Below are 71808 nucleotides of genomic sequence, written 5' to 3' on the forward strand. Positions count from 1 at the left end.
AAACTAGAGCAAAGGAAATAATCAACACAATGTAGGATTTTATTTTAAAAGGTTTATTCCAACTTTAGTTGACTCCCTGATGCAGGGGGAGGTTCAGCCCTGCAACACAACTTACCAATTTTTGGAAGCCCCTACTGGGGTGGAGCGAAGGTCAGTGATGAGAAGACACCTTGTAAGGAAGTGTCAGGGCAGTGAATTGGAGCAAATATCCTTCTCTCAAACCAAATGCAAACAGTGAGGCTATTCAATTACAAGGCCATCAAGCAAAAGCTGTAAAGTGCACTCGTTGCTTGCTGCTCTTGTGCAAAGGCAAGTGTTAGATTAGTGCCTGACAGTTATGGTCTGTCCTTGAGCTACTGATCGCTGCTGTCTCCTAGGAAACAGTGGGGTTGGTGAGGGAGCCTGACGGTGCCAGCACTCAGAGTGGCCTACAGGAGGCTGAGGCTCATGTGTTCGTTGACTGCCTGCTATGAGCCAGCCCTGTTCCAAGGCTTTGCCCCTCCCACAACCCTGTGAGTAGGTCCTGTTATTCCTTGCCTTTTACAGACCTTCTGGAGAGATGAAATGACTCACCCAAGATCACGTGGTTATTAGGTGTTAGAGAGGCATACAAAGCCAGGCCACTGCTGAGGGTACCAGGTAACAACTATGTGGCTGCTCAGAGGAACTGAATTTAATTGAATAGAAAATCGGAAAAGTGGTGGGCTGTAAAGGAGGCAGGAAATGATTTGGCTTAATTACAATCCTCTCCAAAATAAAAACCAATTTGCCCAGCTCTCCCCCTGCATCTCAGCAGTGCTCAGCAACATTTCCATGAGCGCCTCAGAGAGACAAGCATCCTCTCCCTGCCCCTCTTCCTGAATCACCACCCTGAACGTGCACAGGGTAGCCAGGCCTGGGACTGACACTTGCTTCAGGGATTGCTACAGAGAGCAAGGGCCAGGAACAGAGGTCAGCCTGAGACCCCGGAACTGTGAACTCCAGCAGCTCTGCCCCCACCACCCAGCCCCGATGGTCTTGGCTCCCCACTGAGAACCCCAGCAAGCATGAAAGGAAGCAGACCCTCAGCACTGCAGCGTGAACCATCCATTCTAATCTTTCAAGAGTACTTTGACGTGTTCTACCCATCCTGATAGTGGCTGGTGTGAATCTTAGTCCACAACTTCAGTATATAAAAAATATAATTTTTTTTTTGGCCAGGTGCGGTGGCTCACAACTGTAATCCTAGCACTCTGGGAGGCTGAGGCAGGAGGATTGCTTGAGGTCAGGAATTCGAGACCAGCCTGAGTAAGAGCAAGACCCCGTCTCTACTAAAAATAGAAAAAAAAATGATCTGAACAGCTAAAAATATATATAGAAAAAAATTAGCCCAGCATGGTGGCACATGCCTATAGTCCCAGCTACTCGGGAGGCTGAAGCAGAAGGATTGCTTAAACCCAGGAGTTTGACACTGCTGTGAGCTAGGCTGATGCCACGGCATTCTAGCTTGGGCAACAGAGTGAGACTCTGTCTCAAAAAATATATATATATGTATATAATTTTTTATAATTTAATTTCTATTTTGAAGCTTCATTCTTTAAGAGTGGCTGGGACTCAGTCCCAAGGTCTCAGCTTCCCTTAGGTAAGTCTGGAGATTCTTTAGTTCTAAGTCTTGGTATGAGGGAGGCACAAATCTGTGATGTGATGTGTCTATTCAACTTCTGACATGCCACTCAATCCCTCCACCTGGTCCTCAGACATCAGTTCACCCAAACTGCCCCAGACACACCATTGTTCCACCCACGTGGCCCCCTGGCTGTGTGTGGAGAGCAGGGGCAGGACTCCGTCCCTCTAGACTGTCCCCCATGACCAATCACTCCCCCATAGACTTGCCTATCGCTCCGGGTGTGCTCTCTCAAGTCTTCCGCTGGGCCCTACGACCTTTCTGTCCCCCTAAGGGCTGGGGCTGTTGCAAAACAAAACAGTATGTTGGGTAAGGCTTGCATTCAGATGAATATAACAAAGACCCAACAATAAGGGCTTGACCAAATAGACATTTATTATGGAATACAACAAAAACATCTGGTACAGTGCTTGAGGATGCAACCAAGGGGCCAGGCTCTTTCTATCTTCCACCCAGGCCACTGTTTAGCAACGGCAGCTGTGCCCTGAGTGCCACGTGCCTCCACGGCAGGAGCAGGAGGGACTGGGACTGAGAGAAGCAGCCACGGCAGACCACAGCGTGAGGCTCACGGGGCAGCGCTGGAGGCCTCTGAGCACCCCAATTTGCAGGGGAGTCTGGAAGATGAGATTTTAGCTTTCCAGCCTCCACAGCAGGTAAATGCTGGTCAGCAGGGGACTGAAGAAAGGTTTGAGAGGGGCAACCTAAAGAATCTGTCACAACCAGTAAACTCATCTTCCACTGTCACTTCCCTCCCCAAAGCACCGGCAGGCTCTGGCCAATGGCTTGAATGAGGTAAAGGCGGAAAAAAAAAAAAAAAAAAAGAACCTGAGAGGTAAAAAGTTGGATAATGCTTCATACAATATTATTCCGCCTCATGAGTTCAAGACCACCTCAGTCTGGGTTGACGGCCCACAGGAGGCTCACACGCTAGTTTCAACCCACCTCAGGACTCGAACTCTGAGAACGAGACACCGAGGCCTCACACTAGAACCCTGCCACTCACTCAGGGGCTGCACGACCTGCACCAAGGGCCTCTGTTTTTCCATCCTGACCCTGGCTTGGCCTAGGAGACCCAAAAGGCACTTGGTAAATAGACATTGGGCCAATGAAGCTCCCACGTTTGGGAACGGCAGAGGCTCGGCCAGCGTGCAGCAGGCCCTGCCGCCCTAACTCCAGGAGGCCCGGTCCCCGAGGGAGAACCACAGAGGCTCAGGCACCCCATACCAACTGTGTGCCACCCAGTGCCTTCAGGGGCCCAGACGGGCCAGTGCCAGGCTCGGGCCACCTGCGGAGATCCGAAGGCCCCCTCCCTTCACTCTGGCTACCACCTGGTGAGGCAGAAAGTCTCACCTGCTGAGTCTGCACTTGAGGTCAGCTACTCTATGTCCCCGGGAAATCCCTTTGAACTGAGCCCAATTTCCTTATTTGTAAAATGAAGATGGTGATACCCACCTCGCAGCGTTGCTGTGAAGATGAAAGGTGGTGGGTATGCAGTTCTTGCCCACATGGGCTTTTTTAGTCTGTTGTAGTGGCTCTTCTCATATAGGACACTGGGGACTTGGATTAGACCAGGAACAGAATCCAAATCAGTGCTGTCTGCTAGACACATGAAGGGGAACATTTTTACCTGTGTAAATCTACCTCGAGAAGGTGCTCCAAAAGTTGCTTTGTTTTTGTTGTTTTTTTGTTGTTGTTGTTTTGTTTTGTTTTGTTTTGTTTTGGTCGGGGGAGGTTGGCAGTAGCAAGGGTTGGCTGAGAACACTCCCTAACCTGGCGTGGCTGATTGGTACCAATCTATTAGAATCACCTACTGACCTCAAGCCAGCATAAAATTGTGAGTATTTATTTGCCCTGATGTGAGGTGGCATTTTGGTCTCTCACTTACAGTGATACCATTTACAAATAGATTGATTCTTTTGGGCTCTTTGGCTGCCTTTAGGACTATGTGCTTCCATATAGTCATCTGTACCGACGTCTAAAAAGAGAGCTTTGTAATCAACAGCCTAAGTATAGTACAACTAAAAATGATGTGCTTGCCAAAAAATAAAATAAAATTGATCTCCGGCTACATTAGTGAAGCATAAGTCCCGTGTACTTGAACAGACCATACCTGAAGTTCAGGAGTATTCATGTGTAAGAATAAACCTTACTTTATGTGCACCAAGAGAAGAGCCAATCACACAGAGCTACAAGAAGGCAGGTTTGACTCCAGTGAAGGAAGAGAGACTCCAGTGACGGAACTGGACAGTGAACCTGCAGCCCTGAGGGGCAGCAAGCACCAAAGCTAGCAGGATTCGAGACTGGAGGCCGAGTGCTGATTGAGGATGTCACATCGCACTGCCTTGTGGCGCTGTGGTGCAGAGCAAGGAAATCATTGTCTCAGAACCCCTTCCACACTAGCTGCTCAGGGCCACTGGCCGCTTGTTCACCCAGCTGCCTTGCAACAGACATCACAGGGCACAACCCAATGGGCCCCTCCTCAGGGCATTGGCTGGCTTCTCTCCTCCCACTCTAGGGCTTCTCTGCTACCCCTACAGCACGAGACATCCCAGCAAAACTCAGTGTACAGTCTTGCTCAACCCAGAGGTGAGAGGAGGAAATAAGTGAGTATTATTAATGACCCATGAGTAAAACCATTTACCAATCAGAGCCTGTAACTGGCAAATAAATTCTTTTCCCTTCTTCCTTCTCCCTCCACCCAGTCAGTCTGTCCTGAGCCTTAATAGCTATGCCCTGGGGAGATGGTCCCTGTATCTGTTTCCTATAGCTGCTGTAACAATCACCACCAACTTGGTGGCTTAAAACAACAGAAATTTATTATCTTACAATTCTGGAGGCCAGAAGTCTGAAATCAGCATCACTGCACTCACATCAAGGTGCTGGTGGGGGCTGCACTCCCTCCAGAGGCTCCAGGGAAGAACTCCTTCCTTGCCTCTTTTAGCTCCTGGTGGCTGTGATATTCCATGGCTTGTGACCACATCACTCCTATCTCTGACTCCTGGATCGCACTGCCCTCTCCTCTTCTGTGTGTCAAATCTGCCTTTGCCTCCACTAAGGATACTTGTGATGGGATTTGGCATTCACCCAGAAAATCCAGGGTAATCTCACATCTCAAGATCTTAATGACATCCGCAAAGTCTTTGCCCTAGAAGGTAACATTCACAGGTTCTAGGGATCAGGATGTGAACATATCTGGGGCCCAGTATTTAGCCTCCCAGGGTCCCAGATGACTGGGCAATCAGTTATGCTTCATACCAGGCTGTGGCTGTATCAATAACATGCCCTCATATTTGCTCCTTTCATTTCAGCTACATTATCCTTCTCCCAAACTCCTACAACTCTGGGATTGAACTCTCCACTACAGAGGCAGCACATGAAATCTTCCTCAAGCTCTACTTTCTAGGGAACCCAAAGTAGTGTGTGTAAAACCATTAAGAACAGCGTATATGGTAATGTTAGTAACAGTAATAACAGCAATACAGTAACAGTTTCTACAGTTTTCAAAGGTGTTTCACTTTCTCCCAGAGCACTGCTTAATCACTAAAAAATAGGCCTACACACTCGGGGAACGGAGGTCATCTATTGCAGCAGGATGTTCCACTGTGCTGAAAGATTTATTCCTCCTCTACAAAACACTTCCAACGTGGTGACAATTTTTCAGTAGAATACTCACTAAATGAATAGAATTAGAAAAAGAAGTGTATTGCACAGCAAATGGAAGAAAATTCATTCTATTACAAGAAAGTTAAATAAATTAGTTAATGTTTACAAATTCCTTACAGGTGAAAAGTGTTATCTGTAGCAGCACTAAGTCCTGCTATGAATATGCCTTTTGTGTGCTGAAACAAATTACATTTCTTAAAACAGCAGTGTCCCGGGCCCTAGGAATATCTGAGAAGTAACACACCTTCATGGATGAATTGCTGAATTAGATATCATCACCTCCAAATTCAGTCAGCAGGCCTGTGACTGCCTTTTGTGGAGGAAACGGGAGGAATAGAGCAGAACTTTCTACCGTACCTCTCAGAGGTCTTTGCAGGTGACAACTGTACAATGGAAGATTCTGGAAGCTTGGTTTCTTCATCAGGCAACTTCATTGCCAACTTTGTTTCAGAGAATCTTATGACTTTTAGGTTCACAGGTAAGTCTGAAGAGAACAAGTAGCCAGTAACATCAAATATGAGGAAAATATTCGCAAATTTCCCCATTAAAAGGGTGAATATCAAAAACAGAAACTTTCAAGAACTTCATTTCTCTTATCATGATAAGGCAAATTTAATATTTTGGTGAAAACATGCTTCCTCCAGGCATATTTGATCATCATTATCTAAAAAAATTACAAGACATCTCGAATAAATATCTGAATGGAGACTGTATGTAACAGCATGATAAAATAAGTCTACATCTGGTAAACCCATGTTTAATATGATATATGCCATTTAGCCAGACAATTCATATTTGATCATTTTTCTGGTATGGATTCCCTTGGACTTTATGTATAAAATCTTAACTTTCAAATCTCCCAAGCCTAGATTACCTTCATCTTTTAGTTGTTAGTACAATCTGCTATCAACATTTTAGTATCTCTCTTTCTCTTTCCTTTCATGGTATGTACACACACACAGACACGTGCACATACACATCCACATACACACAACATAAAACAAGGTGTCAGGCAACACTGTGTAGAATGACAGCATTGCTCTCACCCTCCCCACTCATCTGTCTTTCTCCACTCCAAATCCACCCCCTGGGAACCACAGGGAAAATATAGAAGAGAATCTATGTACTTCTGGAGGATTCCAGCCATAGGATTCCAAGAACAAAATTATTTGATGAGTAATCCAATTCATCTTTATATATCACTCTCCTTGGGAAAATTCAGCTCTTTTTCCAGCTCATAGTAGGCTCTTAAATAATGTTGAATGGCAGATGAATGAATGCACAAATGAACTAAAGGACTGCACATTTCTGAAACTATGGAAAGACATGTTATGTAAGGAAGCATCATGGTATATGGGAAAGAGCAGAGATGTGGCTTCCAGGTTTTCTACTGGCTGACTATTTAATCTTGGGTATACTATCTAAATCTCATTTCCTCACATACCAAACAGGGGTAACAACATTTATTCTAATGTTTTTATAGATAATATCCACACCACAAACACAGTACCTTATGGTTTAGAAAACACTTGAATTCACATTCTCTCACTTGATCCTCCAAGCCACCAACTGGTCCTGGAACAGAAGTTCACAATGTTGACCATAATGTCCTTATGGAGTTAATAAAGGTGCACTCCAAGCCAGAAGTTCCAGCCATGTCTACACCTTCTTCTCCAGGTAGCAGGCAGAGGAAGAGCCAGCCACAATCAATGACTTGCCACCGAGACAATAATGCAGACCCTTTTCTCTAACCACAACTTCTTGCCCTAAATCCTTCCTGCTTCATGCCATCCACACACCTGTTCTGAACACTCATAAAATTAGCACATTAACAAAGGCCCTGAGCATCTCTTCAAAGGAGTACTACTGTAAAAATACCCACAAACTTATTTCTCAGCATAAAGTAGGTGTTTAGTGAATACACAATGAACTGGACAGAAAACATGAAGAATCAGCAACTTTGCAAAGAGCCAGATAGTAAATATTTTAGGTTTCGTGGGCCATGTGGTCTCTGTCACAACTACTCGATGTTGCAGTGCAAAAACAGCTGTAGACAATACATAAACAAATGGGAGTGTCTATGCTCCAATAAAACTTTATTTACAAAAACAGATGACAGGTCAGATTTAACCTGATTGGGGCTTGTTTGCCAACCTGTAGACTACATCAACTCTGCAGAATGTCTTGTCAAAAACGTCATTCTAGTACTTCGTTTTGGAAGCAGGGTGCTGACAACTCGTGCTTAACACAGATATTCAGGCACTTTGTCTCTCTTCCTCCACTGTCCTTTGATAAACACCAACTGGCAGAGGGGACATGGAGCATTTTCTCTTCAATTGCAGTTATTCTGAAAGACAAAGCAGGGGCAGAGATTAAAACCAGACCCGAGGTCTTTGTGCCATACTCAGCGTATCAAGTGCCCCTCTTCAAATCGTATTGAGCTAGCTGTATACCTTAATAAAGAAAATAGAACTATTCTTTCACTTAATAGTCTTTTAGTAAGGGTATGGGGGCCAGGTTTACCAAAGGCCCTTATAAAATGCTGGCTGAAAGGAAATAATGCTCCTTGGCACCGCAGAATCTTTTTCATGTGAAGCTACATGATCACTTTTCATTTTGTTTCTCAAGCACTCCATGGCACCCATCCATGTATTAGGCTAATAACTGCATGAATCTAGTTAAAAGGAACCAAGCAATTATTTTAATTAGAAGAGAACAAAAATAACACTCCTGGCTTCTGTTTTAAGGAGCAAGAAGGAAGTAGTCAGGGTTCAAAAAGATCCCACAAAATATTTTTGTGAAAGGAAAAATAATTAAGGCCAAATTTAGAATGTACTTGCAATACATGGGCCAAATAAAATGAATGGCATCACTGTGAACTAGGACCCATTCATATATAAGAGCCCCAGAAAGTCCATTTTATGTGATACCATTTTGAGGGTATAGCCAATTTTACAAAGTGAAAGTGAATGTCTACTAGAGACTTTAATGATCCTTGTGAATCTCTCACACAATTTCCTAAAGAGTGTCTGTGTAAACTCTTTCATTAATAAGAGAAAGGGGAAGGATATTGGTCAATTTGCCTTTTAATAAGCAGGATTTTTTTAATTTAAATTCTTAAATTGCTCAAATTTGTTTCTCTGAAAAAAATCTATCTTCACAGGAAAATCCTTGCTGCTAATCCATTCTATAAAAAGTGAATTCCACCATAAGAGGATTTTAATCAGCTGGAATGAACTCAGTTATACAGGAAGAGATTGTATCTACAGATTTCTCTGAGCCCTTGCCTTCCTGCCTCCCCTCTGGTCATGGCATTTTGACCCTTTTATTCCATCTCAGGCTTCCAAAAAGAGATGAAATGAAACTCAAAATAGTCAACCACTGTTGTTTTTTCTATTTGGATCTATAATTGTCTATTGAGCACCTGTTATCTAGCAGCACACAGAAAGTTACGGGTGTACAAAGATGGCTAAGATCCAGACCCTGCCTGCAAACAGCTCACAGTCTAATCAGACTGAGTCATGGGCAGAAAGGAGAGCCAAGCAGCCACAGCTGGGTGGGGACGAGGTTATCTAGCTTTAGCTGATGGGTAAAGCATGGATGGTCTATTGCAGGGAGAAAGATAAGCACAGGCAAAAGCAGGGACACAAAGAAACCCAGGGTGCACACAGATAGAGCCACTAAGCAGAGAGAGCTGAGGGAGTATAAAACCAGAGACTAGAGTGGGACAAGAAAGGAGACTGGAGAGGTAAGTAAGAGCCAGGTGCTGTGGGCTGAATGTTGATGGCTCTCCAAAACTCGTAAGTTAGAACCTAATACCCAATGGGATACTATTAAGAGTTAGAGCCTTTGGGAAGTGATTCAGTCATGAGGCCTCCACCCTCGTGAATGCGATTAGTGTCCTTATAAAAGAGGCTTGAGCGAGCTCCCTTGCCCCTTCCACGTGAGGATGCAACAAAAAGGCACCATCTATGAACCTCTTACTAAACACTGAGTCTTCCAGTGCCTGGATCTTGGACTTCCAGCCTCCAGAACTATGAGTGATATATTTCTATTGTTTATAAGTCACCCAGTCTAAGGTATTTTGTTAAGCAACCTGAATGCACTATTTCTATTTTTTATAAGTCACCCAGTCTAAGGTATTTTGTTCAGCAACCTGAATGCACTAAAATACCAGGTCATGAGAAAACTTGGGCCATGTTGACCTGGACTTCATATTGCAGAGCAATGCAAAGCCACCACATGATTTTCAGCAAAGAATTAACCTGGTCCGCTTTCCATTTTAGAATAAGAACCTGCATGGCTGAGAAAGGGATGAAATAGAGAGCAGGTATCCCACAAATGCCATACCCCAGGCAAGAGGTGGTAAGGCCTTGAACTGGAACAACACTAAGTAGAAAAGGAGAGATGGGGTGAGGAATAAGATATACAATACTAAAGGAGATTTTAAAAATAAAAATTATAAAGTCTGTGCAACACTGGCTGAAGGGGACAAAAGTCAGAGATAAAATTGACTTTGAAGATTCTGGTGGGGATTGGATGTTTTATCTGAATGTTTTTCATATGACCAAAAAGGCTCCTTATCTGACGGGCCTTGATCACGGGTTCTGGGATTGAGATGCAGTAAGAAATTTCAGCTTTGGACACATGAGCATACTGCTGAGTGCCATATGGAAACTCCTAGAAGAAAGTCTAACTTCTATTTACTTTCCCATGGAAAACTCATGTGAAACCAGATTCCTACTATACGTCTAAGTTAAAATACATACAAGCCTGGAAGGAAAGAACATTGTGATGATTATTTACTCAGGACAAACTACATACATGTTTAATTACTATATTAGATTGGACTCTTTTATGTTTTAATATTTAAAAGAATGTATAATTCTCAACTCATTTCATGAGCCAGCTGAACCTTGATAACACACCTGACAAGGACATTACAAGAAAAGAAAGTTACAGGTAAACTTCATTCATAAACATTGCTATAAAAATTATTTTTTAAAAATATGAGCCAAATATGTGTATCAATACATAAATAATACATTGCAACCAAGTTGGGTTTAATCCAGAAATGCAAGATTGGCTTAACATTCAAAAACCCATTGAATGTTTCATCACACTAACAGAATAAGTCATATGACCATTCTATTAATAAGTGGGTACTTAATTTATGAAAAAGTATCACTGCAGAGCATTAGGAAAAGGAAGTCTTTCCTTAACGGTACAGGGTAAGTGGATACCACAGAGGAAAAACCAGACTTAAGCCAATCTCACACTATCTATAAAAATAAATGCCATGTGAATTGTAGATCTAATTGTGAAAGGTAAAACAATAAAACTTATAAAAAATAATATAAAAGGATATTATCATGGCCTTAGGAAAATCAAAGCTCTCTTAAATAGGATACAGCAAGCACTAATCATAAAGGAAAATATTAGTAAATTAGACTATATTAAAATTAAAATCTTCTGTCCCTCCAAAGATACCATAAAGAAAGTGAAAAGTCAAGCTTAGAATGGTATATATTTGCAACCACATATAACCAAAAAGATATATCTAGAATATATAAATATCTCCTACAAATCAAGAAGAAAAGATGAACAATCCAGTAGAAAAATGAGAAGATTGGCTGGGCGTGGTGGCTCACGCCTGTAATCCTAGCACTCTGGGAGGCCGAGGCGGGTGGATCGCTCGAGGTCAGGAGTTCGAGACCAGCATGAGCAAGAGTGAGACCCCATCTCTACTAAAAATAGAAAGAAATTATCTGGACAACTGAAAATATATATAGAAAAAATTAGCCGGGCATGGTGGCGCATGCCTGTAGTCCCAGCTACTTGGGAGGCTGAGGCAGTAGGATCGCTTAAGCTCAGGAGTTTGAGGTTGCTGTGAGCTAGGCTGACGCCACGGCACTCACTCTAGCCCGGGCAACAGAGCGAGACTCTGTCTCAAAAAAAAAAAAAAAAAAAAAAGAGAGGATTTGATAAGATCATTCACAAAAAAGAATATGCAAATGATCAATATACATGAAAAAGATGCTCAATTTATTAAAAATTCTGGAGATTGAATTAAAACCACAACAACACTCTACTGTACACCCCCAGAATGACCAAAGTAAAGAACACTGAAAACACCAAGTGCTAACAGGGATGTAGAGCAGCTATGACCTTCACCCACTGCTGGTAGGAGTGGAAACTGGTACAATCTCTTTGGGAAACTGTTTGGCATTATTTATTAAAGTTGAACATAGTTATGCCCTACAATTCAATAATTTCCCCTTTAATCTATATATATACTAAACAAAATGCATACACATGTACAAGAGAAGTGCACAAGAAAGTTTACAGCAGCATTCTCTGAAAATAGCCTAAAACTCAAAACATCCCAAATGTTCATTAAGGGGAAAATGGACAAACTGTGATGAATTATTGATACAATGGAGCAAAGACAAGGAAAATATACTATTAGTGCACCCAACAACACAGATACAACTCATAAATGTAGTGTTGAGAGAGTGCAGCCAGACAAAATACCTAACCATTTTAAATGTTCTTACCATAATAAAATAAAATTTTTTAAAAAAGAATACCTACCATATGATTCCATTTATTATATTTATGTAATATATTAATGTTATAAACTATAATTACATTATTATAAACTATAAACTGTGTATATATTAACATATAAAGTTCAATAAAAGCAAAGCAAGTCTATGGTGTCAACAGCCAAGTGAGTGGTTACCTTGGAGGGGGAAGATGGGGTTCCATCACAGGAGACATTGGGAACACTGGCCGTGTTTCCCAATTAGTTGCCAAATTAGTTCCCTAATTTCTTGTCCTGGGAGGTGGTTATGGGATATCTTCACTCTAAGTCAACATGTCCAGTCGCATGCTTTTGCTCTTTGCAATCTTCCATACCTGGATTGCAAAGCTTCAGTTAATGTTTCACATGTAGATTTCCATTTTCTTAGATGAAGTAAATGGAGAGACTAAGAAAATAATATAGAATATCTTCATGAAAATCAACCGATTTTAACTTGACAACCAAGCTGGCTCTTACCTGTATTCAGTTTGCTCTCCTGATGTCAGCTCCAGAGCAGGGAACAGGAAGACCCATCCACATGATTTTAGGGCTGCTGGATGAAAAGGAAAAGAATGCTTTCCCCATGAAGGAGAGGAATGAAACGTGGACCCTCTGCAATTTAGCTAAGAGGTCAGTAATGCATAAGGTAAAAAGAGAGAGAGAGAGCTGAAGGCCCAATGTATAAAATGACAATAATGGTGGGCCTGTTGGAGGCTCAGGTATTCTAGCCTTATTACATAAAATGGGATTAAAAGGCAACTAATTTGGGCTGGCTACAAGAAAATGCTTTCTTATGAAATGTATAATTAACCTGTAGCCAATGGTTTAGTAAAATCCAGCTCCTCCCTCAAAAAAAAAAAAAAAAAGATTAGCTATTTATAGGAGCCAAACCAGCATCTGCAGTTACATTGACTAGTATTGTATTACAAAGACTCTCCTGCTTCCAGGCAAAAACTGATCACCAGCTGGGGTCAGGAAGAAAATTTTCCCTTTGGTGTAGTATTTCACGGCTCTGTTATCTAATATTGAACAATTCTCCAGGGCTGTGTAGTGTTTGCACCTCCGTTCAGGCACCTGGTTCTGGGATACAGGATGCTGTACTGAAACAGGCTATTGTTTTAATTCTGGATGGCAACACCTGTAGGCCTGTATTTAGGCAACACCTTGTGTTTCCAAAAGGTAAACGCAATGAATATAATCAAAATTGTTTCTAACACTACTGTTTTTACATCAACAATCTATAAATATATGGGAGAACTCAATATATGTGTGAAATAAACAGAAGGTATGCCTACGTTGGGGTAATTCAAAAGACAGCTCTATAATTTAGCAGCTTGGATTTCAATTGTTGCATTTTTTGGTATGAAACATTATGAAAAACACAGATATTATTCATCAAAGTGATTGTCCTGTGCGCTTGTATACCTTATGTAATTTATTTTTTTCGGGGCTTTTTACTTCAAAGAAATCACTAGCTAATGACATTTCAGACTTTAGAAATTTTTTCTGATAGCACACTGGAATTCCCTCAGGGACAGAATTGTGAATAAGTGGATTTTTTTAAAGATCATTAACAGATATTACAAACCAATTCAAACTGAGCATTTTCTTTGCAAATTACCTTTAACTTTTAAAGCCATTGAAAAAAAGACAGTGAGTGATTTAATTTACTTAACCTGTCTACAAATTGCAGCTTTGTGCTCCATCGGCGATTGCATTTCCAACCAAAAAAAAATCTCTAACTATCTCTAATAGAGATATTTTTCTAAATTATCACACTCGATGAGTGATATTTCAAAAGAGAGTAATGTTTATTTTTTTTTTCATTTAGCAAGTTGCCCTGGAATTGAGAATGTTTATTCTATCGATACGTTTAAAGTAAAAACAGAGCTCTGCACTGTCTATATCTGTTGCTTAATTAAAACTCTCCAGTAATTAGCAGGTTTATCATCTCCTGGGCAAATGGATGATGGAGCTTGGTGGTGGATTGTGGGTTTTTTTGAGGAGAGGGGAGGGCTCTTTTATTTAATGATCAAACCATACTTTCTGGGCTAAAGAGCTAATATTTGGGGTGAGAAGCACCTTTATGCCTCCCATACATCAGGCCTGATTCTTATTTGCATCAACACCCCGTTGTGTGTGTTTTCCATTCAAAGAGCTCCTGTGGACTTCAAAGGGAGTTGCCTGCGAGGATGGGCTATGTGGGAGTCCTGGTGGGCCCCAGAACAGGCCCAGAGCTGAGAGAAACCATGCTAAGATTAGCTCACGTTGGAACCCCCCCAAACCATGTCACAAAATTAAAGGGTCTCCCCTGCCTACGCCATCCCACAGCGCACATGGGAAACGTCCCCGGGCTTGCCAAGCACAGCTCTGGCTTCTCTGGCTACTACTTATAAATATTTGATGAGTGGAGCTCCATTTATAAGAAAGTATGTTAATAAGAATATTCTTTGAGATTGGTGTCCAATGCAGACTTTAAAAAGACTCATTGTTTGAGGTACTAGAAGTTTCCTCTTCCCCCTTTGAGAGTGAAAAGTCAATTTACCACAAACCAAAAAAAAAGAATTTCACATCCCTTTGGATGTCCCATACACAACAAATTTGTAGGATTTTATTGTGAAGGATGTTCTATTTTTGGAGGGATTCATTAAGTTATTGAGTAAAGGGGCACAGAAACATATTTCTTGAGTGTCTCTTGTGTGCCAGATATTTTAATTCCTCTGTTTTAATCCTCACCGATATATTATGAGGTAGATGGTATTACCCCCATTTTAAAGATGATAAAATGGGCTTTGGAGAGCTCCTACAAATTGTCTACCCCAAAGGCCCAAGTTCAAACCATAGTCTGGAATGCAGACCTACCCATCCCCTAAGCCTGTTTGTCTCTCTCTACCTAGCACTAACTCCCAGGCGTCTGCTGATTTCAAACGCAAAGTTCACATCGTGTAGCAACTGCCATTTTTCTAAAGGGCTAGAACTCACAGACTGTGGGTTCCTTCAATTCAAGCTCAGACAAGGGACAAGGAATACTATTAATGTATTCCAAATGCTGATGACTAAGTTGCAAAGGAATTGCTTTGCTCCAAAAGGTTACCAGTGGGATCCTGCCAGGAAACGCAGAATTAAAGGTGGTTAGAGATCTACACTCACTAGTATGAATACCACATGTATGTCCCAAAATGCTGACATGCCTAAGTGAATCTCTGACAATAAGGGATGATCCTAGTGATCACAGTAGACTCCCTCCGAAACAAGTCTACGAAGAGGGCTGGGCCAATAGTCCAGGATGACAGAACCTAGATGCTAATCTGTGGACAAGCAGCACATCCACAATCATCACAGCCACAAAATTTTAAAGTGTTAGGACAGGGGGAGAAAAGCAGAATTTCCACTGATCTATTTGGCCCCCACCCCAATCTCAGGACATCGGAGCCCCAATTAAGTCCAGGATGTGGATCACAGAGTGAGATTAGGGGGGTTGGGTCTCCCATCATTTACCTGGTGAGCAGACACCAGCCGGCGGGCCTGACGTGGTAATGGGGGGTCAGTCATGGCCAAGCATAAAGTTCCTTCCTGCTCATCACAAACTCCTACAATAAGGTCTCTGTGGTTACTAGAAGGAACCTCAGCAATTCTGTGACACCTTGGCTACTATTGGCCTCTGGCTCACGGGAAGCACCCCAGAACAACGGCACACATTCCAGGGACCTTGCCAAGTCTTTTTTCCCTTCTCAGAGGCTCCATTAGCTCATTTGCAGAGTGAAGACAATATGAATACCCGTCCGGCCAAGGACGCTGGGTGATGAGAGAGGAGACAGGATCCCGTTTGTGAAAACATAGGAGATCACCTCTCATGAACCTTTCCTCCAACTTCAGGCATGCTGCTAAACATCACACTACTCTCACCACTGTAGCTGGGTCTTTCAGCAAAAATAAAGCTAAATGGGAGTGGCTTTTTATGTAATAGAAGTCAAAACCAAAGTTTAAAAAAAAAAATCAAATAGGCCAGGCGCAGTGGCTCATGCCTGTAATCCTAGCACTCTGGGAGGCCGAGGCAGGGGGATCCCCTGAGCTCAGGAGTTCGAGATCAGCTCCAGCAAGAGGGAGATCCCGTCTCTACTAAAAATAGAAAAATTAGCCAGGCATCGTGGCCTGCACCTGTAGTCCCAGCTACTCCGGAGGCTGAGGCAGCAGGATCACTTGAGCCTAGGAGTTTAAGGTTGCAGTGAGCTATGATGAGGCCACTGCACTCTCTGTCCGGAGAAACAGAGTGAGATTCTGTATCAAAAAAATTAAAAGTAATAAAAAATAAAATGGAATCTTTCTCAACATGCAAATCGGTCTTCCGTATTTGTTTTGTGCTCATCTGCAACTTTTTTTTATCACACGTTGAGTTATGTTGGATTTCTAAGCACATTTCCTAGGCTTTGCACTTGAGCCCCGCAGGCGGCCACGCGCACGGCTGTCACCCCACACGGACCCATTGACCCAGCTCACTGCTCTACAGACAACAGCCACTCTCAGGACCTACCTCTGGGGTCTCCTTCCTCCAGCTCTTCACGGGCTCGCCCCTCTTCACTCCTGACTTGTGGTGGGTTCCTCCAGAGCCATCATTACCACGTGTGATGACACTCTCTGTTGGTTTGGGTCCTCCTGTACCATCCATCTCCCCCGCTGGACTGTCACCTCCAGGAGGGCAGAGGTCACCTCAGCCTTGTCTCCCCGCTTGGTCCCCAGGCCCCCAGCACAGTGCCTGGCATATGAATGACACAGGACACAGGACTTGCCTTAAAGCAGCTCACCTGATATAAAACAGCATAAAACCCCAGTCAGATACTTTGTTTCATCCCTTGCAGGGGCAGCCCTTGAACTGAAGGAGAAGAAAGTTTTTTCCCTTCTCCACCAAGCTCAAGTTCTTTCCCCTGCAACTAATCCCTGCCTCCTCCCTGCAAGGCGGCCACGCCCACCTGATGGGGAAGGAAGGCCCTTGCATGCTCCCAGACTGCAGAAATGTCGTACCTGTTGTTCAGGGTCCTGCCTGCCAAGGAGGTGCAGTGCCCCCTTGTCACCTAACTGTCCCCTTATCTAACTGTGAGATGGTGATGGGCCCGGTGCCCTGAGGGGCCCAGGTGTGACTCTCAGGTGCACCCTGGGACTCTCCTGCCAGAGTTAGCACGGGCTCCAGTGACAGCCCAGAACGTTAGCTCCGGTTACCTCGTGAATTCCCCACCCTGTGCTGCACAGTGGAGGATGGCAAGCAACACTTACAGCATATACCATGTCTTTTTTATTCTTTAAATTATTGTCTTTATTTTCAAACTACAGAAGTAATACATACTTATTGTAACGAGTGAAATAATACTTTAAAAAATGAATAAAAGCAAATATAATTCTTTCTCCCTATCCCACCTCATTACCACTTACTTGAGATTACCAAGGGCATGCAAGGATATGCACATATCCATATATAATATATATAGAGAGAGAATAAAAATACATACCTAATATATAGCATATACATTACACATACCATGTATATTAATACTTTATATATCATTTTACCTGAGTGGGCTCACATCCATGCTGGGGAAATTTAGTGCAGTATTTGGTCTTTAGCTATTAGATATTTTGCCTTTCCCAGGTGTGGCTTCTCCAGGGACTACCTGGAAAACATGGGTGTGCTCCGGGGGTCATGGGACCACACTTGTCTTCAGTGGTGCTCAGTTTCCCTTTCTGTTCTTGAACACACACCTGCTGCCTTGGTCGCACTGGAATTCTGGTGAATCTTTGGAGAAGTAGCAACTCTGTTTTTTCCCCTTCTTAGCTGGTGAGATACCTGCCCACCCCCTCTCGGTCTCTGGTTTCTTATACTCCCCTGGCCTGTCTTGCTCCCTTCTTTTTCTAATTGGCTCTCATTTCCAGCTGCCAGCCCCAGTCTTGTCTCTGACCTTGTTTACTTCCAGTGACCTTCCCAAGGGCCCCTTTCCCTTCCTCCCCAGGTGTCTCTCCCTATTTCTCCTCCAGCAAACCTTACCCAGGCCCTCACTTAGGACCCCTTACTCAGTCCACTTGTCTGCAGTGACCCTTCTTCCTGACCTTCCCCCTACCAGGTCACACATTTGATCGGCACATTTGTGTACTGCTTTGCTAAGTTTCAAATAGAGTACTTTACAAATTCTTTCAACAGCCTTCTGAAACAGAAAGGGGGAAGTCTATTGCCCCCCAAAGTATATATGTCTTAAAAGATACTAACTGGAAATTTGCAAAGAAGGTATGAAAATGGCCCAATTTTAAAAATTAGTTCACTATTAGCAAAAGAAACACAAAATATAAGAACACTGATATACTTCTTGCCTGTGAAATTAGCGAATATTTAAAAGAATGATAATATCCATTATCATTCAGTAAAGGAAGACCATGGTGGTACATTAGATTTTTGCAGGTGGGAATGCAAATTGGTAAAATCTCACTGATCAATACCTTTCCAACACGTATTGAATTAGAAAACCATGGAACTGTGCAATTCCTCTTATAGGAATTTATCCCTAAGAAAAAGCAAAGCTACACAAAACATTTCAGCTACAAGGATATTTTAATACTCAACTGATTAAGTTGAAGTGTAGTCATGAAATAAAATGATCTGAAAAAATTAAAAATGGTAATGTGGAAAAATATATAATATGCAAACCTTTTGATATAATAAATAAAAATTCATACAATAATACATACAGTCAGATTCCCATATATGTGATGGGTACACATAGAGCTATAGATATCATGCACCCCAAAATGGCAATGAAGGTTATCTACAAGGGATGGCATTATGGGTGATTTTTTATTTTCTGCATTTCTGTCCATCTCTATTTTCTAAGTTATTTTCAATGACCACATATACTTTTGTAAAGAAGAAAACAAGAAAATGATAACATTAAAAACTGCCTTTGTCTAAATAGAAGCAGTTGTACATTTGATTCTTTTGTCCACTAACTCATTCATTCAACAAATATTTATTGAACTCCTCCTATATACAAAGCACTCTGCTAGGTGATAAGGGTTCAGTGGCCAAAGTTAAAAAAAAACAAAAAACAAAAACAAACCTGTCTTCTGCCCTGGAGAAGGTACTGTTGGTAAATGGGAGAAAGCCAGTCAGATCTGCTGGTTTCAACAGTAAATGCCACCAGGCACAGCTGGAGTTCATTAGGCATTATTCTTCCCTAAATTCAAGAAATGGTCTCAGAGACTAGTAATGCAGCCAGTCATGCTTGGGTGAGATTTGGCCTTAGAACTGGACCTACAAGAGTGGTTTCTGAGAGAGGGCTGGGAGTGAAAAATAGAGAGAATGCATGAGAGGGAGAATCACCCTCACTCCGAGGGCTCTCAGCTGCTGTGTCTCCTCCCAGCTGGAGGCAAAAAGCTGGAGTGGCCCGGCGTGGGAGAAATGGTCCCATGGGTTGCACAACTACAGACTTTAATCCGAAGGCCCCAAATGATCCATCTTTTAGAGAAGTGACTAGTGAAAATTCAACAAAATTCTGCTAAAGTGTCCCTCTGAATCTGCATCTTTGAATAAGCATTCAGCCTCCTACTGTTAATAGATGGCAGTCCCCTTTAACTGGTAGGATTGGAACCTCCCACACACATCAATCAATTTTCCCAGCAAGGAAGCCACCCCCAGGAAGTGTGGCACTTGGCACAGTCTGCAAGAAGTCCTTGCAGCCTCTAGGGTACCATTTTGTTAACCCATGAGATCACTGTCATATTCCAAATTAAATCAAGGCATCTGCTTTGAGTTATTTTTCCCATAAATGGTCAAAAATTTGTGTTGATTCTTCCCCAGAAGGCCACTTGTGACCAGTGTCCATTTGGAGACCTGGCTGAGGTTCGAGTGGGACCACAACAAAGTGAACCAGCCCTCTTGGGGACTGAACCTATGACCTCATTAGCAAGGGTTCTAATCAAGTGAGCCACTAGGCACATACCTCATTTAAGGCACTGAGGCAGTAATTTGCTAAATGTTAATTCTTAGATTAACTACAGATGAGTAGAGTTCCTAGGGGGGAAAAATGAGAGAGATTTGTTAATTCTTGAAGGGAAATTTAGGTCATCAGTGTTTTATTCCTTTTGTTAATTTTAAGATACAATTCCAGAATCTTAAGGTGATGACCATCAGGGTCCATCCCTCCACAATTTTTATTTTTTAAATCAATAACCTGATCGGGAGAGTTTCAAAGAAAAAACAAATGGTGTCATTTCTGCACTTGAAAATACCGCACAATGATTTTCGTATAGATTCCTCTGCAGTTTCTATTTCTCAGGCAAAATACAGGTGCCAAGACGAGGAAAGGGTTTCATACCTGAGTCAGAGATGATCCTCCCAGAGGGGGAAGGGCTGACCCCATTACCGCCTAAGCCCTGTGGACGGAAGATCCCCCTCCATAGGGAATGGGAACCGCAACCTGCAAACCTGTCTCAAGGCAGGCGGGATCCCAAGCCACTCGTTTTCTTACCTTATTCCCCAGCCAGTTCCTGAGGAGCCAGTTTTACAAACAGCAAATACGGTTTGGAATAAAGCTTTGACACTGCCTTGGTATCCTGTGCTCATATTACGTTCCTATGAATATTCCACTGACTTTTCAACTCCCAAGAAAAGTTTCCGTTCCGAGGCTACATTAAACATTCAGACCATTTCAACTTCAGTTGCTCCCTCCCTGACAGCGATCTTTGAAACCGATATGGCCCTGAAAGAAGCCAGAATAACTTTTTAAAAGTATTAATAATAATGGGCTAGGTTCCCAGTCTTTGTAATCTTGTGGAAGAACCTCTGTGAGAAAGCACTCTGGGAATTGATTTGAGTGTGTGCCCACACTAGCTTTTCCATGGAAAGTCTGCTTGAAAATGCACTGTTTGCATTACAGGAGGACCATTTCTACCAAGTGGAAGAAAATGGGAATCTAGCCTTGCATTTGCATTTGTCACCTTTCATCTCAGAAGCTTTAAGACCACAATTAAATACCCAGGCTGTAGCCCATCGTAAGAGAGGCCCCTTACTCGGTGATAAGACTCAGCCTGGCTTCTCAGAAGCACCCCAGTTCTGCAACTGCCAGCAAGGAGCGCATGGAAAAGTTAGGTAACCTATCTGAGTTGTCAATTTCCTCACCAGTAAAATGATGGTAATTATAATTACAGCCTATGGTTGCTGCCTCCACACAAAGTAATGGGCATAAAATTCTTTAACTCATTGCCTGGAACATAGTACTTAGTAAGCACTCATTAAAACTCACCTATTGCTGTAGCTACTATTTCCCTCTTGAGCAAAACATGGCTGTCTCAGTGTAACAGGTTGCATTCCAAATACGCCTTCTTTTAGAAACCCAAACTCAAAATTAAATAGGTACTACAGTTGTACATCCATGCGGAAGATAGTGAAGATTAAACTGAACAAAAGCAAGCTTAAATAGTATGCTCTGATGCAAGTATCTAAGAGGCAGCAGCCTAAATGAAAACAGCTAGCTAGCCCTGATTTCTAAATACTGCTATTAAAGATGTTTTCTTATAAAATGCATTATAACACAGCATAAGGAACTTTCCAAACTAGCATGACCAAAATATATGATCTTAAAATAATAATGCTCTACAATTACGGTTCCCAACAGAGCTCCTCCAAACCCCTTCTCCCCGATGGAGAAATTGTCTTCCATGAAACTTAGGAACCAGGGGCTGCATATCAGGAAGTGAGCAGCGGGCAAGCAAGCAAAGCTTCATCTGTATTTATAGCTGCTCCCCATCGCTCGCATCACCACCTGAGCTCCGCTCCCACCCCAATCCGTGAAAAAATTATCTTCCATGAAAATGGTTCCTGGTGCCAAAAAGGTTAGGGGACCACTGCTCTACAACATCCCAAATTTTCACCCAATCTAAAGATTCATAGGAATTTCAAATTCTGAATGTAGAAAAATAATCTCCACCAATTCAAATACTCAAACTAAGTACATTTTTATCTGAAAATACAATCTGAGGCAATCTCATTTTATAGTCAAAGAATACTTATAGCATTTAGTAAGTTACAATTTCAAACTTCTACTCAAGTTCAAGTCGACAATTAGGAACTAAAGAAACAGAAACTAAACTGGTGAATAGTATCTATCTTGCAGGTATGGGATCGACTGCTATTTTAATCTCCAGTAGGGACTATACTATTAGTTCAATAAAATAAATATTTTTAATTTCCTGTATTCAGTTCCTCAAGCCATGCCAATGCACTTATCTATGGCTAACTTAAAGGGTTGGGCTAAATAGCCCCCACTTACTTAAAAGACAATTTTTGATTTTCTTATGAAATGGAGGAGTGGACGTGGATGCACATTGTTATAACGCACTGAGCCCTTAATCACTTCCAGTTCTGATTCATCAGAAATGTAGTACTCTTGAAGGTTGGTCTTTTTTTTTTTTTGGTCACGAAATATTGTCTTTCATTTTGAGATATTTATTCCTTGCCAGAAAATGATCCTGTATTTTTCTCCTAATGATGAAGGATGAAAGATGGAGAGAATTCCATTTGGTGATTATTGGACCACGGAGAAGTAAACCGATTCAGAAAACAAATCCCCAAAAGAAAAAATGTATTACTGAGGTGAAAGCATGGGATTCTTGGCAAATATTCAGTTGGAGCCAGGATTGGTAATTTAATAACATCCTTGTTTTATTAATATTTGAAAGGGAAGGGTAAAGCTCTGAGGCTTTAGCCTTGGGCCAGAATCTCTTCATTCTCCACTGCTACCCCAGCGTGCTAGGGTGTTTAAAGACACCAATGCCTGGGAGCCTTGCAAAGGGTTGTTAAAACTGCACAAGCTATGGGCAAGGGTCCAAGATCCTATCCTCCTCATACACGCTAGAGGACGCAACACAACCTTGATCTCTACAGCTCAGTGAGCAATGGGAATCCCTTCCAGTGCCCACTCTGAACACTATTCCCAGAGGCCTAGAGCATCACTTACAACTCAGAACAGACAGGTGAGTTTTTGAAGTGAGATATGCCAGTTGAGATGGTTCTGCCAAATCTTGCTGGTAAGATAGCAAGATTTGGTAAATATGTCACCCTACTTTGGACTGGTCTTTCTAACTTCCCCCTGCTGGTTACTGAACAGAATTTGGGAAAATAGCCTTACCTTTGGAAATACTGGCCACATCTTTGCCCCTTAAAGGGGTACCCCTGAGTGGTACAGATAAGAAAGGAGTTAGAAGTAAGTGCTGCGGTAACACACAACCCCTTGCTGAGACCTGTAGGTTGGGGCATGTATCATTTTTGAGCTTTGGGTTCTCTTTTAAGTTTAAAGGAGGAGAGAAGAATATTGAAAGAAAAAAAAGACAGCGAGAAAGAAAAGTTTAGCCTAAACTCAATCCCCAAGACAATTCTGACTTGACAATTTTCTTCCACAGATCTTTTTAATTCCTAGATTATGCAATGTAGAGAAAAAGAAACTTAATTGCTAAAAATCTTTCTCAATTATATAGTTCTGAAAAGAAAGCATTACATGGGTCACACAAGTGTGTGATAGATGCTGGCAGTAGTGGGGGTGGTAGTAATGGTGGTGGTGGTGGTGGTGGTGGTGGTGATGAGGGTGATGGCAGAGATGGTGGCGGCAGTGGTAATGTGCTGATGGTGGCGGTGATGATGGTGGTGACGGTAGTGGTAGCAGTGGTGGTGGTGGTAGCGGTGGTGGTGATGGTGGTGGTGATGATAGTGAGGGTGGTGGTGGTGATAGTGAGGGTGGTGGTGGTGATAGTAGTGGTGACAGTAGTGATGGTGGTGGCAGTTGTGGTGGTGGTGATGGTGATGGTGGTAGTGATGTTGATAATGGTGATGGTGATAATGGTGCTGGTGGTGGTGGTTATGGTGATGGTGGTGATTGGTGATGATGGTGGTGATAGTTATGGTGGTGATAGTGGTGATTACACTCAAATCCAAAACTATATGTTGAACATTTTAACTTATATGTTAGAGACTTAAGAAATCTACTCTACTGATCTTCTCTAGTCTTAATTCCTTAATTCCATCAAATGTCAATTAATCTGATCACAACTGTTCTTTGATTAAGACTTTAAAGCACATTTAAAAAAAAGAAAAAATAAATAAAGTTAAAGCAACCGCTTAAGGGTTATATTTCTCTCCATGGGTGAGTTTTTATTCTTCATTATTTTCATCATAGTCATTGTCACTAAAAGCATTTCAAAGTACCAAGAGTCCTTGAGAGGCTGCTGTTTCAATCCAGAAGTTTCAATTCATTGAGACTATTGTAGAGCTATGAGACAATACTTTTCTACCAATGTAGAAATGTCTGGGATAGAGGAATGCACACGGATGGCACTCATCACCATACACAGAGAAATCCCTTTTTTGTGTGGTTGTTTAATGGATGGCGGCATAGTCATAAGGCAGTTCACTAATATTTCTCTTCTCTTCCTTCTACGCTCAGGGTAGGATTGAAGGTCCCCAGCTGCTTTGAAGGTAGGCATGGTCAAATGACTTTCTTTGGCCAATGAAACGTGAGCAGTAATGACAGGTGTTACTGCTGGACAGAAGTTTGTGAGCCAGGGCAAGATTCGCCATATCCCCTTCCTCCTGCTATGGTGACTACGAAAGCAGGTGACGAGGGGAGCCTGGGTCCCTAAGTCTCTGTGACAGACACTCCTTACACCCCACCCCTGACAGCAGACACACAGTGAGAGCAAGAAAGAAACTCTTGTTGTTTGAAGCCACTGAGATTTTGGTGGTTATTTTCTACCACAGCATAACCCACCCTATCCTAGCCGATTAAGATACCAAAGAGCTGAAACAAAGAAGTGTAAGGTCACCAGTGGTCCCAGAAGGAATCTATGTATCTCCCAGAATAAACCAAACCCTCAAGGCTGTTATTCAACCACTAACTCTGAGACATTTACTTGTTCTCTAACAAAGGTTTACTCTAGATAAAAGGTGTCTAGGAGGAAGGTACCTCATGGCCTGCGCGCAACTGAAAGTAACTCTGGCTCACAAAAGCCATATGATAATTTGGAGCTCTCTTTTGGCCGAATTTTGTTTCAAACAACAAACCACCTTCTTATGACCATCCAGGCAGACAGGCATAGGGCTCCTTATCATTTTCAGAACTGTTCACTGAAAGACTGCACTGCTCAAGGGATAAGCCTCCTTAAGGAACTCTACTTTTAAGAAAACCAAATCTCATAAAACTTAGTATATTTCCACATTCAAAGTGGGGCAGCAAATGTGAAAAGCCCATCTGTGCCTACCCTCCCCTCCACCCCACAAACTCTACCACCACCCAGAGCTGTAGCCGGGCATGAAAAATCTAACACATGCACAGTACAGAGGCTCTTTGAAAATTTGGCCCACTGCGTCTTCTATGTGAGTTGCAGTCTTACAGAGGCTTGCCAAAAACAACAAAGAGGAAAGAAAAGGAAAGGTTTTCTTTTCTCTGAACTTGGGAATGAAACATAAAACTCCTCTTTTCTACAAGGCTGAATGGCTCCAATTTTCCACACTCAGGATGATCTCTTACTAGCTATTACCTTCATAATATCTAAGTGGCTTTTTAGTGGGCATCTATTTCCTCCCAAATGAATCAAGTGGCTGCAGTGGCTCAAAGAGATGTCCCAGTTCCCTGCTGAGAAGGCTGGGGCCCTCAGACATCCTCAGGGTCATTATGAAGATAAAATGAAGTGGACGGTATGAGTGGGCTTTCAAACACTGAAAGTGTTACATTAATTGCATTATTTCTACCATTCCTAGCTTCTACTGCATCCACCGTGTCTATTGTGTTTAACTTGTACAGTTTTACGTATTCTGAGGTCTCTACCTAGGTAAGGACATACAGAATTAACACTTACTGGAATTACTCCAAGTACAAAATCCCCACAATCTTCTATGAGGTGGGAATAATTAAGTCCAAGAACGCAGAGAATTAAGTGGTTAACCCCAGGTTACACAAATAGTGGTAAGTGGAGCGCCCCGGTCAAATCTCTGTCTGAGTGTCAGTAGACACAACATGCACACCTCTCATCTAAGCAGTCTTCCTGCTGTCAGCCAAGTCTGTTCCAAAAAAAGTGGGTGTCGAGGTGCCATCTCTTTAGGTGCTGAGGAGAATGTACTAATCTGCCCAGGTTCTGTCGGCTAGGTAGGACTCTCAACATAGAGTTTCTTAGAGGTGACCAAAGCCTCTCTTACAAAGAAAGATCCAAACAAGCAAGCGAAGAACAGATAATCTGTGCTCATTAAGAAGACAGGGCAAGACCGGGCAACTGTGGAAAAGAAATTTAGGAGCAAGCCCAGTTAGAATGTTAATGAAAACTAAATGAAAACTTATTGTCCATCAACATACATTGGTTTGCAATTTTCTATAGCTTGAAATTTCCAGTAACTTCCTATAGAAATCTCTGTAGGAAGAACATGATATACTATATCCATAAAAGCAATGAGAACAGGGAGACACAAGGATGCCATGGACAAAGGCTAGGGAATATTGAGAGGGAAACTGGGTGGGGGCAGAGAAGTAACTCCAGCAATATCACTAGAAGGACAGGAACCAAAGAGTAAAGCAAAGAAAAAACAGTGTGGAAATCGGAGATCAAGTTTAAACGTTAAAAGGGAAAAAGGACAAAAGGGAAGAAAATCCAAAGAGCAAAAAGAAAAAAACTAAAACTGAAAGGTTTGAAATAGTCAAAATTATTCTGCAAAAAGTAAATAAATATTGTTTCCTTAGAAAACAAGTTGAAATCTTCATGAAAAGCACCAGCAGAATCACCAAGAGCCAAATCATCTGACTGGGGTTAAGAATGCTGATAAACACATTAGCCACTTTAAAAAGCCTAACCAAAAGAAGAGAAAGAAAAGCCTTTTGTTATTCAAAACATATGCAGGTTTCTAAAAAATATTTTTGTTATAAACCTTCAGATTTTTACTGAAGTCTTTCTCTCTGTTTATTTGCCTACTTTATATACACAAAGTTACACATTTATCTCAAATAATTACAAAAATGTTTGTGATCTATTCTAATGTCTTTGCAAATGGCATCACAGAAATTCCTCATTTTGGGGACTATGTCCATATTCCTTTATAGCATTCTTTGATTTTGATCTATCTACTTGAACTATCCAATTCATTTGTTAAAATTTAGACCTACTTAATTCGTTTACTGATTTAACTGGTTCACCAACTTAACTGGAATTTATAGCTGAATATATCACTCATTTCAGTCCAAATGGGCCAGCCATTTAAGCATATAGACATATAATATGCTTTCCTCAATATTAATTAATTTGCACTGCAGATTATTGGCAAAATGGCTTTTCTTAAGTTCTGGATCTACGATATGAACATTCACTATTGCACTCACCGACACATACATTCCCAAAGTTGGAGGGATAATTTTGTAGCTCATGTCCTTTCTTATGGAGAATTATACCTTTAAAAGAACATTTCCTGATTTCCTTTAGTAATCTTTTCCATCAGCAAAATCTTCCTCATTGATAATATGATGAAAACAGGAAATTTAAGACTTTGTATAGTATTCTTAGAACAACCAGTAAAAAAAGAATTGTTCCTATATTTAAAATGATGATGTTTTCCAGCCCCAAATGTAAAAATACAGAGTACTGAATGTGTCTGGGCTCATTTTTGTAAAGAAGTGGTCATATTTTTCTAAATAGTATCTATAGAAGAATCATTTAGAGTTCTGGTCTCAGGGATTTTGCTGGAGAGGAGTAACGTGGCAGAATATTTGATTTTTTTTTTTCATCCAGACAGGCTGTTTCATATTTACTTAGCAAAACTACTCTAGAATTCACATAAATAATTAATTAATGAAATAACTGTCAAAAAGTTCGTGAGACATAAGAAAATATTCTCTGGGCAGTCCCCAGATTAGAAATCTGAGTTGAAGGATCTCAATTCTCACCTACACAAATCCGTAACCTCTCTGAGGTGGAGTTCCATTCTCGGTTCTGAATAATAACAACCAAACAAAAAATATTACCATGATAAACAAATGGTGTTTCCAAATTAAAATAATGTATGTTCAGCACAGCGGGGAATACTGGGGCCTAAGTGAAAGAACTTGAAAAAGCCTGAATCAGGTGCATGGCAAGAGTGTGTCAGAGATCTTTTTTTGTTTGTTTGTTTCTGTATCACCTTCCGTTTCATGGGATGTCTTATGACCTCCCACCGCATGGCAACACTGAGTCACTGTGAAAGCAGCAATACTTCTGACTTATAAAGCCGTTTTTTCTAAGGAGCTTTTGACATACTTTATTTCATTTCATCTTGCAAAGTCTTTATGATACCGAAGTCAAATGGTATTAATCCTGTGTATATGCATGTGAATACACAGATACATTGTTGACTGAAGGGGTTATAGTTAAACCTAAGCCAGCTAGCATTATCAAAGGCAGGCCGTTCGTTCCATTTTCCTGTGATTGCTTGATCAACAATATGCTCAAAGAGTTTCCCACAAGAACATTCCTAGGTAGAAAGCCAAGCTTCACGTGTGTGTACTGCTGAGCGGGAGGAACTTCGCTGGGGTGGGCTCCAGAGAAACAAAGAGGAACAGGACCCAGAGCTCTCACGAAAGAGGTCATTTCAGATCTCTTCTAATGGAGACAAAATGTCATCAAAAGTTAGCAGTCTTTTATGTCCCTTCCTTCCAAAGATGAAAACACAGCATCATTAGCCAAATTTACTCTGAACTTCCACCTCCTCAGGTTGCCAGTACTCAGGTTTAGCCAATGTTATCTTTCCATCAAGGTAAATAATGTAAGAGGCAGATCAGTGACTGGATTGCTTAAGGAAAAGTTTAGTGCAGGATGTATTTCTGGTTTCGACAATGCTTTGGAGCATTAGAGCTATGGTCCTTTAGGGGAAAAAAAGGCATATATTAGCTCTTTATCCTGTTTCCTTCCTCACTGAAGTTTGGTTTGTGATATTTCAATCCTTAATCCTATCTCTCTTTTTTGGTCATTTCAATTGGGCATGAAAAGTTCTGTCGAGCACAAAAAAATATGAATTGGTAATAAATAAATAAATAGATAAATAATAAATAAATCTCGTGGTCCTCAGGCTTCCAAGGGTCATGTGTGTACATCATAATGTATGTGATTTAAGGCAGACTTCATGTAAAGTTCATCACTGCAGACATCTCGGCTCTATAGGAGCCTTTCAAGCATCCTCCCTGAAATCCAGTCTCTATAAGAGGTTTGAACTCAGAAAAAGTTATCACCCCTTGTTGCAGTGAAAGAATTTTGAGAGGTCCGTAATATGAATAGATATCTGGGGAAAGAAGAAAGGAAAGAAAGGTGGGGCTGGGAGCCTGCCCTTGAAGTTGGAATCTGAAACTCTAGTCCACAGGCACAGCTACTACACCAATATGATTGGTTGTAAGGGAAAAAAAAAAAAAACTTTAGAAAATTTTTCTAATTAATACCTCTGAAATTGAGAATTTTTGCATAATAGATCATATCAGCTTTGCAGGTTGGGTCTATTTGGCACCATAATAACTAACTAAGGTGAAAAATTTATATGTTGAAGCTACCCCATGTCAAATACATGAAAATGTAGAAATATCTTACAGCCCAAGGCCAGCAGGACCCACTAGAACAATATTCTATTAATACTTGGTACAGGTGGGTCCCTCCTAGCCGGCCACGTCACCAAAGCCTGTCGAGGCGTTAACTCTCCCAGTGGAATAACTGGAGATCCCTGTCCACCTTTGTTATTCTTCATCTGCCCCCTCTGAGGAATTCTCTCTGACCTCTAGGGTCGAAATATCAAGCTGAACCTTTTGGAATTTATCATAAGCCTGGCATCTGTGCTCAACAGTAGAGCCTCTGAATTCAAAACAGGACTGTTTCCTGGCTCAGAACTCCAGCTCCAAATTCCTTAGGCTCAGAACTGATGGGAAAACAGATCTTCACCATTCTTCTGATTTAGAAATCATTCAAACTGACAACAGATAAGAAATTGACAAGGAGATATGCAATCCTTAATTTACATAGCTGTCTCTTTTTTTTCTTCTACATAGTAAAGAACCGAGCATCCTTAACCTTGATTTTCTCACTTCTCTCAGTTTAAAGCACAGCCCATAACATTAATTAAAGTGTGTGTGAGCTGGAGGGTAGAAGTTAGATTTCACATGTCGTACCACATGGCATTCTAGAAGAGCTGTACAAGTTTTAGGTGTGCGTTCTTCCCAACTTGATATGTATGCAGCCGTACAACTATTCAGCATGACATCGCCTATACTCCACCCAGGACCTCCACAATAACAACCTAAAAATGAATGCAGTCCTATAGAGCAAGTGCTGACAGCACTGGTGACTTAAGGATTTAGACAGATGGAGGTAAGTTTCTGACTCAGAGCAACAGAATGCTGAAGCTGAAAAAGGTATCTGAGATGATCAGTGCAACTCTCTTATTTTAGAGAAGGTAGGTGGCTTACCTACTCCAAGGAGAAACAATTAGTAAGGAGTAACCCGAAGTATTTCTTATGATTGTAAGTTTTTCCACTACACGAGGCCATAGCTCCTTGAGATACTGATGTAAGTTAAACCTTTTCCAGAAAAAAAAAATCATATGCATATACATATACAAATGTTTGCATATAAACTCAGAAGGTTCACAGAACCCAGGGAAGCTCATTTTTAGATATTTAAGGAGTCCATGATCCCCAGGTTAAGAACTCCTGTGCCTGAATAAGCAGCTTTTCTAAATATAAAGTGCTACTTTTAATCCCTTTGAAAACTTATCACCTTTGGAATATAAACTACATTTAATGATGTAATCTATAAAATTCAAGGGAAAAGCAATTCCAACAACTCAAATAGATTATTTAATTCCTAATCAATATTTCCATATTTTTAACATGTGTCAAGGGGAAAAAATGTGCAAGAGAAATTTAAACCTACATGTATTTTACTACCAATTTCACATATGGACATGGAATATCTTTTCTCCTAATATGGAGATGGCTCAGCAGTATTTAAATGATTTCTTATTCCAAGTCATATAAATATGCACCAGATGTATCTTTTGTAAATGTTATGTTTTTCAACTTCTCAGCATTTGCAAGTAGTTGAAAGCTATGTCAAGCATGCTTTAATGGGGCATAAAAGTGTATTGTATTCAAAGAGATGGCACAGCTCTGTAATAGGTGAAAATACAAATGTTGTCAATGGATACATTTTCATTTTATTGATTTACGCTGCATAATAGAATGCCCTGTATTCTTCTTTACATGCAAGTTCTATAACAATTGAAATATAACTAGATATAAAAAATCATGCTTACATTAATGGATTCTCTAGATGACAGAAAATTCAAAACACAGAATTTTATGGCTAGAAGGCAACTTAAAGATCAACTAATTCCCACACCCAGATTTAACAGATGAGAAAACTAAAACCAAAAGGGTTGTATGAGGCAACCAAGTTACTAAACTGGTTGTGGCACAGGGTGTATGAATTTATATACCCCTAAAAATAAGGAACCTTACTGAATTCTTTATGTTATCAGCCTCTTGACTACCTAAACAAATAGAAGAAGCAGTAAAACATATATCATTTATTGATTTCCTGGGATTTACTGAAGAAGCAGAACATGATCTATATTTTGCAAACTGTCAAATTGCCTTACGGAAAATAAGTATAGGAAGTAAAATGCCAATTGCTAGCATTAAAGACTGTCAAAGAATATCAGATGCCCTTTCTCCAATGTAAAATTCTAATAGACTCAAGATTAGCTTTTTTATTGTGACTACAAAAGATGTCGTAGTAAATTCTCCTCTGAACATTTTTCTTTGGGGTTAAATATATCAAAGATGTTTAGGAAATATTTCCAAGTCATGTGTCATAGATAGGTCACCTTGAAAAAAGTATCTTTTTTCCTTTTTTTTTTTTTTTTGAGACAGAGTCACTCTGTTGCCCAGGCTAGAGTGAGTGCCGTGGCGTCAGCCTAGCTCACAGCAACCTCAAACTCCTGAGCTTAAGCGATCCTCCTGCCTCAGCCTCCCGAGTAGCTGGGACTACAGGCATGCGCCACCATGCCCGGCTAATTTTTTCTATATATATTTTTAGTTGGCCAGATAATTTATTTCTATTTTTAGTAGAGACGGGGTCTCACTCTTGCTCAGGCTGGTCTTGAACTCCTGACCTCGAGCAACCCACCTGCCTCGGCCTCCCAGAGTGCTAGGATTACAGGCATGAGCCACTGTGCCCGGCCACTTTTTTCCTTTTTTAAATAAAAGTTAATACAGATTGATAGCTTATTGTAAAACTTTTTAAAAATTGTTCTGGGTTTTTGCTATGGAGAAAACAAATCCCTATCTCATGCCATTTTATGTGACTCTCTAATATTTCTAAGCAGAGTTCAGTAGTTAAGTGTGAGCATTAGTGGATGCTAACTTTACGCTTGCTCCTTTTTCCCCGCCTTAGTTTCTTTCCAACATGTATTTTATAAACTGCCATAAATTCTTTCTTGGCATGAGGAAGAATATTAATTAATGAATTAAGTGAAAATCATTTTTCCAAAAGCCAACTAACTTTTTCACTTCAACCTTTACAAAAAACATTTTGCCCTTTGAGGTCTAGTGACAGCAATGAAGATTTCATTTAAAATGAAATCATTATTGAAGTTTTTTCAAACTTTCTGTCATTGCTGCTGTGAGTGGAGTGCCAGTGTTTCTGAAAGTTCCATAGCTGACTCTATGTCCTTTTAGGCCCCAAACAAAACCACATATTTTTCCTCTTGCCAGGAACTAGTATTTGCACACTCTTCTCCCTGGGCAGGGTCCAAAGGAGCAGCCCCAGAGTCCCGACACACCTTGGAAGGGCAAGGCCAGGCTCCAGAGTCCAGCCTCACTGATTGACGCTGGGTGCGCCTGAAACAGCTTCATTGTTTCCCGGACAATGCCAAGGCCAATGAGGATGTTTGGACAGTGGTCCTGCCCGTGTGCACTGAGGCATCCACACGGTCTCTGCTAAGGTGTGCATAAGTTGAACACAGTGACGAGCAAACAAACCAAACCAGCCCCGTGGGCTCTTCCTCCAGCGCTGACTGGGCTTCCCTCGCAGCCTGGAAGCAGGCACAAGCTAACATCATGATTAGGGAAGTTGCATCCCATTAATGGTTATTTTCCTATCCCTTCCTCATATACAGAGAAACAGACATACACCTGTATGTCTGTTTAGTGCAAGAGGTTTATAGATAGACACACATGCACTTTCCGAGACCCTTATCATAACCTGCCACGCTTCAGTGTGATAATGATTTCAGGTTAATGTGTGGAGCCTTATTCTGTTCTCATGATTGTGAAGGGCTGGGGGAGGTGGCACAGTGTAGTAATGGTGGGTAAAGAGGCCTCAGGAGCCTTTGCCATCCTTGTTTTAATATGAGACAGGGTGGGGCTGCACTCACCAAATGTCACAGAACCACTTTGCAAGCTAGCACAGACACGCCCTAACGGGGCAATGTCTGGGGAACTCCCAGAAGGGTAGAGAGCAGCAGAGTCCTTCAGAGTTCAAGAGACAAGACGTAAGTTCAAAAGCTGGTGCCACCATCATGTGCCCTTGGGCAGGTGACTTAGCCCCTCAGGCCTCAGTTGGCTCACCTGTCAAACCTAGATGCAAACTATACTTTGGAGGGCTTTTAGAGGCTTAAATACAGTATACATAAGGGGCATGTTTTAATACCTGGTGCCTGGTAAGTCCTTAGTAAAATTTTACTATTATCATTGTTATTATTATCATCACCAGTGTTACAGAACTTCTCCTGTGAGTCAGTATGCTTGGAAATGAGAAAAGATTTTCTTGGGAGAACTCCCCTTTTCTCATCTCCCCATGCTCAGAGATTGAGCACATGCTGCTGAATTCTGGTGGACACTTCTCCCTCCATCCCATTCAGAGTTCAAAATGGAAGACAGGAGAGAGCGCCCAGGGTCCAGGCTAGAACCCAACTGCCTCCCGTCAGCAATGGCTTTGAGTCCCACCACCTGCATCCATGGGTGTGGCCACCTTGCTCCCTTGACAAAGTCCAAGCCCAGGGTGGCAAGAACATTTTCAGAAAAATCTCATCAGGTAACACTGCCCCTGGCTCCTCTCCCAGATTATTGTGAAGACAATGGAACCACTTATGTTTCAGTTCCCTGAGGGCAAGAAGGGCAAATCTTATCAAACTTGAAGTTATGATAAAGAGTTTTCTGGGGGTAGGGGAGTGGAGGAATCCACACTGAACAATGTCACTCCTCTCCAGAACACACCATGCTGAAACCAATAGCCAGCAACTGTGTCTGGCAAACAGGCTGTCTCTTCCCAACATCACTGACACCACCACACCCCAGTTCTTGTGTCCTCTGTGTCTCCAATGCCTTAGGAAATCATTTCTGTGCTTTTTCAACCCCTGCTGTACAGAACTATAACATTTTTAAAGCATAAGGCTTGGCACAGGAAATTTAAAAATAGAAAACAAATCCATCTTCAATGCTTAATGCAGCTCTCCCTTAGGAAAATGTATACACAACTTTCCCCCCCAACCCCCTCCACAAAAACCAATTTGGCTCTTAGCCAATGCCACCGGCCTTACTAAGACTGCAAGCTGAAATCGGCTGGTTGGCACAGCTGGCCCTGCGTTGACTGCTAAGACCCAGAGAGCCGAGCAAATGTGTGGCCCGGGGCCTGTGTGCAGCACTCCCTTAAGAGTGAGGAACTTTCTTTAACATGCACCACAGCTGCCTGCTTCCCACATAGGGTGCTGGAGCTGGAGCTGGCGGGCTGATCATGTTTCCTTGAGGAGGGACCTCTGTGTGGCCTGGGGAAGGGAAAAAAGATAGAGACCTGGTCGTGCCCAAGCCCTCTGAAGAGATTTTCGTGTGGCTGCAACTTATTTCTCGCTGTCCACTGAGTTTACTGCAAAGGCGCCCCATCCCAAGGGGTCTAAGTGCCTTGTCACTCTCACAAATGAGACCTTTGCTTCTGACTAACACAATGGTTGCTAATGTATCCAATTCTCCAAAGTCAGTATTGGAAAGCAGCATTATGTTCAAGATGCTGCTATATTTATAATAAAGGGGGTTTTTAAAAATCGCATCGAAACTGTTTTGGATTCCCTGTTTCTTTTCTTTCTTTAAGGACTCTAAGTCTTGGGCAAAGGGCAGTTAATAGTAGCCAGCTCTGATTGGCCAACATCTGTTTCTTTATAGGAACCTTACTTGCCAAGTAGCTGGACAGCAATACTCATTTGGTATTCATGGGAAGTACTTGCCGAACAATAATGACAATAATTGCCTCTGATTCTTGTGTTTACAACACTGCCAAAGTATCATTAGGGCCTTATTTATAGATAATAATGCTTATTAATCACAAGTATTTGAATTTTGGAATGTATTAGATTAATATTCTTTTGTACCTCAGTTCTGTACTAATGCTGTGAAAGACATTTACTGAATGCAACTCATTGGGAATGCTTATTTTGAGCTGCAAAATAATGTGTGTAATTTGCAGGTGAAAGATAAAGAAATTACATGGCTACCTCTCAACAGCCTCCACCGAGATCAACGGGCAACATGGAGAATTAGGCCCTACCTCTAAGCTGAGAAAGGAGAAAAAGCAAAATAAATATTCCTATAGGCATTATTTTTTAGAAAATCTTATAAATACTCATGCCAAGAGAAATTCCTAATAATAAGTCTATTATTTTGTTTTGCCTAAATCTTCCATGGATGGCATCCCTTTACTGAAAAGGCTCTGGGGTGAAGAATAGTGATTCTGTAACGATTTCACACTGTATACGTTTTTAAAGGCTCAGTGAAAAAAAAACCCAGCATAAGCTAATAGTTGTTAACCAGCAAAGTACAATCTTAGGTCTAAATATATAGCTAAACATCCTTTATTCATTTATTCACTAATACCTTTCTATATGTTTAATTTCTGTGCAAACAAACATTAAAACTATTAAGTATTTCCCTATTTTTATGTGCATCTAGAAATAGGAGTCATCAAAAATTTCAAAAAATTACCACACTTTTCCTAAGGTTAATCAGTAATTTCTGTTAATATAATAAAGCAACTTTATATATAAATATAAAGCATTAGTAATGCATAGTTTTCACTTAGCCACTCTCTCCTGAAATTATAGCAAAAATGAAGACAGTAATACTTTCTTCTTATCTAGCACACATTTTTATTTATTCTTGGAATATTCTTTCCTTATGTATTAGAAAATACTTCAGTTTATTTAATTAGATGAATACAAAATAAACTGACATAATTTTCCATAAATTTTTGACAAAAAAAGCAAAGTTTATTAATATAAAGTCTAGGTGCTCTTTTTTCAATAATATTTGCAACAAGGTATCTTTTTAAAAACTGCCTGTAATTAATATTTAATAATGTTCTTGAGACTAAACTCAGATTAGGTTCAATCTTATCCAAAGACTTCTTTAAGATAGTCTATGGGTCTAATTACCACCTACAATATTTAACCTTGTCCTGTCTCATTCTCTTGATTTGGCCCTCCATAGAAAGTAAAGGGACTGCACCTTTCAATCCACCGAATTACACTGAGAAACTTGTCCTCCCTAAAAAACCCTTGAAGATTTGTTCAGCAAATGTTTCCAAGCCAGAGCATACACGGAAATGAGGATCCTAATTCAATAAATGTATAATGCTAACATTTTAATCCATTGCTAAATGTAAATAACTTTAGTGATCCCAGTTGAACTATTTAATATTAATTTAAAGTATTTTATAATATGTGCATGTGTCTCCTCTCATGGGGCAAAGTAGAAAGGTGAACAATTATCTAATAACTTCAATCAATGTATTCAGCAAAACCTGGCAAGTCAGGCCCCTCAACTCCCTTTATTTAAATCTGGGGTGAATGTCTTAATGCATACAATGACCCCCACTAGAGGTCCACTCAGGTGTGTGTATCCATCTCTGTTAAAATTGGTAGAATGAGGAATCAAGCAATAGCTTATAGATTTAATCGATACCTTACAAATTTAATCACGATAGCCAATCTATTGTAGATTGTTCAAATTTCATTCTTTTTTTTCTCAGTGCCTAGAAGGAAGGGAGGGCAATAACGCCTGAATTATCCAAATGATTAATTCAATTCTCCAATGTATTTTGCCTTCAGTAGACATCGCCTGCTTCTCTCTTTACAAGACACGGGTAGTTGGATGAGGAAAGAAAATAAATGTGTTTTGAGAGAGCACAGATATACTGGATGTGTGTCATTGATAATGTCTAACCACTGAGGCTGAAGACCTTCAATCTCCCCCAGGGTGTCTCTCTGAACCTTACTAAATATCATCACCCAACTGCTTACAGACTTGGGCGAGGGGTTAGTAGAGAAAGAAAGAAAGGAAAGAAGGAAGAGAGAGGGGAAGGGAGAGGAGAGAGACGGGGAGAGAAAGAAAGGAAGAAAGAAAGAGAGAAAAAGGGAGAGAATGGTTAGTCTATGAAGTTGGAGTTTAAATTTGAGGGTATTGAAAAAATAATTAACTATAAAAAATGGTTTGACAGAATAACTTATACTCCACCAACATCCCAGCAGTTTCCTAAGCGCCTAGTTGGATATGAAACTTGAGATCTGTCAACATTTTATAGTTGCCCTGATTTAATAAGCATTTTTCCTTCTTTTCTTTAACTGCCAAATTTTTTAATGAAATTGAATCTTGGATGCCTACATTCTGGGGAGTTTTATTTGCTATATTATAGTTCTGTCTGCTTTTAGGCCACAGAATGCCAAAGTATTTATTCTTACAAATCTTTCTCCATATGTAATTTGAGCCTACTAAAATAGTCCTTTACCCACTTCATTAATTAAGTTGACAGAAAAGATTATTTTACAATTTTGTGGTGAATGACTCTTCATCCAAATTTTTGAATGAACGTTGTGCATTTTTATGTCATTATATAGCCCTATGTCTCCTCAAATCACTCCACACCATCAGATAGAAAACTTTCTAAAATAAAAGACTAACTTACTTGTACAGTTGATCTTAAACCCCAACTAGAGTAAAATGTTTTTACCTCCTTCCAAGTAAAAGTCTTTTTTATTTTTAATTTTCACTTGTGCTATTTCCATTATTTTAACTCAAATTTTTAGGAGATTGAGAAACAAACCTCAAAAAGTAGTTGGGCTAAATTGATTTCTATTTTCACAAGCTCATTATTAATATTTAGACACCACCAATGAGTCATCAGTCTTTTAAATACACTCTCTGAAATAAACAAATGATAAATTACATGTAAGAATAAATGTCATCATAAACATCATATATGTTTTTCAGTAAAGAAAGACATTTACATAAACATTGTAAACCAAACAAAATATTTTATAAGTCAGTAAAAATAACTCGTTTTATTCCTGGTTTTAAGAAAACTTCAAAACTTTATCATTTTGATTCCTTTATCAATTAGGACAAATACCATTTAAAATATAAAATTCAGATATAACATTTCTTTACATTTACTCAGCACAAATGAGCATGTGGACGCTTGCCAATGAAATACCAAAGTATTTATTTTAACTGTAATTCTTATTTTAACCAAAAAAGGCATCTAAAAATCCAAAGATTCAAAATATCATTAAAAGAAGCAAATAAGTAACATGTAATCCCATGTTACACAAATCATTTCAAGTATTAATATATGCTTCAAATTTGCTTTTACATTTTGAATTATCACTAGATTACTCAATGTCTTTTCATGCAGGTAGAGGACCACAACATTAACTAGTTAAAAATGTCTTCTTTACAGCAGAATGGAAAATAAAACTACTGCTCTCTTTCATTTCATCCAGAATTTAATTTTTTTTTCTAAGACAACAGTATTTAAAGTGTGAAAAAAAGACAAAAAATATGTACCTGACTTTAGATAGAATGTTTATATTTTAAATGTGCATTTTAAAGTATGCTGCCCTTTTTATTTTATGGAAAACAAGTTATTTAAGTCCATAGCACTTTTATATGGGGTGCGCGTAAATTATTAAAACTATGAATCTACTATTTACTGATTTCTGTGGTGCCATCTACAGTTAGCACAATTCAGATTTCAGAAGAAATTTTGAAGTGTTTTTCAATCTGAATAAGATTTACTCACTTCCCCTGATTTTAAGACTATCTCTTATAGAATGTATTGTTAATCATAGAAGTTTAGTATATTACACATGGGCATGTTATATGCAAATGCATTCAGTTGGGGTATGTATATATTTTGTTATGTTATGTACATAAACATCTACCCTTGTGCATATGTATATTTACATCATGTATAAATATGTGTAGTATATTACCAAACTGTACTATACTTAAGGAGGAGGAGGAGCTTCCAAGGATTGCCATACAATATTTTAGTTAACTGAGTACTGTTTTCTGTGAAAGTAATTAGGTTGTTTTTTTGTTTTTTGCTTTTCACAGTCCCAAAGGTGGGTGTTTATAGACATAGTAATTTGCTGTTTTCCAAAAGGCTAGTTTTAAAATTTTATGTCAACATTGCTTTAAATAAATAAAAGTGATACCTTCCCCTTCACCCTTCCTCTCCTTTAGGAAGGCCCATGGGCAAACAGCTTGATAAATAATTCAAAGAAAAACTAAACTTTGCTTCTAAAAACAAAAGCTCACCTATTTAAACACTCATATTTTACCATTAACACTCTTTGTTAAAATTTAGCTGTCTATAAATTATCTTATGAAAAGGAGTGACAGAAATTTTATCAAGATGCTGGCTGGTGAGGGCCTCTTGAGTAGCTAGTGAGTGTGTGGAAATGTTACTTAGAGCCTTTCTTCAGGACAGAAGGTCTTATAAAGAATTAGGGCTAACAGTAAAACCGTCTAATATTCATAAATCCAAGCAAAAATATATATATATATCACAGGTACTTTAAATTCTTGAAAATCCTCAGACACAAACATTAGGGAAAAAAGAGGACAACTAAAAGTTTGTTTTTAGAATCTTCTGGATCTCAGGTTATAAAAAATACAGTTTAGCAATAGGGTTCATAGCGTCAGTGAAGGAGAAAAATGTTTAGCCTTTTTCTAAATTTCTCTGTCCTGTTTCCTCTTGAGAGCAGGACAAGCTTTGTGGGACCAGGGAGGGAGGGAGTCCCTGGTTAATGTTTTAAGAAGGAAGAATTTAATTTGGCCCAAGTTTTCTTCTACCAAGTCGCTTTCTCTTTTCTTATGGAGAGATCATTGACAGTCTCTGTTTTGTATGAAATTATAGAAATCACAGTCTGGAGGAAAGCGGAGTCATTATTTCAGAATTGAAAATTCGCTCCCCTATTTCCCATCCCTGGAAAGGAGCCAGCAAGTTGGAAAGGTGCACAACAGGACTACAGCTGGTAAAAGAGACGCCCCAAAAGTGATTTGCAATTGGTTCCTACCTCCTTCCTATCCCTCTAAAACTAAAAACCTCCTCTATGCAGCATTTTCTTAAGGCCAGGACAGAGAGAAAGCAGATACACAAGTCCCTAAGACGTGGCTTCCTGGCGCGTGAAATCCTGTCTAAAGAGCAGGCTGAATGATGGACACGCTCTCCGTATCTTTTCCCAGCTAACATTGTGCGTTTCAGCCTTACCCTGGCTCACGTGGGTCAGGGTGTCCACGAATATCCCCGGACCACAAGGGGGATCTCTTTGGGAACCAAACGGGAAGACTTAGGCGAAAGAGGGAGATGCATGTGTAGAGAACGGAGGGTGGGGGAGGAGGGGAATAATAAGCTCCACGGTTGCAGATTTAGATCTCAAGGCTGAAAGGGATACGCTTGCACTAGAGCATCCTGTAGCGCCTCCTGCCCTGCCCTGCGCGCGCACCACACTCACGCACACGCATCCTCGCACGCGCGCACACGCACACTGCTCCAGCCGCTCCGCCCTCCAGACCGCTGGGGAAACGACCCCTCCGAGGCGCACTCGCCCGAGGTGAGGCGGCCCAGCCCTTCCTGGCGCCAGGCGCTGCTGCAGCGTGGGGACAGCGTGGCCTTCAGTGCTCCGCAGCGCGCGGGCCGGACACGAGGCGCGCGGCCGCCGACACCGGCGGGGGCTGCCCGGCGCGGACTGGAGAGGGGGCGGGAGCGGAGCGGCCGACCGAAGGCGGGGAAGGGGGGACACCGGCTGTCCCCCACCTCCCTCTGGGCCTCCCTCCGTTGCCCTCTCTCTCTCATTCCCCTCCCACTCTGCCGCTCCACCGCCGTTGGGAGCTCACATTTGGAAAAGGCACCGAGCGCCGGCAGGCGCCACGACCAGGCGGGGCGGCGGGACGTGTGCGCGCCGACGGGCTTGGACATGGGCAGCGCGGGGACTTTACGCGGTCGAAGCACCGCCGCGGACCCTCCCAGTGCCGGCCTGCAGGGGGCGCCGGCGCGCTCGGGCCCCGCGGGGCCCCAGGCGCCCGCCTCCACGCGCGGAGGACCGGGACGGGAACTGGTTCCCTCCGCGCCTCGCTGGAGGGCCGGGCGCAGCCCTGAGGCTGGTGCTCACCGGTGGGACCCGGACGGTGTTGTCACACTTGTCACCAACGAGGGGCCGCGTGGTGTCGCAGTCCGCTTTCGCGTCTCAGCGTCTGGAGGAGGCCTCAGGATGGCAGAGGGAGTTTGCCTCCTGGCTTGTTGGCTTTGCTTGACTCAATCATTACTATGGGGTTGGGAGGGGGAGCTTTGCTTTTCTCTCCTCGCAGAGCCGCGCAAAGCGTCGGAAAGTTTCCTACCACTTGGGGGACGAAGGCGGATGAAGTGTGAACCTTGCTTCCTGGCTGGGATGGTCCAAAAGTACTAGAAGTCCCGCAGGCTTTCTGCGCCTTCGGCTTACCCGGCAGTCACCTCAAACGCACGCCTCTCCTGTGGCCAAAGGGACCCAAGGCCGCCTAGGAAATGGCTCTGCGCGGGGGTGGGGGGAGACCCGGGAATCTGCTGGGAACGCAGCACCGAGCCCCTGCCTAGCCAGTGGACCGCGCCCTGCTTCCCTGCATCCTCTCTCGAAGAGGAAAGTGGGGGCCACGTTCCCAGAGGAATTGAGTTCACGAGCTCGCAGGGCACCGATGGGAATTCCATCGGACCCAGGGGTTCTGCAAATACTCCAGAAAAGCGTCCAGGGCCGAAAGTGCCCCCTAAGTAGCCCTGATTTTGTGAACGTCCAAAGCCCGGCGTGTCCACCTCCCTTACTCCAGAAGTTCAACTGAGCTTCATGTAGTGATTGTCCCCAGCCCGACCTAGACCCAGCAGCCAAGCCGAGGCCGGAGGTGTGAGGATTTTTTTTTTTTTAAGACCCACATCTTGTAAATGTGAGATTTTTATCAGGCAGCACAGATTACTTAAAGCGTTCCATTTCTGCGCGATCCAATTTTATTAGGATTTACTCTCATTTGTGCTCGGCTTCTCTGGGGAAATAATGCTTTGATTAATGTAATCCTAGCCCGGGATCCGCCACATGCCCCTCGACCCTCTCCCAAGAGAAGGGGTCTGTTTGACAAACAATAACAGAGCAGTAACTCTTGCAATCTGCCCACACCTTTGGGGGGGTGGCTGGGTGGCTGGGGAGAGGGTGACACACGTTCACACACAGCTTGCTAAATGCAATGGCGAGAGGAGGGAGCAGGTTCTACACGGGGCGAACTTTCCAGACGCAGATCCCTGGGCTCCCAGGCGCCGGGCTCACGAGGAGGGGCCCCAGGTGGGGGAAGCGCAGGGGTGCGTGGGTACAGGCGCGCCCCTGCCCTTTGCTTGGTCGGGGTGTCTGCCTCTTTGTACCCCGCCACAGGCCTCTACGCCAGGGATTCGCGCGCCGCCGGTGGGCAGCCCCCGACCCAGGGAGTGTCCACAGCGCCCACCCGCGGCCCCAAAGCATCTCGAGAGCGGATCTTAGGGGTTAACCAGGCACCAACCTGAGGCGCCCTGCAGCTGCCAAAATCTCAGCCGGAAACTTAGAACTTGGGACCCAATTCAACGGTCTTCCTCATCCATACATGCATCCATCCATCCCTGCGTGCGTGCATGCATACAATACAAATCCCTGCCGCCCGCGCTGAGAGCTGCGCCTCGCCCTTGCAGCCGGCTGCGAGCGGGCGCCCCCCTTCCAGCTTTCCCTCCTCCCGCGCAGCCCCAGCCTCCTCCCCGAAGGGAGAACAGCTCAATTACGAAAAGGAGCGAAGGAACGAAATCCCAGGCTCAGAGGCGCCCGCCGACGCTCCTCTGTTCCCGGTCCCTGTCGCGCAGTCCCCACCCCCACCGTCGCCAGCTCGGGGAGGGCGGGGACGTGGCGGTGCGAGGGGTCCTGCCCTGCTCCGCCGGAACAAAGCCCGCCGCGGGAGCCCGCGGCCGCGCACCGAGCTGGGGACAAAGGCAAGCGGGCCGCGCCGAGCGCCAAGCCTGCGCTCCTACGGCCGGGCGGGAAGGAGGCCCAGAATATGGGGTGCGATTTGCCCCTGGGTTTTCCTGGGTTGCTGCATCTCGCTCCTGTGTACCCAATGACCCGCTAGAGTGACTCAGCGTTTATCTCGACGCCTCCAGCGCCCGCTCTCCCTCTCTTGTCCTTTTCTGTCCCCAATCTCCTCTACTTCTCCCTCCTTCTTCATCCACCTCCCTCCTTTTCCTTTACCCGCTTCTCACTTTGCCCTTTTTACCTCTTTCCCTTTTTCTTTTCCATAGAAAAGCAATGCTAATTCGACTTCTGAAGGCCGCTCTGGATGTTCAAATAACAGTCTGAAAGACCTTACTGGGCAGTGCTCAGGGAGAAAAGGGGAGTAATGGGAGCCTTTTAATTTTATTATGCAAACTGTGCTCTAAATAAAATAAAAACGCCGTTAGAATGCGATCTAAGAAAGCCGAGCTTAGCCCTGGGGCCCCACAAATCGCTGATTTGGGAGAAGCCGCTTCTCATGCCCACAGATCACAGGAATGGGGAGGAGGCAAAAGAAGGACCCCGCCGCTCTGGAATAGGGACCTTGAGCGCTGGGGTCTCCAAGGCAAACCTTTTTGGGGAAAGTTCTAATCGTACTTTCTAGCCCTAAAAAGGAATCGCTTACCAGACCCCTCCAATAAAATCGTAGTATTTTCGAATTTAGGATATTTTAATAGTGTTTTTCCAAGTGAAGTTTTACTTGTTTTTGTGATGTGAATTAAAAATAAAGGGAACACAGCCCACAGTATTTGAACAATATATGCCTTGACTTCTGGAGGCTTTTTGCACCCTGAGTTAATACTAAATTAACATTTGATTGTCTATCCAATGCCGCTATAAGCCTGGTATCCTCCCCTTGGGCTTTATGAAGTAACCAGGCTCCCTACAGAAAATTTGGGGAGAGAGTTGAGTGTTCAAAGCAATATCGGACACATAAATTTTAACTTGGGACTAACAAACCCGAGCTGCATAAAGCTACAATGAGCAAGGTCACTTAATTCTACCACCAAAGTCACTACGAGATATTTTAGTGCTGAAATTATCTTGCTGCAAACCATGGAGTATTTGAAGTATCAAATATCAATGAACACACTCGATACTATATTTTAAAAGTGAACAACAATAACCACACTTTCTTAAAAACACCCCTGAGTCTGGCCTGCCCAGGATGGGCACCAGGATGGGTTAGGGCCCACGGAAGGAGCAAGACAGTGAAGTGGAAGCTTCATCATCCACTGGAGAGAAGATAGCACAGAAGCACCGTTTGCGGGAAATGCCAAAAAGAGCAGCCTTCAGCCTGACATGCTGCAATCTGCACCCAGCTCCTTAGACAATAGCTAAGTTCAAATGTCAAAAAAAAAAAAAATCTAATAAAAAAAAAAACTAGAGGCACCAAAGTGCAAGAATTGTTTTCTGGTGTGCCACAATGACTCTCTTATCCACCTCCAGACCGACCGGTTCCAACCCAGATAGGAGATGCTGTATAATGTATAGGGAATATTTGATGTAGGGAGTGTCCCCAAGAGACAGCGAGCAGTTCAATTCTGTTAGGACTACCACAAGCTCAAAAAATCTATCCACTCCTTTGGTAAAGCTGAGTGAATATTTCTGGGTTTTCTTTTTACACACACGCACACACAAATAACACACAGAAAACCACCAAGTTGACCTTGGAATATTTTTCTAGCTAGGACATACCCACATTTTTTGTTAATGAATCATCATCATCACTCTGGTCAATCATCTGGGCTCTGCATTACCTAGCCCGACAAATTTAAATTCAAAGAAGACCATTACATTGGGGGGATGCAGGGAGGGTGATGATGGGGCAGGCAAGAATAGTCCATCACACTGTGTCAGCTCCAGCTTCCCTAGCGATTGGTGGCTTTCATTACCAGACTTGTCAGGTGCACGCATGCAGCTACAGTGGGCAAACTGTTGGAAATGGGTTGTTTTAAAAGCATGCACTCGATTACCAACTTACTATGCCTTCTTAATTTATTTTCCACAATTTGAAATGCCCTGTAGTTTAAAGCTATCCTATAAGCATCAGAAAAAAAGCTTCTTGCTTTTGGGTGAAAAATCATAGTGTCTTTGAATTTATAATTACTCCTTCAAACCCATCTTTTAAAAAAACCAAATGCTTTCTCTTTTCCTACAGATCAGATAAATCAGTTATCAAAGTGATACAAAGAACTCGGGAGAGGAAAGCATGGGTTCCCTTCAAAAAACTTAACAAGACCAAAAAACAACTTATCCACTGCCAAGACAACAAATACTCTTTTCCACCCAAAAGCTACCGTGGAAGAGCCCTCCCCTTTGTATATAACACACAGTGTGGGTTGTGAGTATGTTTAACATTTTAATTTGTAAATGCTAATGGTAAATGTGCTTCCAAACTGCAGCAGTATCAGAGCACCTTACCATTCTCCATGGAAGCAAATGAGTAAATACCCACTCTAAGTTTTGTACATTTGACCCAGGTAATGTTCTTCATTCTCTCATTTGGCAAAAGCAATTTCACCATCCCCAACAATTAAAACTCTGTAGCTTTGCCCAGCATTTTGGATCTTAATTCATACCCAGCTTGATCATTTCCACCCCCAAATCATTATAGAATACTAAAGCTGGCTCTATATATGTCAGTTCTTCTCAAATTAACTTGTTGCTTTACCCAGAATTCTTATTTTCTGCTTCTTTTACATTAAGGAACCTAGGACTATAGTTATCGTAAGGGGCAAGCATTTTTTCTTTCCGTTTAATTTTTTTAAGTACATTTGTGAAAAAAGGAAAGTGAGTAGCAGCCTAGACAGTAACAATCACAGATCTCATGAAAAGTGGCGTGAAAAAATTATGCTTTAAGTATATATAATGATTGCTCCACCAGTGCTTTCCAAAGCGTCTGGCTGAACAGAAAAGTTTCTTTTCTCCCTAATAATTTTTAAAGGTATTCAGCAACTCCGGGCATGTGAAGTAAGTTAGAGCTTTGAGACATTTGTCCAGTTCATGTGGATCTCCCCCAGAAGTCTTTTGTCTAAAATGTCCAAAGAGCTGAAGAAAAAGCAATGTTTGGGCTCAAATTACAGTTTCCTCAATTCTCCACTTTGTTTTATTAGCGCAAACCTGACAGTACATTTCCTGACTCTAAATTGAGAGCTCAAGAGTAAAAATCACGGAATGAAAATGTTTGTGTGTGTCCCCTTTGCTTATATTATTCCCATAATCTTTCAACCCTCCTAGAATATATACCACTTAAATCCAAACCCAGTCAGGTTTGGATTTAGTAAGCCATACTAAAGTTAGCTTCAAAGAAAAACTTCTCCTGGCTGGAACCTGGTTGTCTTAGAGCCATGTTAGAAAAATAAGGTACCTTTTCCCTCTTGCACAGCAACATTAGAGCCATCACGTAATGTGGCCCTTACTAAACAGGCTCTGTGACACATTCACAGGTGCGCTCGGCTACTGAACCGTGGAAGCCAGCTTCTCACTTGCAGTCACTCCTGGCTTCCCTTTCTTGGTCACGCTCTTTAAATCTCCTTGGGAAAATTGTTAGTGACAAATAGACTAATTCCTCAGAACCAGCCAGGATTTGCCCTTCACTATTTTAGGAAGTTTTCCACATATCTTTTTCATCCTTTACCACAATAAAATTCAGTCTTCAGTAGCAGTATCTAAAAATCTTTGAGGGGGTAACCTTGTTCTAGATTGAAACTTTTCTTCAACTGGGTTAAGTAATGTACTAAAAAGTTTCAAGCCTTCTAACCCATGGCTATTTTGTATTTTCTTTTCCCTAGCAAGCCTTTCAAAGACACATCCAAAATCTTTCTAAAACCATAGCCATACCAAAAAAGAAAGTAGCCACTAAATAGCAAATGGAGTAAAAGAGATCCTTGGCACTTCAACTAAATCTTCAGACCCTGAATTTTATTTAGAAGTCAAAGCATGTATCAGGTTGAAGAACATTCATTATTTAACAGATAATACCTTAGAATGCATTTTTCTTGACTATTTCCCAAAAAAATACAACCTGAAAGATAGCTTCTTAAATAGCCTATTAAATACCCTTAATAATAATTTTTAAAAACTGTTCTTGCTTTCAAAGCCTATTTCTGTTTTCCAGTTCTATATACACTTCACTGAGAGACATGGAGGCATAGTTTTTGAACTGTATTTCTTTCTGGACCATTTCACAGATATGGGTGGGTGGGGGATGGGGAAGTCATTGTCCTCATATTTTAAAACCCCGTGTTATGCAATGAATTCACTCCTTGTTGTGAATATGCATAGAAAGGTAGGGGTGTTTGTTCCTTTGGCAAGTTTGGAAGAGTAGATTTGCTTTTGAAACAGCTACATTTTACTCATTACCGGCTGAGGCAAGTCAGTGCGCCCCCTGCTGACAAGTCAATAGTGCTACTCCTGAGCAAAGTTTATTTTGTTCAGTAAACCGTGTCATATAAAATTAACAACAACCAATAAAATTAGCTTATATGTTTCAACTGTAAAAGTCCAAAACAAAATAAAGCTAGTTTTAGTGGCACTAGAAATCTCTAGTTTGGCTTCTTCTCTTTGGCTGAACCAAGGTCCTTTTATCTAAAGCCCAGTGCACAAACATATAGCTTAATGTGACTAGTGTTCTTCCTTTTATTTCTTTCTCTATGGCAACCAATACGCTCTGCTCAGAAATGTTCCCCATCAAGGAAACAAATGATCTTCAGGGAGCAGCTCTATATGGCATCTGGTCCAATGGAGCACACAGAGTTAACCCCAGTCAAAAGCAACGCTGCCAAGCACGTAAACAAGGAATGGAAAACTGGCGATTCTTGCCCCCCTCCCCAACTTAAACCTCTTCCTCCCTCGTTACAAACCATTTCATTGATTTGGCATCAACTGTTTCCAAATAAATTACCAATTCTAAATTGCAAGGTGTTCTGTGTACAAAAGTGCAATAAAATTCCAGCCATTTGATTCTCCCCCTCATCACCCCAGACGCCGCTTCCTTTAAAAGAACAAAACCAAGAAGCTTTTAAAATCCTCTCCAGCCTATTTCACCAAGGTAAGGTGCTCACAGGGGCCTGGACTTGGCCTAGCTATTTCCTCCAGCCATATTTGTCTAATTAACTGCACCTAGCAAGTAACTGCACCCTCAATTTTTACAAAACGCCGCGACAGTGGCGAGGAGGGGGCAAGTGGAGTGGGGTTGTCAAAAATGGAAAACAAAGTAAAATCTAGTTTGTGCCGCTAAAGCTCCAGCTTCCTTTGGGAATAAAGTGTGGGGATGTCCTGGTTAGTTTTGATTGATCACCCTCTTTCTGATGGGCTTTCACTACCAAGCTGGGAGGCTGCAGCTCCCCGCCTGCTCCCCAGACACAGCATTAACCAGGGGTGCCCTGACTTCCTGCCTCGCTTCCTCCTTCCCCAGCTCTCTGCCCTCCCTTTGCCAAGCCCCCCCAACTCCATCCTCCTGCTCCCAGCATGAGTCCCCCCACCCCAATCCCAGCGGGCACACGCAGTTCACGACATCACCACTGGCTACAGAAAGGGGCTTTCTTCCCCTCTAGTCCTGATTCTCTGGGGAGAAAAAATTTCCAAAACAAGAAATATTTATACACTGCATGCTTAATAATCACTTCTTTTCCAGGGTGTTTTTTCTCCTCATGATCAACAGATCAACAATTAAAATGAATAGCACTCTCCTCTTCCCCCCAAAGTAAAGTGCCTTGCTGTGTAGAGCTTTGGAATGAGTCCATCTTTTTATGTAATATTTTAGCAGGGTTGGATTATTTTTTACTCCCCCCAACACACCTTCTCTTCCTTCCCTCCTACAGTTGCTCCCTGAACCCTCTCCTGTCCCAAGCAATGAAAATAAGCTCCCAAACCTACAAGAACATAAATAAATACGCCAGAAAGGAGGGGAAGAAGAGAAAGCAGGGAAAGAAAATGAAAAACACTTACCGAGAAAACTTCCAGGGTTAGATTTTTAAATAAAAGAAGATGTTTTATTTTTTTTTTTAAATAAGAGGACTGGGGTGGGGGCGGAGGGGAAGGCATATTCTCAACTCTCCAGAACCGACGCATCCTTAGCCTTCCCTTTACACTGACGCCTCTAAGCCCAGCTCTCCACTAGTCTATTATTTTCACCAAAATATATGAAAATGTATGCAAATGAAAATCAGCACTAACTGTTCTCCCCTTGTTATATACTTTGGATTTTTTTTTCCAGACAAAACAATCACACTCCGCAAAGGGAGGGGGGCGGATGAGGTGGGGCGGCATAGGGGGGTGCCGGGAGCGATTCAAGAACCAAGTACCACGAAGGGGGGAGGAAGAAGGGGACAGACCTCGGAACAGAAGTATATTTCTGTTATCGAAGAGCACAGTGTTTTGGGGGGCATCCCATACGCGCACACACCCTCCTTGAAAAGAAAGAAAGTGGATCTGTTTGCAGAGGCGCTATCGCGTTTCATCAGGCCACCTGAGACTGCTTTTGAAAGCGTGTACTGTGAAATTCATAGCAGTAATTTAGACAAAATCCTCACTGTATATTAATGAAAGGCGGCCCCATGGCTCTGTTCCTATCCTCCCCATTCAGTGTAAACAAAACCACGAGACTCTCTCGGTTTTTGAGCCGGATCCAAGCAAAATCGGCAGGAAAGGAAAACACGGGGTGCTGGCACCGACTATTCAAACGTCTGCACCTGGAGATCTCAGATTTATTCAATGAAATCTGTGTTCCATCTTTTATATATACATATACGCATACATAAATATAAAAAGGAACCTTTGGGGGACCCAGAGGAAAAAATCCGTTCTGTTTTGGGTTTGGTTACCACTGCCTTTCAGATCTATACCTTGGCAATAATGGCTTTGCTAAAACCTACCTACGATGATATCTCACCCGGCAAGCAGGGGCTGGACAAGAAACTAAATTAATTCTACACGTCTACTGTTAATCTTCAGATCACGCAAAGGCTGCGAAGCTGCGGCTGGGCTGGAGAGCTCCAGCTTTAACTGAGTTCACCTAACTGCGCTCGGCATCGGGAAAGAAGGGCGGGAGGCCCGTTCACAATTTATTCGGACCACACCGGCCTTTCCATATTTACGTCCTGGGCCGCCGCTCAGGCTCGGGACTGCCAAACGCAGGGGCAGGCAGGCAGGCGGCTGCGGGTGCAGGGCTGGCGCACCCGCAGCTAGGGGTGCGGGGTGCACGCACACAACGCACACTCATTAGGAACCATGTATTTATTGAATGTCCGAGTTGGGTTAGTTCATTGGAAATCCCCAAGGAGGGTTCAATTTGCCCTTGTTTTCGTTGCCACTTTCTCTTTTTTCTTGGTTCGCTGAGGTTCCTCTGTGCAGCGTTTCCGCTTGGCCGCGTCCCTCCACCCCACCCCACCCCCGCTTCTCTCGCCTACCCCGCGCACTCCCCCTCCCGTCCTCCTTAACTCTTTCAGTGGGGCTAGAGCTGAGAAAGCATTTGTCGCCGCCAGCCACATCCACCGCGCACACCCATCTGAGACAGAAAAGAAAGAAAAAAGCACCACCATGCCTGAGAATAGCGAGAGAGCAAAACCCCACCACTAATAACAACCACACTGAAATCACACACACACATACATACACACACACACACACACACACACACACACACAGGAGTAAGCGGTGGAGCAGCGGAGGGCGCGGCTAGTGGATCTCGGTTCCTTTTGCCGGCTCCTGCTGCCACGGGAATTCCTTAAGGCCATTGGGTCGAATACACTTACGATGAATCTATGGGGGAAGGTCGGACTGATTGCTTTTCAAATAAATCGCAAGGCTCCGCTGACCAGCACCCTCCAAACTCACAAGGGCACGCACGCTACTTGCCTGAATCCCAGAGGAGGGAGGGAGGGTGGAAGGGAGGGAGAGCGAAAGAGGGAGAGAGGGGGTGGGGGAGAGAGCGAGCAGCGGCAGCGAGCGGTCTGTCTCGCACGCGCGGGCACCGCGCTGGTCCTGGGCTGCAGGTTTCCCAGATGATGGCATCCGAGAACTTAAACAAAGGGGGCCGCCGCCGGCGCGCAACGGCTGCGGAAAGTTGCGGTGGCGGATTTCTAAGCAGCGTGGCCGCGACCCGAGCTCTTGGCGATGCGAGCCCCCCCTTCCCACCGCCACCGAGACAGAGATCGGGGCCGGCTGGTGAAGGGAAGAGGAAACTTTGAAACCACTGGGGACACATCTGTCTATAGGTATTAGCTTGAATGGTACATCCGTGCCGCGCGCTTTACAAATTTCTGGCGGGGGAGGGCGGCGACACAACGCAGTACTAGGTGGGGTGGGTAGGTTGCTATTTTCCTGTTTCTCTCTTCATTTTCCTTCTGATTCTCTTTCCCCCACTCCGCTCGTCCCTCCCTCCCTTTTCTCTCCCTTTCTTCCCCCCTCCCAGACCTATTGCGAACGCCCAGAACCGCTGAGGGAACGCCAACCTCTGGGCTGGACGCTAAGAGTTAAGATGTGGTGGAGGGGGCGGCGGAGGGGGTGGCGGGGGAGGGGCGGGGAGGGGAAAGTGGCGAGGGGGAGGGAGGCTGGGGTACGACAGATTTCCAGCTTCTACGACGCTCTGCCTAAATTAAAAAGCAACCAATCGGAACGGCCGGAAGGGGGGCCGCGCGTCGTGAGCCAGTCATTCTGGGCCTGCCAATCACCCAGCGGGTAGCCAATCAGTGGGGGCCCTGGTGCTCGACTTCCTTGTATTTGGGAAAGTGTGGTGGTGGGTGCGCGCTCGCGGCGGAGGGTAAACATTCGACAGTCCCTGCTCTGAGAGGGAGGGACAGAGAGCGAACTGTCAGATCCGAGCGAGAGCGGGCGCCCGAGAAAGGGAGAGAGAGTGAGAGAGAGAGGGAGAGAGAGGGAGGGAGAGGGAAAGTGAGAGAGGGAAAGAGAGCGCGAACGAGGGCACAGAGCGAGCTCCTGCTGCAACTCTGCTCCAGCACGGCCAGCGCCAGCGCCCGCCGTCGGTGCACTCTACGAGCCGTGCAACGTGCCCTCAGGAGTTGGTTGTGTATCAAGGATCCCCTATATGCACACACACACCTCCACCTCCACCAATGCACTCTTCTTCCTCCTCCTTCTCCAGACAACTGCTGGGAAAATAATAACACACCAATCCCAACCATCAGCAACAAGGTAACAGAGCAATTCGACATCATTTTTTTCCTGTTCAATTTTTTCCTTGTTATATTTGTTTCCTAATTTCTGCCCAAAAGGAAAGATGTCGCATCAGACTGTGACTGTTGCGAGGAGAATGAAAAAGGACTCTTGTTTCAGAGGCAACCAAGAGCTCCGGCAATAGCAACTTCAGAGAAATGCACCATCGCAAGAAGTTTTCCTAGGACAGAACAAAACTTGAAACCAGAGGACCAGAGGGGGAGAGCAGGAGCCAGCCTCCGCTCTCCGCACACGCGAGCAGCCAGCATCACCACGCCTTCAAGGACGAAAAAAGTTTTACTACTCTAAGGGAAAACGAGTGAAATGTGTTCCTGAGGAGGAAAGAATACAGCGGACACGGGAAGGAGCGGGCCGGTTGCTGGTCACCCATAAATTTCGCTAAGGAAGAAAGGAACAGCTTCTTTCTTTGTTGTCTCCCGTAAAACCTTCACTTAGCAGGTGGACTGAGCCCCGCGGCCGGGCGGAATCCGCGCTCGCCCGAGGACAGGAGAAGGAGCCAGAGCCCGCGCGCCCCGGGAGAGCGCCCCGAGTGCAAGTCCCCGCCCCGCCCGGCGAGGCCCGCTGGAGCTAGCCGAGCGCGCCGGGGCTGGGGGGTGGCCACGACCCCCCCTGAAAGGGGTGGCCACGGAGCGCGCCCCGAGAAGCGAGCCCCCCTCCCCAGAGCGCTGCTCCTGCTGCTGCTGCTGCTGCTGTTCCTGCTGACCAAGGCCGGCCGGCGACCCCCGCGCCCTGCCGAGCGGCCTTGCAGCTGCAGCCGGGGGCCGCGGCGGCGGAGGCGGCGGGGGCGGAGGCGGCGGCGGAGGAGGAGGCGGCGAAGGCGGCGGGGCCGGCGGGGGCCCGGGGCGGGGGCGGGGGAGGAGGGGGGAAGGAGGCGGGAGGCGAAGGGGGGGGCGCGGCGGCGGCGGCGGCGGCGGCGGCCGCGGCTGCTGCTGCGGCGGCGGCGGTGGTGGCGGCGGTGGGGTGGCGGGAGCGGAGCGGCATGGCCACGGCGGCTTCTAACCCCTACCTGCCGGGGAACAGCCTGCTCGCGGCCGGCTCTATTGTGCACTCCGACGCGGCAGGGGCTGGCGGCGGCGGCGGCGGCGGCGGCGGCGGCGGTGGGGGCGGTGCGGGGGGCGGTGGCGGCGGCATGCAGCCGGGTAGTGCCGCCGTGACCTCGGGCGCCTACCGGGGGGACCCGTCCTCTGTCAAGATGGTCCAGAGCGACTTCATGCAGGGGGCCATGGCCGCCAGCAACGGCGGCCATATGCTGAGCCACGCGCACCAGTGGGTCACGGCCCTGCCCCACGCCGCCGCCGCTGCCGCCGCCGCCGCTGCCGCCGCCGTGGAAGCGAGTTCGCCGTGGTCTGGCAGCGCCGTGGGCATGGCCGGCAGCCCCCAGCAGCCACCACAGCCGCCGCCGCCACCCCCGCAGGGCCCCGACGTGAAGGGCGGCGCCGGGCGCGACGACCTGCACGCGGGCACAGCGCTGCACCACCGCGGGCCGCCGCACCTCGGACCTCCACCGCCACCCCCGCACCAGGGCCACCCCGGGGGCTGGGGGGCGGCCGCCGCCGCTGCCGCCGCCGCTGCAGCCGCAGCCGCCGCCGCGCACCTCCCGTCCATGGCCGGGGGCCAGCAGCCCCCGCCGCAGAGTCTGCTCTACTCTCAGCCCGGGGGCTTCACGGTGAACGGCATGCTGAGCGCGCCCCCAGGGCCCGGCAGCGGCGGTGGCGGCGCGGGCGGCGGCGCCCAGAGCCTGGTGCACCCGGGGCTGGTGCGCGGGGACACGCCGGAGCTGGCCGAACACCACCACCACCACCACCACCACGCGCACCCGCACCCGCCGCACCCGCACCACGCGCAGGGACCCCCGCACCACGGCGGCAGCGGCGGCGCGGGACCTGGACTCAACAGCCACGATCCGCACTCGGACGAGGACACGCCAACGTCGGACGACCTGGAGCAATTCGCCAAGCAGTTCAAGCAGAGGCGCATCAAGCTGGGCTTCACGCAGGCCGACGTTGGGCTGGCGCTGGGCACGCTGTACGGCAACGTGTTCTCGCAGACCACCATCTGCCGCTTCGAGGCCCTGCAGCTGAGCTTCAAGAACATGTGCAAGCTCAAGCCGCTGCTGAACAAGTGGCTGGAGGAGGCGGACTCGAGCACTGGCAGCCCCACGAGCATCGACAAGATCGCTGCACAGGGCCGCAAGCGCAAGAAGCGGACCTCTATCGAGGTGAGCGTCAAGGGCGCGCTCGAGAGCCACTTCCTCAAGTGCCCCAAGCCTTCTGCGCAGGAGATCACCAACCTGGCCGACAGCCTGCAGCTCGAGAAGGAGGTGGTGCGGGTCTGGTTCTGCAATCGGCGCCAAAAGGAGAAGCGCATGACGCCGCCCGGGATCCAACAGCAGACGCCCGACGACGTCTACTCGCAGGTGGGCACCGTGAGCGCCGACACGCCGCCGCCGCACCACGGGCTGCAGACGAGCGTGCAGTGAAGGCTAGGGCGCAGCGCGAAGAGGGCCGCCGCCGCCGCCTCCGCAGCCGCCGTCAGCACCGCCGCCGCCCCCACCGCCGCCGCCGCCGCGCCGACCCTGCACTTGGGCCGCACGGGCCTGAGCCCCGGCCCTGCCGCCGCCCTCCCCTCCGCCCAAAGACAGGCATGCCCGCCCTTGGAGGAAAAAATGAGGGAGAGACAGACCAAGGAGACATTTTTTGAAGTCCAAGGAAGGAGGGACGAAAAAAATTAAAAAGCATAATAAATACCCAGACTGTTTCATATACATATACAACAAACAAAACCGGAAGAGAAAAAGGGGGCGATCATGAGATCTCATTTATACCATGGTGGTGTTTCGTTTTTTGTTTTTGTTTTTAAAAAAGGGTGAAGATGCATAACGCACCAAAACTGCACTCGTGAGGTTTTTCCCACTCTGAGATGACCTACATGGCAGTGGTGGACAGCACCTGCCTCGTCCTCTCCTCTTAAAAAAAAAAAAAGAGTCCCCCTTCCTTTCACTTTCTCCCTCCAGAAGGGCTGCCTAAACAGATCCACGGAAACTTTCTTTCCTGGGAGCGACTGAAAGAAAGCAGAGGCACCGCGTTTCATCAGGGGATGGCACAGTGCTCTGGGACCCTATTTTTCTTGGCCATATTAAAGTCATTTGGGAACAAGCAAATCAACTATGAAATGGGAAGGAGAAGGGGAAAAGTCTCCAGGAAAATAAAATATTCACAGCTTCTGAAATTAACAGACTCAATAGCAAAGCCAAAAGTAGCCTCAAAGTAACCTTGGAAATAAAAACATCGCGAAAGAGCAGAGGGATGGGCGAGGGAGAGGGGGACGTCCACCGAGGAGTGGCGAGAGGCCCCTGCCAAGTCGGGTCTCAGGCGGGTGGACTGGGCGCGGAACGAGGGCCCAGCCTGCGAGGCCGCCAAGCGAGGCCCGGCCGCCAACCCAGGCTTTAACGGCTGCCACTCGGGGTGGACCATGCCTAAAGATTCCACCGCTAATATTTTTTTTATTAATATTTTTTATTTTTTATTTCTGGACTGACTCAGATAAAGGAATTTAGAAAGACTGAGCACCAGCCGCTGCACTTCTCTGGACTTCTCTCCTCAATCCGTTGCCAACTTTGATTGAATGGGTGCTGTGGATGTGATTATATAATACTGCCATTTCCAAGCAGTGTTTTTGGTAGGTTTTAATAAACAGACTTTTCAAAAGACGGCAATATAGAATTGTTAGATCCGTTGTTGATCTAAAAATATTTGCTTTATATTTTCATTAAATGACTTCTTTTAATATTTTATTCAGAATACTTATGAACTGCTGCAAAACGGTAATTTATTTTTCCCCAGATCTTGTATTACGTGTTTTTTTCAGACGAGCACAAATCAAAATGAAATGAAAATATGGACAGTTGTTAGGTAATAAGGGTATCTTTTGATGTGATCATTTGATTGTAATTTAATTTGAGTAGTGATTCCGTAAGAGCTGATCGAGAAAATAAATTTGTTAGAATGAAATAGTCTGTGTCTGATGCATAAACACTGTGTGGGAAGAAAAGAGTTCTTTAGGAAATATTTTTTTACTAATGAAAATCCTTAAGTAATAGCATTGAGAAAGTAGAGCCTGCTCCAGTTAAGGTATATTTGGAAATTTAGAGTAAAAGATAGGCATTTCTGAAACAGCTAGTATTTTAACATGGTAATCACTTCTTGTTAATCCATAAATTTCACGATTTTTTTCCTCTCCCTTAATTTTAGTGGGTGTCTTTAGTGTTTTTAAGTGAGATTCTCTAGATACTAGCCCTTTTCTTGAAGATACCTGTGTTCTTTATTGGAAGATTGAACTACATCACCAGTAAAAATGTGCCAACTGGTTATTAATGGTTAATACAGCCCCTCCCCCAAGTTCAGCCTCTCTTTTTCTTCTCATTCCCCTAGCATATTCCTGTCTCTTTTCTCTTTTTCTGAAGACTAATAGTTGTTAAGAATAGCTTATGTCTATAAAATATTTTGATATCAATTACTTCGATTAATAACTATATGTAATTAAATTTAAATTATTAAGTTTTTTGTTGTTTTTTTTTTCCTATAATGAAAGAATATAGTTCTAAAATCCTGATTATGGTCCACACTGCATCCATCTGTGCAACTACCAGCTCAGACTTAAGGTTCTACATTTCTGTGTTTTTGTCTTTCCCCAGTATGATTCTATATCTTCTTTACTGGTGCTGGGAGTTTTAGCTTTTTAGATCATTTTTTAGATAGATCCTGCATAGTGGCCACATTTATCAAGTTAATGTTTCAATATTTACAATGTGGGAAAATGAAAGTGTAATGCCTCAGGTTGTGAATACTAAAGATGATAAAGGCTCTGTTTAGTGGAGTCCCTACGTATTGTACTTTTTAAAAAAAGTATTTAGGGATGATAAAGCAATGACTCTATAGACAAATTTCCCCCAATCTCACTAAGCTGTCACTCACTTTTTTCCTTCTTCTCTCCTCTTCACTCCCTCTCCCTGTGATATCAATACAGGGGTTAAAAAACCCGGAAAACTAAGAGAGCAACAAGGAACAGTTATTTCTCCCAGACAGGCCCTGTGTCACTTTCATAAATCAAGCCCAGCCAGATGGCCGCGTATTGGGTTGCATTATTTTAAACACCAAATTGTACTAAAAATCACAATCATTTTGATTTGTGAAATCTGAAAAAGGCCATATTTATTAAACAGAGAGAAGAAAAAAATGAAGACAAGAAACCACAATTTACTTTTCTTTGCCTTCTTGTTTTCTATTTCTCTTGCTATTGTAATGACTCTACCCAGCGAGTTTACAACCTGAAGTGGGGGTGGGGGTGAAGTTCATTGTTTTTTGAGGGTCTAAGTGGCAAGCAAAGAAGTCCTCACTGGAAAGTTGAGGATTGAGCAGGTTGTTTTTAAGTGGTAGATACTACTGGCACGTGAGATGGAATTCTGTTTTATCTACAGGAATGGTGGTGGTTGATTAGACAAGGAATGGGGTCTATTTAAAATTTTAGGAGATATCTACTTACTTGATTTAGCTGACAACAAAAAAGCTAACATTAGATTTCATACTGTTTTCTATTAAAAAACTAACTTTGCTGATTACTTTGGAAGAAGCCCTGATTTAGCAGAGTAACTTTTAATAAGAGAAGCTGGGAAAGCAAGCCCATCTTGTTTCATTATTTTGCATTTTATAAAGTGAGCTAAGGCTTGCACTCCATTTTTTTGATCAACCCTTTGAATGTATTTATGAAATGAAATTCATGGTTGAAAAACAAAAGAGGGCAGATATAACTGAGAGGTTTTGTGCTAAGGCTTATATTGTTACACATGTAAATAATGAAAATATTGTTATATATCACCAGATCTTTTTAATGAATTTGGTCATTGTGTTCCTTTGCAGCGCAAGTGTCTTGTGCTTCGTAAAGTGCCCATTTGTTTCCTCCATTTCAACCCATCCCCTCCTCCCCTTCTAACCCAAAGGAAAGTGACAAAGTTCTGTTCCATCAGCCTGGCTAATCCCAAGCTAGGCCCATTTGCAGTTTACAGTCTCCCATGGCTCTTAATCAGTTGTCCAAGCCTTGGTCTCCTCATTCATTCATCCAACCATCTTCCCCTGGCAAGTCTGTGCCATAAATCATTCAAGGTGTATTTAAAATAGTCACTTCGCTGTTGTTGCTCTGCCTTTTTTTTTTTGTACTTAGCCAAGGACTACTTCTTTGTTCCAAAATAGAACTGTTCATTATTGATCTTAGAGATTCCCTCTGCTTCCCTGTAGCCTCCAGTGTTTGCTCATTACCATGCTCATAATCTGTTTTGTATGAATGGTTTTCAACATTCAGAGAATAATTGGTTCTAATATTAAATGCAGTATATACTATTGATAGTTTTATCGATAAGTGTAATATTTTAAATAATTTTAACAATTAAATTTGTTTTTTAAATTATATATTTGTAAAGTATTTATCCTGTTGGAAGCAACAATATATTGTTGTATTTATTCGTTTATTTTTGTAATAAATGATCAACCTCGTCAAGCTAAATCAAAAATGACACTTTTATATATTTATAAAAAATGCACTTTAAGAGATGGGCATATTTGCACCAATTTGTATGTAAATAGAGTAAGATACATCAATAACTTGTAGCTTTCAGAACTAAATTGAAGGAAGAAACAGTCTCTCCACATGGAGTTTAGTTTGCTCAAGTTCCAGGGTAATTAATCAACTATAAAATGAATGCAACAAGTATTGGCACTGGATGCAGACTTGAAATTAATTATTTAGAAGGTGGACCTGTTTTTTTTTTAAGGCAGAAAGATAGAAATTGAGAAATCTCTTTTTTTTATGAAATGCACATGGCTGGCTGCACCTATTAGAACAGATGCTGTGTTTCAGTGATAAAAACTAATACCTGACTATGCTCAGATATCTATGTTGGGGAATGGAGTTGGAAGTTTGAGGTTATCAGTGACCCAAAAGCAACGTGATGTAAAAAAAAAAAAAATTGTGCTAGGTTAAAAAAATTAGATCCTTTTAAAATAACTGACTGGAGAAAACCCTTTCTCCTAGTCCTGCTGACAGTATAAGTTATCAGTACAGGTGGTCTTGTTGTTCTTAAGAGTGATGCAATTAAGAAGTGTGGGGCCACCTCTCCTGCTCTCTAAGTTCTGTAGGTCATTTTGGTCATCTCAGTTCCTCAGGGCTGCTGGTCTGAGGGCCTGAAGGTCACCCATGTGACCTCCAGGCTGCGGGAACCCCACCGTAGGTTTGATCTTGATTTCAGTAAGGAAATCAGAGGGCTCCGCGTTTGCATCCTGAACTTTCCAGCCTAGGAAAGGAAATAGTGCGCAGGCTGGAAGAACTGGGGGTGGGGGCAGCGGAGATAGCAAGAGGGGTACTTGTGTAATCAGATTCTTTGATTTTGTTAGCCTGGCTCATGGCCTATTAATTAGATTACTCTCTCTTTCATTCTTGATTTCACATCCGTGTTTGTTCCTGTATCCTAAAATGTGGGCGCGAGCTTGGCGAGCAGGAACCTATGATGTCACTGCCGGCCAGCGCGGCCGCCTGGCCTTCTGGCGGGCTGTGGGCTGCGTTCTTGATGAGTCCGGTCTTCCTCAAGGAAGAGCCGGCTCTGGAAGTGACCTCAGAGGGGTCTGGGAAGAGGGCAACAGGCATTATTGTCGTGGTGGCATGATGCATGCGCTAGTGTGTGAGTGTGAGTGTGTGCGGGCGCGCGCGCGTGTGTGCGCGTGCCGTGAGCAAGTAGGTGCGTGTGAGTGGAGGAGGTCGCAGAAATTCGCGGTCTGGACTCAGAAGCCTAGGGATGCAGGAGATTTGGTCAGGTGTAGGGCCTGCCTCTGGCAAAAACCTGGGGTCAGAAGAGGGAGAGGGGAGGAGGACCCAGGGCAGCCAGGCACCAAAAACCCGCTTCCCTCCGGGAGGGAAGGCAGGACTGGGCGCGGAGGTGGGGAGGTGGCAGTCGCTGTGGGGCGGCCGGGTCCCTGCTCGACCCGGCACGGCCGGCGGCCCAACTGTGGCAGCTGCTGCGGGTCCCACAAGTTGTTTTCCTCGTGGCGACCATTCAGCAAAATGCACGATCCTTTCTCAAAGATTTAAATTTCGCGGATGAATTACCATACACCGGTTGCTTAGCAACTAAATTCAAGCAGGGCTAAGAATATGCAAGCTTTTTGTATTCTCATTAATAAAAATGCCACTCTGACACAGCAACCCGACTTTGGATCACTGCAACTTCTGTAAAAGCCGTAGGAGAATACAAACCGATCCTGCCTTTCAATTACAGATCAAAATGGCTTGAAACGCGATGTTTTGTTCATCTATCTTCCTAAAAGCGATGTAAAAAATAACGGCTTTCAAGAGCAGTAGTAAATTCTTCTTCTTTTTTTTTAATGGAGTTGTCTATTGGGGTTACTGATAATTGTCAACTGAAACCTTTTGAAACACAGGTTGAAATATCCCTTTTCATCAACATTTCTACTTTCCCCCTCAGTCTCCTACCCCCACCCTCTGATCCTGTTCTCCTTCCTCACCCTAATAATAACAATTCTCATTCTCATTATTATTATTATTCTAGAAATACTCAGGCCTTAGGAGCCCTAGACACTAAAGGGCAGTTAGCAGAGTAATCAACAAGCCCGGTGTTTGGAGAAAGTCCAAGGAATAGAGGAGAGAGAGAGAGAGAAGGAAACTTCTGAAAGTTTCCTTGGAAGGTTGGGAGAGTTCCTGAAGGCTGGAGTCGCTCAGGTCCCAGAGGTTTCTGGAAGGCTTGTGGGAAGGTAGAAATGACTGTGGATCTTTGCTCTACGTTTGCGGATTTTCCGTCCTGGGCTCCAGCATCCTCTCGGGGGATCCAATCACTGCCTCCCCGTCTGCAGACCGTGGAGTTCCGAGGGGCTGAGTTCAGGGCCTGGCTGACCCCGGATCTCGCTCTCTGAAATCCACTTCCCTGCTGCCTGGAGCCCTGGAGCTGAGGACGCAGTAAAGACGGAGCTGGACCCGTGACCCCCTGGGTCTTCAAAGCCTGTGGCCCAGCCCAGAGACCAGAGCCTGCAAATTCAGTGCGGGGCGCACTCTGCGTCTCCTCCCGCAGGATGCCGTGCGGGGAGGGAGATGTGCTGGCTCGGAAAGAGGTTCCAACCCACGACCTTTTGCTGCAGTCTGAATGTGCTGGGGGCCAGGGGTCAGAGCAGAAGGGCTTCTTGCCACGCCGGTCGCATTGTCTGGGAGTGCGCTGACGTCCAGACCGCTGGGACTGCGGAGCGGGGGCAGGGCGGGAGGCGGCCGCGGCTTTGTGGAAGTTTCGGGCGGCCGGGCCCTGCTCACCACACTGGGCGGTCGAATTCTTGGGTAGCCCCGGGCGCTGGGCCCAAGCCTCCGCTTCCCGGGAGTGGGAAACTCGAGCGCCCCACAGACTCTGGGGTAGGCTGCCTGGGCCCGGCCCTGTCCCCACCCGAGGACTGCGGGCCCAGCCTGCGGAGAGATAGTACGACCGCGGCGGTGTGCGGGCGCCCGCGGCAGGGCAAGGCACCGATGCCAACTGGCGGGTCTGAGCCAGTCCACCCGCCACCGAGATCGCACTCCCGCTTCGTTTCTGAAGCTGCGAACCGAAGCTTTAGAAAGATCCAGGGGCAAAATGAAACCCCCAGATTGATCCGTATAACACTCCCAGGGAGCCGACACCCCCCTTAAGGCTCCTACCCCTGCACTTTGGCAAACGTGAGAACTTTAGGGGTACTGCATCGGCAAGTCAGCCTGGACACTTAAAGATAACGAACCCCACAACTGACTCAGTTTAACCCGATTTCTGTCTAGTAATACAAAAAAAAAAACAGTGGAACTCAAATAAATCTTAAGTGGAAATATTTGCTATATTACAGCATGCTCAGAGGCATTAGGGTTCTTTTTTTTCCCCCAGTAAAACATACATAATAAACAGAAAGCCATTTATTTACAAATACAAATGGCCTAGACAAGCCACATTCCATGTATGTAACTCATTAATGGAATTCGTTCCTTTTCCTCCCTTTGGAAACAAATTTTAGCTTTTAAAAATTGCCATGTCTTGGGAAGGGGAAGGAAAGTGGTTATTTTACCTGCTCCTTGAAAAACGTGCAGGATTGCCCCACCAATTCGCGTCTGTAGGCATGCTAAACAGTATAAAATAACCTTTAAAAATATACAGATAGGTTTTTGTTTTTTTCACTCTTCAGAAAAAAAGTTTGTTGGATATAGTTGGTGTCACCATAGTTGCCCAGTGGAAATGGGCTGGTAATATCACCTTAGTTGTGCGGTGTTGTATGTGTGTGTGTGTGTGTGTGTGTGTGTGTGTGTGTGTGTGTGTGTAAGCACATGCACATGTGAACAAAACCAAAATTTAAATACTTTGAGCTGGCTGGGAATATACCACAATTGTATCTGTAAAACATACTCAGTTGGTGGCACAGTTTTAGAAAAGTCTGTGGAAATGTTGCTGCTGGCCTGCCTCGTTTCTCAAAGAAGTTATACGTGGGTAGAGTGCTAGGTGATGGCTTCCTCATCACCAGTATGGCCAGGATCACTTACCTTACCTGGAGAACACGAGTCTGGTCTTTTTTAATTCAGAAAGTTTTTTGTAAGTGAATCCCCTTCCCCTGTAAGTTGGGAGAGGGGTGTGGTTTGAGGGAGAGTTGTTCAGAGGAAGGCAGAATCAAGTGTGAGTTTTCTGTGTGACCCAGTGAGTAACAGAACACACCTGAGATATGTCTGGGCTTTGTAAGTTCCCAATACTTGACATGGTTACAAAGAACAAAAAGAATGGTCACCACCACCCATGTTTCACTGTTGTAACTACAAAATAATGGGATGGACACTGAGAGGGAAGTAAAAACATTTTTTTTTTTTAATAATTAAGGAAAAAGGACAGGAGGTGTTCTGACGAAGAGCTTCCTGGGAGATCACACGTTCTGTCCTCTAGGACTGCCTCCCCGCAAAAGGCAAGCCCATTTAGTCGGCAGGAACATTGCACACTGAAATAGAATAGATATTCATTTCAAAGAGCTCTTCTTGCACCAGGGCTGGAATAAAAGGCGTCAAAACCTACCACCCTCGCTCCACCCAGGTTCAGACAGGGCAACTTTGAGGTGTGAGTGGGGCCAGTCAGGTTGGTTCCAATCTGCACCCATAAGGGTCTCAGAATGAGGGAGTCTATTTTTCATTTATATTTCCAAGGTTGAAAACTCTCCTGCACAGTTACAAAAAATTAAATAGGTCTAATCAGAAAGTATAGTATCATCCAGAAACGAACAAAAGGGAAATAAATGTCTTTATAGCTCGGTCTTGAGAATTTTTAGGTTACAATAGTGGAAAAGCCATCAGGGAACAAAATAACATCTACAAACAATTTTTAATTAACATATTGGGAGGAGAAATGTTTCAAATTTCAAAATTGCTCAGGCAAGCCTACTGATTGATTCTACTTTGTACACCTTGAACATTTCTGCCAAACGGGGCTTTAAAAATGTTTCAGCTCTGAAAGAAGGTCTTTACTCTTCCAAGAACTATTTAATAGTTGTCCTGGATGTTTTTAACAAGAGAAGGATTTTAAGCGAGTAGCATTGAGTCCCACACAGTTTGGGGGGATGGAAGTGGTGGATACTCAAGGCACTAAGCGGCCTGCACCTGACACAGGCTTTCTGCTTTTCAGTGAGGAGGGGCCGGCTGAGGTCAGCTGTATTTACATATGTACCTGATTTCACAGGCTTTCCTCTATATATCAAAGAGGAAGGCCTGCAGGTGAGGGGGTGGGAGTAAGGGGGACAGAAAGACCAAAGGAGAGATCAGTTACCTCTCCCCTTTGTTCCTGGGCCTTGAACTGGGATTTCAAGGAGGGGAATAAAAGCCCCCAGGGAATGAAGGTTCCACCTCCATTTGCATCATCCTGACACCCCCACCAGAAAACCAAGTGCTGGCCAATTTAGGGCAAAATTGTAACTTGAGGAATCCCTGTGTGAGTGTGTTACATAACATAACAACACCCTCTGCGGGGAGAGGTACACACACTTGATTTTTGCCAAATGACTATGTGCAGGTGGAAAGCCCTAGAAATGAGGAATGAAGACAAGCTAAATAGGTAGACTATGGGGAAATGTGTAGCCATATATGATAGGGCGCATGTAAGCTTGTGTGCATGTAAACAGTCATGCAGTCCACCTTCTGTGTGCCAGGGAATCCTTCAGAGACCCTGCCTAAAGCTGTCCCTTGGCTAACTAAGGGGGAGTCACATTTTTTAAAGGAGGTATACAGGGGGTGGGTGGCAATCGTACCCAAGAATACTGGGACCTGGTTGCCCTGTGGCCAGTGGGAACCAGGTTAGTTCACAGCTGTGTCATCCTCAACCAGCACTTTTTGTCAGAATCCTCAAACCTCTAGTGGGAGAGCAGGTTACCCTCTCCCCCATGTGCCATGCCTGGTCCCCCCCAGTCACCCCTACGGTGGCAGATTTACTCCTTCACCGGTAGCAGGATTGTGTCGCTTCTGCAGCCGGAGGTCACATTCAGAAAGCCCGTTCTTCCAGGACAGCTTGCCCCAAACGCCCAGGCAGTGCAAACCGTGTTTATCTGCCCCAGGCAAGAAGGAAAGATTGTAACCAAAGCACAAGTATTCTGCAGGAGGGGATCTGGAGCAGGACAGTTGATCCTGGGCAGATCCCCTGCACCAGGCTCTCTCCGCTGGGGGCCGGCGGAGAGGGAGCGAACCGAGGGGCCTGGGAGGGGGAACTGCCGAAGGCGCGCACACTGACAGAGCTGTAACAAAGGCTTCCTGCAAAACTAGTATCAAGGATCTTCAAAGGATCACACACCTTGCAGGCGTGTCCCCGGCTCCGGGACGTGAAGCCCGTTGATTGTTCCCCCGGGCTCCAAAGATATGCCCCTGGAGTCAGTGGTGCGGGGCTGGCTGCCCGGCTCTCAGCCCGGGCCCCTGCGCCCCCACAGGTCCCCGCGGGCATGGGTGAGTGACTGCGCCTGGGCCCGCAGGGCCTCGTCTAAAGCTGTTCCCAGGGCGGCTCCGCGAGGCGGTGGCCTTGTTGGGCAACAGGCCTCGCCCTTGGTTGGCCCGGGAAGGTCGTGGGCTGCAGTCTGGCCTGACTATGCAGGCCCTGAAGCCTCCCTGCAGGGAGAGAGGAAGAGCGAGAAGCCCGAGCTCCGGGGATTGGCGGGGTGTCTCAGTCACCCGAGCCTTTGCAAGGAAAGGAAGCAGGCCCGCCGAGGAAAGGACGCCGGCATGACACACTGTTGGGCACTCACAGAGGCTAGTTGGGCATCTCCCCACGGCTAAGCCTGAGCACTCCGCCCCCGCTGAGGCTCCCCAGGGCCGGATCCTCCTCCACCTCGGCGGCCGCCGAACCCTGGCCGTGACCCTGCAGCGGCCCTGCGCAGCCAAGACCTCCAGCTGCTGGGTAGGAACTGGTGGACAGTGATTGGCGACCCAGCACCGGGAGACAGGGAAGAGTTGAAATTAATGCAGGAGAGTGAAGGAAGGGGGGCCGGAGGGCAGAAATCTCCCTAAAGACCCATAACTTCACCCCAGCGCCCCCACTGGGTTCTGAAAACTCTGGATTCAGCTCCCAGGTGCCTCCGAGTTGGTGGAAGAGACATGGCTCCAGAAACTTGAGGGCCCAGGAGTGGGGCTCAGCTCACAGCAGATGGGAAGTGAGAAGTCCAGGGCCGGGCTCAGGGCTAGGAGCAGGTGCAAGAATCCATCAGGCAGAGGAGTCCCTCCTCCAGTGACAAAGTGGGTGGTGAGAATGCAACTTTGGGAGAAGGGTTAGATGTGGGCCTAAAAGATGGCCAGTGACTGTTCCTCTATTTCACGGTGTCCTCGTTCTTTAATTGAACCCAGGGAAAACCCAGAGGATCTCTGCTGCTAGCACCTACCTGCCAAACCTCCCAGCCCCCTGAGCTGCCCAGAGCCAAGGTCAGCCAAAGCTGGTTCAAGCCCTCAGGCCTGACCTTCAGACACCTTCCCATCTCCCCCCTCACCCACTGGCCTGGGGTGGGCTAGGGGCCCCACCTCACAAAAGGCCACTACCTTGAGACCTGCTCTGAAATTCCAGCCAGCCAGTCTGGATTGGCAAAGGGAGCAGGAGGCAATAGGTGATACAGGCCCCTACCCCTGCTATAAACAAGTCCAAATGAGATGCATTTTGGCTGATCAGTCCACTGGATTTTATGCAGCTTAATGTGTCTATGTCTTGTCAACTCTTCTAGTTGGAAAAAATAGCAGAGAAAAAATTTTAAACATTGTGTGTGGGGGGGGGGTCGTTCCAATTACAATTTCATACAGGGAGATGGGGTGAGGGTGGGTACAGGGAGTGGTTTACTGACAGGAACAACATTATATAAACCCTCCTAAAATGCAATCTTAAGTCACAAAGAAAAAAAGGAAAAGAGGTAGAGGCATTATGGTTGCTGACAAGAGACCCTGATAAAATTAGGTGGATTCAGGCCAGGAAAAGTTTAAAGCTATGACATTTCTTTTTAAGAAACAAACTCATTTGTATTTACTTGGGTACAGGGAACAGGTCAACCTCTTTCTCCAGCTCACCTGACACTGAAATAATGTGTGGGCCCACCTAGGGGGATGTCCAGGGGGCACTAGGAAGGGATAGGTTTTCTGACACAATGGAGCCCTCACTATACTGTGTTTGTTCTCTTCTTTATGTCAATTTTCAAACAACTTGTAAGTTGAGGAAAACTGCCTCCATCTCTCACCAGATTCTCCCACCAGGTGTCCTGACAAAGCAGGTCCTCTCAGACCTGAGTTATATAGGCCTCCTATAAGTAAGGGGAGAAGGTGCCAGGTTCTAGGGGCCAAATAGCTTCTGGTGTTCTGCCCTAGTCCTGCTTGTGCAGTTTCTCCAGGCATTTTGGGAGAGCTCTGGTCTTTCAGCACAGAACCCTGGAACTCCTGCAGGACAGCTGAATGAGATCACTGGGACAATAAATCTAGGGCCAGCTCCACCCTCCATCCCTTCCCTTCTTCACAGGTATTTGTTGTCTCAGGCTTGTCTGCAGAGGACCCACGGAAGGGGAACAACTGGTTTTCTTTGTCCTGTTCCTGAGCCCTGCCACACATTCCCCATCACCACCCCTGCTTAGCGGTAGGCAGGGCCTAAACTGGAGTTGTTTGCTGCCAGTCCTTGTGGGGAGTTTCCAGGAGGGCCTTGTCCCCACCTCTTGCCCCTCTTTCATAGGGTCCTAGAGTCAGCAGGGAATTTGTTCTCAGGGAGTCTCTGTGAGTTCTCAGGGTGCTTCTGGGTGCTTAGGAACAGAAGGCAATCTGTTGGTGACCCATGGAGCTCTCCTATTGAGATCCACCTCTGGGGTCAGCTGCCCACTCAAGCTGTACTGGGTCCACTCTCAGGACTCAGGGTCACACAAAGTTGCCAACAGCACGGGCCAGGCCAAAGAGGTTTGTCCCTAGGAAGCCACTGAAGGGAGAATACCTCAGGCCCATTTCATTCAAGTGAAGGTTTTGGACCCTTCAAATGTGGGAGGTAATCCCATGCCATCATGATACCTGTGGAGGATTCCTTCCCTGCTGTATTTCTTGGCAGGCTGAGGTGTGAGATGCCCCACTGCAGGGCAATTAACTCTGACAAAATGGAAATGGGGAGGGGGTTGTGTGCTTCACATCAAGAGAAGAGGCCACCCAGGGCTCAGAAAGTATCAAAACTTTTATGCTGCTTAGCAGAGGAGCATGCTTGTCACCAGCAGCTCAGGTTTCTGCCATGCAGCCTGGGCATTTCCATACCGGCCTGGTAAATACATCAGAACAAGATGCATGCTGCCACCACGGGCTTCCTTCCAGGAGGGGAGGTGATGGTGAGATGGCTGGAGCAAGAGACTTGAAGTTCATTGCCCCAAACAGTCCCAGTGTCCTGAAAGGCCAGTATGAAGGGCTGAACTATAGGACAACAAGCAGAAGTGACCTACATGGAGATAAACTGCTGGCTCTTCCAAGTGCCCTGTTGCTTAGCCTGCTTCTTCACGGCGACCAAAGAGCCCCTGCTAACTGCTCCCTGCTGTCTTCTTGCTGTGGACACCAACAGCAGTTTATTCCCTCCCTTCCTCCATGCTTCCTCTTGGCATCTTAGAACTGAGCATGGACTTCCATTTGGGATAAGAAGGGGTGTCAATAGAGGCAAGGAAGGGTGGCAAATCATTTTCAGTAATAAATAAACCCCGACACACAGCAGCCTTTCAACCAATAGACTATTCTCAGTAACCTTTTCTTTTCAGTCACTCAGCTTATGACATGTTAAAGCCATTTCAACCCATGAGCAAAAAGAAAATTTTAAATGTAGACCAAGTTCCTTATTTCTCCTTTGCTCTCTGGGTTCACCATCCTTAACTTCCTCACCCCCCAGCCATCCTGATAGCCATTACCCCATCTGAAGATTTAAAACACTTGTTCCTAAAAATCATCCAGGGTTTTCTACGTTACCAGAGTAACTAGAGAGAGAACGAACCCCACTCCATCCCAATTCTGCATCCAAACCAAGTACAATATATTGTAACCACCATCATTAATTACACTTCACATAATTTGACAGAGCCAGAGGGAAAACTCCATTATTTACCAGCAGTAGCAATGAACTTTTCTGAAATAAGTAAGTTCAACATTGACCATGGATACCTACTGGCAAACTCTTTGAAAATATAATCTCCGGTCTTTTTACCTCTTATTTTAGGGGAGGAGTGCTGTAAAAGTATCAGGGAGCAGAATTTTAAAAGAGCTTGATTACCTTGATAGGGTTTGGAGTCCTCAACTCCAGTCATTAGCAATAAAGTCATTAATAGTCATAATTGGTATTTAATTGCTTGATCAGATTGGTGCTTTATTCTTGACTCGATTTAGTTTCGTGGAGAAGTACAGGTGGTCCAGAACCGGTAAAGGGAACCCAGCCATTTGCAGGCAACTTTTCAAGCAGAAGGGAAAGTACTTTTGTTATATTTGCAGACATGTGTCTCACACATTTTTTTCCCTGCTTTTGGTAAACTATCTAAGAATAAACATTACAGATCTGGGTTTTAATTTCTCCAGATGGGATCATAAAGTACCTAGGAGGGGCACACACACACTATAGAATTGAGGACACATGGCTGCTGTTCATACTGAAAGGCGAAAAGAAACTCAATGCGAAAGCAGAAAGGACCGAACCGCCAGTGGAATCGAGTATCTGAGCAAGTTCACTTTATTCCTTCGCAGGAAGAGGGTCAGCAGCGGCAAGCGAAAGTTTCCCCGGGTCTTTGAAGAGGGAGGCGGCGAGGCCAGGCAGACCTTACCACGCGCGGGCCTCCTGGGTTTTGGGGCTTTTGAGACCTTTCTTTCCTCATCACCCCACCACCACATACACACTTCTGTGCTCCGGAGACTTGGTTTAAATCTGGCTCCCCCCTTCAAAAACCTACTGGAGAATTTCCTCTGCAAGGGTGCGCGGCGCCCACTGGCTTCGCCCTCCCTCTCTTCCACCCTGCGCCTCCTGTCCGCTCCCCTGCGCTCTGGACTCACCCGGCGCGGTCCTTCCACTCCACACACAGACAGGAAACCGGCCTCATTCGGGACAACATTTGAAACCACATTTTATCAACACCATCAAAGCCCAGAGCGCACACTTAGAGCTCTGAGCTTCCGAGCCCGCTTCTTGCAGAAAACCGGGCATGGGGGAAGGGCCGTAAGGGGGAGAAATCCTGCCTCCAACTGCGATTTCAGCTTTCTTATGGAAATGAACGCGACGGCCCGCTCGCCCTGAGCCCAGCTCCCCGGCCCCCCTTCTGCCAACCCTTTCCTCCCGCTACCCCCCGCCCTCCCCACCCCCGGGTCCTCGCGGTGGCCGTGCCGGTGTGGACGGGCTCGCTCTGCGCCCCGGCCGCGGCGCGCGCGGAAACCGGGCCGGTGGGCTCCCCTCCGCCCGGCCGGCCCGCGCTCCGCATTAAATATTCATGGCGATCGCTACTTTCTTAAAGGCGAACCTACCGCGCGGGAAAGTTCACAGCCAAGGGGAGGCACAAAGGAAGGTCTCCGCTCTTGCTTGTTCTCGAGATTCGGGAGACGCATCCCATCTCTTTGGCTGTGCGCGCTCAGACTGACATTAAGGAGAGAACTAGGGGATGGGATCGCCTACCGTCAAGTCACTGTTTTTGGAGGGGGTGGAAGAAGAGGTGAACTTGGTGGCGGAGAGAAAGCTCACCCCCTAATCACTGGTTAAATAGTTATTTTTAAATCAGCTGTCGCATCTGACGCCCTAGGGTCCCCAAGTGCTTTTTAAAAAGGGAGGCTGTTTAACTTCACTTGGGCTCCACCAGCACTGGGGGCGAGAAAGTTTGCCCTGTGTCGTTGGAAACACACGCACGCAGTGCGCTTCTGAAACCCTACAGTGAGCACCGATTAAATTGGAGCGGTTCAAACAGCAACAACAGAACCTGCACCTGCCCCATTCTCTTAAAAAGAGAGCACCGGGCTGCTGAGAGCTGGGGCGGTAAATCAGGGCGGAGAAAGGGCTGTCGCGTGCGCATTATCAAGGCTCGCGTCTGCGCCCAAGTTCTCCCCTCGGCACGTCCGGGATCCCTTTTCTCCGGCTCCCCGAGGCCGCAGACGGGCCGCCGGGCTTCTCTCGGGGCTCGCCACGGGGTCCAGTCGCGGGCCGAAGTGGGACAAGGGAGAGAAAGGCGCAAGTTCTCGGCCGGCGGTGCAGAGCCCCTCCTGCGAGCGCGTCCCCGCCCAGGGCCCGGCTGGGCCGTGACCCGGCCACGCGTGGTGCCAGGCGACGCCCGCGCCCTGTGCCCGGCCCCGCGCGCGCACTCACACACACTCACACCCCACAGCTCTTTTTGTTCCGGGCCAGGAGCACTTTCACAAGTGGTTAGAAAGTCTTGAGCGCCATCTAACGGGAGCAGCAAAAAGTTGACGCTGGGTGGAGGTTAGGACCGACCGGACGCCCAGACTGAGCGTGGAGGGTCCTCTTCCCCTCTCCCCGCACTCCGGGCCTTGACACCCCTCTCCCGACTGCCACCACCAAACACACACACCTTCGGGAACTCCGCAGCTTCCCGATGCCCACCTTCCCAGGGCCCGGGGCAGCCCCAGCCTGCCGGCCCAGGGACCCTCCCCTGCGCCCCTGCCTTCCCTTACTCAGGCTCTTAGGATGGAAAGGATGCTTTCACACCTGTCTTGATAAGGCCC

The 71808-nt window shown here is 45.0% G+C and overlaps 1 protein-coding gene and 3 long non-coding RNA genes across 6 annotated transcripts; 3 read left to right on the forward strand and 1 right to left on the reverse strand.

Annotated features, from left to right (window-relative positions):
- Window positions 1-7401: 7401 nt before the first annotated feature.
- LOC123637277 lies at window positions 7402-44118 on the reverse strand. Of its 3 annotated transcripts, XR_006734794.1 has the most exons (4): window positions 43574-44118; window positions 16444-16714; window positions 12072-12318; window positions 7402-7673 (listed from the first exon to the last, which is right to left on the reverse strand). It is a non-coding gene; the product is annotated as an uncharacterized LOC123637277 (long non-coding RNA). The 3 variants fall into 3 exon arrangements; XR_006734793.1 differs by lacking the exon at window positions 43574-44118 and having other exon boundaries at window positions 12072-12247; window positions 16444-18485; XR_006734792.1 differs by lacking the exon at window positions 43574-44118 and having other exon boundaries at window positions 16444-18485.
- Window positions 44119-48137: 4019 nt separating this feature from the next.
- On the forward strand, window positions 48138-49534 carry LOC123637279. The gene is made up of 2 exons (XR_006734796.1): window positions 48138-48403; window positions 49176-49534. It is a non-coding gene; the product is annotated as an uncharacterized LOC123637279 (long non-coding RNA).
- Window positions 49535-51280: 1746 nt separating this feature from the next.
- On the forward strand, window positions 51281-53313 carry LOC123637278. The gene is made up of 3 exons (XR_006734795.1): window positions 51281-51569; window positions 51767-51826; window positions 52457-53313. It is a non-coding gene; the product is annotated as an uncharacterized LOC123637278 (long non-coding RNA).
- A 186-nt stretch (window positions 53314-53499) lies between these two features.
- POU3F3 (POU class 3 homeobox 3) lies at window positions 53500-59009 on the forward strand. Its single transcript, XM_045550330.1, has one exon. It carries the CDS (start codon window positions 53528-53530, stop codon window positions 55025-55027), a length of 1500 nt encoding a protein of 499 aa, XP_045406286.1. The 5' UTR covers window positions 53500-53527; the 3' UTR covers window positions 55028-59009.
- Window positions 59010-71808: the final 12799 nt, after the last annotated feature.

The sequence above is a fragment of the Lemur catta genome, chromosome 4, assembly GCF_020740605.2.
Source record: "Lemur catta isolate mLemCat1 chromosome 4, mLemCat1.pri, whole genome shotgun sequence".
NCBI classification, from domain to species: Eukaryota; Metazoa; Chordata; class Mammalia; order Primates; family Lemuridae; genus Lemur; species Lemur catta.

Coding starts and splice junctions, on each gene's coding strand:
- POU3F3 (XM_045550330.1), top strand. CDS start 53,528: ATGGCCACGGCGGCTTCTAACCCCTACCTGCCGGGGAACAGCCTGCTC.